This window comes from Perca fluviatilis, chromosome 13 (assembly GCF_010015445.1).
Source record: "Perca fluviatilis chromosome 13, GENO_Pfluv_1.0, whole genome shotgun sequence".
Lineage (NCBI taxonomy): Eukaryota > Metazoa > Chordata > Actinopteri > Perciformes > Percidae > Perca > Perca fluviatilis.
This window is the reverse complement of record NC_053124.1, coordinates 11146604-11216527: the sequence shown is the minus strand read 5'-3', so window position 1 is coordinate 11216527 and position 69924 is coordinate 11146604. Positions and strand designations below refer to the sequence as shown.

General features: G+C 40.7%; 7 protein-coding genes across 10 annotated transcripts; 5 read left to right on the top strand and 2 right to left on the bottom strand.

The window, feature by feature from the left end:
• The first annotated feature begins 1050 nt into the window (after nt 1-1050).
• LOC120570726 (1-acylglycerol-3-phosphate O-acyltransferase ABHD5-like) lies at nt 1051-4138 on the top strand. The gene is made up of 7 exons (XM_039819217.1): nt 1051-1188; nt 1712-1794; nt 2028-2430; nt 2664-2815; nt 3268-3379; nt 3463-3643; nt 3804-4138. Exons 1-7 carry the CDS (start codon nt 1145-1147, stop codon nt 3921-3923), a joined length of 1095 nt encoding a protein of 364 aa, XP_039675151.1. The 5' UTR covers nt 1051-1144; the 3' UTR covers nt 3924-4138.
• Nucleotides 4139-11297: 7159 nt separating this feature from the next.
• Nucleotides 11298-30212, bottom strand: LOC120571730 (SNF-related serine/threonine-protein kinase-like). 2 transcript variants are annotated; one of them, XM_039820805.1, is made up of 8 exons: nt 29829-30212; nt 24929-25294; nt 24267-24485; nt 22892-23138; nt 17470-17611; nt 15902-16114; nt 15459-15593; nt 11298-14014 (listed from the first exon to the last, which is right to left on the bottom strand). In XM_039820805.1, the coding sequence occupies exons 2-8, from the start codon at nt 25049-25051 to the stop codon at nt 12712-12714; spliced, it is 2382 nt and encodes a 793-aa protein (XP_039676739.1). In that variant the 5' UTR covers nt 25052-25294; nt 29829-30212; the 3' UTR covers nt 11298-12711. The 2 variants fall into 2 exon arrangements, with proteins under 2 accessions (XP_039676739.1, XP_039676738.1); XM_039820804.1 differs by lacking the exon at nt 29829-30212 and adding an exon at nt 28722-29009.
• A 641-nt stretch (nt 30213-30853) lies between these two features.
• Nucleotides 30854-34966, bottom strand: rpl14 (ribosomal protein L14). Its single transcript, XM_039820803.1, has 6 exons — nt 34827-34966; nt 34116-34217; nt 33926-34020; nt 33247-33346; nt 31509-31562; nt 30854-30949 (listed from the first exon to the last, which is right to left on the bottom strand). The coding sequence occupies exons 1-6, from the start codon at nt 34827-34829 to the stop codon at nt 30890-30892; spliced, it is 414 nt and encodes a 137-aa protein (XP_039676737.1). The 5' UTR covers nt 34830-34966; the 3' UTR covers nt 30854-30889.
• Nucleotides 34967-35448: 482 nt separating this feature from the next.
• LOC120571728 lies at nt 35449-39437 on the top strand. Of its 2 annotated transcripts, none has more exons than XM_039820801.1 (6): nt 35449-35549; nt 36273-36314; nt 38040-38104; nt 38195-38583; nt 38690-38819; nt 39010-39436. In XM_039820801.1, the coding sequence occupies exons 2-6, from the start codon at nt 36289-36291 to the stop codon at nt 39021-39023; spliced, it is 624 nt and encodes a 207-aa protein (XP_039676735.1). In that variant the 5' UTR covers nt 35449-35549; nt 36273-36288; the 3' UTR covers nt 39024-39436. The 2 variants fall into 2 exon arrangements, with proteins under 2 accessions (XP_039676735.1, XP_039676736.1); XM_039820802.1 differs by having other exon boundaries at nt 35466-35547; nt 36268-36314; nt 39010-39437.
• A 1975-nt stretch (nt 39438-41412) lies between these two features.
• Nucleotides 41413-43966, top strand: LOC120571725. Its single transcript, XM_039820798.1, has 5 exons — nt 41413-42112; nt 42254-42270; nt 42358-42463; nt 42626-42802; nt 42920-43966. The coding sequence occupies exons 1-5, from the start codon at nt 42110-42112 to the stop codon at nt 43589-43591; spliced, it is 975 nt and encodes a 324-aa protein (XP_039676732.1). The 5' UTR covers nt 41413-42109; the 3' UTR covers nt 43592-43966.
• Nucleotides 43967-48505: 4539 nt separating this feature from the next.
• LOC120571727 lies at nt 48506-55723 on the top strand. 2 transcript variants are annotated; one of them, XM_039820799.1, is made up of 6 exons: nt 48506-48658; nt 49822-49867; nt 50583-50620; nt 54418-54473; nt 54648-55033; nt 55140-55723. In XM_039820799.1, the coding sequence occupies exons 2-6, from the start codon at nt 49841-49843 to the stop codon at nt 55269-55271; spliced, it is 639 nt and encodes a 212-aa protein (XP_039676733.1). In that variant the 5' UTR covers nt 48506-48658; nt 49822-49840; the 3' UTR covers nt 55272-55723. The 2 variants fall into 2 exon arrangements, with proteins under 2 accessions (XP_039676733.1, XP_039676734.1); XM_039820800.1 differs by lacking the exons at nt 48506-48658; nt 49822-49867; nt 50583-50620 and adding an exon at nt 51413-53088.
• A 3081-nt stretch (nt 55724-58804) lies between these two features.
• LOC120571724 lies at nt 58805-61844 on the top strand. Its single transcript, XM_039820797.1, has 5 exons — nt 58805-58946; nt 59088-59101; nt 60386-60500; nt 60633-60809; nt 61000-61844. Exons 1-5 carry the CDS (start codon nt 58944-58946, stop codon nt 61666-61668), a joined length of 978 nt encoding a protein of 325 aa, XP_039676731.1. The 5' UTR covers nt 58805-58943; the 3' UTR covers nt 61669-61844.
• The last annotated feature ends 8080 nt before the right edge of the window (nt 61845-69924 follow it).

Below are 69924 nucleotides of genomic sequence, written 5' to 3'. Positions count from 1 at the left end.
ATCTATATGCCAGCAATTGGAGTTTTCCTGTCTATTATTACTATCTATTTTCACAGCAGAATAAGCCTTAACCAGTTGTTTAGTAAAAACTTATATTTGAAAAAGTATAATACAGTATTTCACAACACAATATGCTTCAAGATAATCAAAAACTAGCCAAAATGTTATATGTAGCCTATGCATAGAAATAGGCCACGTTTAGCTACCTACCTAGTGTGTGAAATGGCATTTACTCAATGTAAAAAAAAATATAAAATGCCAAATATATTTTGTTTTTAAAGTGACCTTAACAATCGTAATTACCATTAATGTTGTGATGTTAGGGTTAGGGTTCAATTTGGGTCAGTCATGCTAATATGCTAGCCCAACAAATTGGATGAAACTTGTATTTTACACTTATGTTTTCCATGTTGAATTGTTTAATTCATCATATTTATTTACAGGTTTAGGTGGTAAACTACTTTGTATAATTTGTTATACAATATATTAACGTTACCTCTGTTGTAGGAAGCTAGGAAGGGTCAGCTGCGTAACTTTGGCACGTTTATTACGGTTTGGCGCAGTGCCTAAACGCCTCTTAACGAATCAAATGTAAAGCACAACTTCGCGAAATTAGCATAAACTGGATGAAGAGATTTCTCCTAGCACACTAAAACAAGACCTGTGTTCGGTACGGTACCGTTTGCTAATATTATTTTTCACTAGGATGGCGGAGTCATGACCTCAGAGCACGAGGATCACAGGTCGGCAGAAACCACGCTGCTGCCTTCACATGTAGTTGGACATACAAACGTTGAGCCCTCTGAAAGCCATCCAACGAATTGACAAATAATTCGCCGAATGCTAAACATAGACAGTATATAAACATGCTAAACTGTCAGGAACATTTATGAGTTTACGTTCACATTTCTGTTTACCATAATGCATTCTAAATTATTCAAACGCTGCACAGACGCATACTTGGTAAAAGGGTATGCTGTTCTTAGTTGTAATTTTTTACATCTAATTGTAGATTTACTTATTTACTTAATGTCACTGAACGCATCGCAATAAATGCTGACTGCTAAGGGCTCTGCTACGGACCATAGATTATAATATTTACAGTCTATGCTACGGACTGTCGCGAGCAGAATCACAAACCACCATGCGAAGGATGGCTGAGGAGATACAACCTACTAAGGAACAATGGTAAGTTTTCCTGCTTAAAAACGCTTTTATTTGAAATTGCCTTCATACCGTGGTTGGTTTTGTAAGTTTGCCTGTTGTTTTTTCTCTTTGAATGCCGCCTGTTTTGTGATGACAGTAAGTTACCCAACTACGCCCTCCGGAGTAACGTTAACTTTCTTTACAAACGTACACTATCCAAACCTCCTGTTAAAAGGGTGTAATATTATGTTTCTGTCAAATATCCAAATAACTTTGAATCAATTGAAAACTATCGGTATCTTCTCAGGTAACGTGCGTTTTCCATAGGCAGTTAAAAATACCAACTGTTATTTAATTCGTTGATGAAATCTCCACCTGTCTCTCTGTTCCAAAAAATGAATTTTGTAAGTTCTTAAGAATTACTTCATTGATTGCATTCCTTCAACACTGATAGCAGAATTGTAATCTGGTCAAAGTTCAATTCATAGTTTGCCTTTGCCTGTGTTTGCATGTACTTTACATGTTCTGTCTGCCTGCCTGTGCATGTCTGCTGTCTGAATCACAGCTCCTGGATATCAAGTTGGCTTCCCTCTTGGTGTCCCACGTCTCCCTCTCAGCTGAAAGATGCAGAGGAAAAAATGCTCAAGAGTAAGTGGGCCTTAAAAGAGCCGCTGGACCACTGACACAAAGTTGGGTGGTTTTCCAGTTAAAAGTTTTGGTGTTTCATTGTCTAAATGCTGAGAGGATTTGGTGTCTGCAATTTCTTTTAATATGATTTGTCTTATAAAAAAGGGTCAAAAATACCAGAACTGGTTGTTGAACGAACCCCTATCAGTCGAATGAATCTGAAGCAGTAAGGACCCCTCTGTCCCAAACTGCAGGTGTGAAGCTGCCTTTCTCCAGGCAGCACGTCCGGATATCCAACAGCAACTATCTGTGGACCTTAGCTTTTTTCGCTCAGCCACCGCCTTGCTCTCCTTCCCGGCCCCTTGTCCAGCCCAGGCCCCCTCTGGTTCTGCTGCATGGCTTTGGAGGTGGGGTTGCTCTTTGGGCCCAAAACCTGGACTCTCTCTCCAGCAGTGGACCGGTCTACACTCTAGACCTGCTGGGCTTCGGCAGGAGCAGCCACCCCCAGTTCAGCACAGACCCCGAGGGGGCTGAGGAGCAGTTTGTGTCAGCCCTGGAGGAGTGGAGGGAGAAGGTGGGACTGGAGGAAATGGTGCTGCTGGGACACAACCTCGGAGGATACCTGTCTGCTGCCTACACACTCAAATACCCACACAGGTGCTTTGGTGTGTTTTTATTTAGTGTTTTAGTGAAGAAATAGCCACACAGTATCTTCAGAACTACTTTTTATATTGGCTTTTGGAATGCATTTGATAAAATTCATGCCGAGTGTGAACTTAGTCCTCAAAGGTCTGTGATTATGAACGATTATGTTCACTTGTCTTTTTACATACTTTGTTGCAAATGTGGAGATTTGTAATTAAAATCTAACTGTGTGTGTGTGCGCGCAGGGTAAAACATCTGCTGCTAGTGGAGCCATGGGGGTTCCCAGCACGTCCAGAGAACCCCAACCACAACTCCATCCCAGTGTGGATCAGAGCCATGGGGGCTGTTATGAGCCCCTTCAACCCTCTGGCTGGACTCAGACTGGCTGGGCCTCTAGGTCAGCACACACACACACGCACACACACACACACACATTAAGACACACACTTGTACATTAACACACATGTATTTTTACTTCTATTTCATATTCAGTATACTGAATTTGAGGCTTGGCTTGCTAAACATGCCTATACCACCCCAAAACGTGGTTTTCCACATAAAAAAAAAAGCATTCCTGTAAACCCTTTTGCTTCCTTACACAAAAAGGATGTTACTACTTGTTTGCCTGGCTCTGCATTGTCATCGCTTTGATTGTTTTCACTTGACTGAAAAAGATGAAATTGTTGAATCATCATCAGCCATTCTCTATTTCTGTCATCGGCTTTTGAAAGAATTTCTGAAAACTCCCAACTCACAGAACATGAAATGCAATGCAGAGGTTAGTAGAGGCTGCCAGTTTTCTTGCCAGTGGTCTGGTTTGTTTGAAGTGATCATACTGATATCTCTCAGGTCCAATGCTGGTCCAGACAGTCCGGTCAGATTTCAAGCAGAAATACTCTTCCGTGTTTGACGACAACACAGTATCTGACTACATCTACCATCTAAATGCCCAGACACCAAGGTGAGAAACCTTTTTTAAGCCGATATACTGTACGCTGCTACTTTTTTAATTTCTCTCCAACATCATTTTTTTCTCTGTTTCAGTGGAGAAACGGCCTTTAAGAACATGACCATTCCCTATGGTTGGGCTAAGAGGCCCATGCTGGAGAGGATCGACCAAGTCCAGGCTGACATTCCCATTTCCTTCATCTATGGATCACGCTCCAGCATTGACAGTGACTCTGGATACGCGTTAAAGAAAACCAGACCAGATGTGCAAATCATGGTAGGTTCTTTTTAAGTAGTTTTTTGGCAACTTCTCTTCAAAATGTGGTTTTAAAAAGAAAACCATTCATGTCAGAGTTTACCTGCCTTTGTGAACCATGACAGCTTCATCTCTAAACAGCTGACTCGTTCTGTTCAACTGCGTGTTTGTGTTTGTAAAGGTCATCAGAGGAGCAGGCCATTACGTTTTCGCCGACCAGCCCGATGACTTCAACCAGACAGTCCTTCATATCCTCGCTGGGACGGAGAAGAAAAGCCGAGGTGAGGGAACGAAGCGGTGAGAGCTCCCTCGTTCAGACGACGCACAGGAGGGCACATGGTTTAACGAAGCCAAACTTGTTACACAGCCTCAGCTCTTTAACTGCAAGCCTCTTTTATCATGCACTTTACTCTTAAGAGAGAACCATAACCGACTGAGGACACTTCACTCACTATTATCAACCTCATGTAAAGTTTTTTTTTTTTTTGTAAATAAATGTGACAAATGTGCAGTCTTTGTTGCTCACTTAGTTTTTTTTGTGTCCTGAAGGGGTTTAGAGCAGTCAGTGCTAAATAATCTGAGAAACTATTGGGCAACTCCTCTGTTTATATAAAAAAAATAGAGAGAGAGAGAGAGAGAGAGAATAAAAGAAGGGAAATCATCCCTCAAGGGAATATCTTGTTTGGGTTGAGGTCTAGGCAAAGTACACAGGATGTTCTTTTTTTGACCCCTCACCCATTTTGTGAGATATGTGAGGGAGAAGTGTATAGGGCAAAGGGCTGGTGTGTTTTCCACGGAACTTCTTCACTTCTCTGGAGACAGTGTGACTGAGAGCGGCCAGCAGGTGGCAGCACCGTAGCAGCATAGGCACCTATGCATGTCTCCCCTCTCCTTTGCAGAAGGGTAACAGTGAATCCAAATACAAAGTGCCCTCACATGCATATTGAGTTGAGTGACCTACTCAGGAGACCTGGACAGTGATGCTTTAAGAGCAGCCTGACACTCTGCTCTGCTAAGTCACAACTGCAGTGACAGAATAGGGTCAGAGATGGGTGTTGAACTAAAAATAAGCCTTCTGTTTCAAGGGGGTCGACTTGAGTTAAACAACTTGGTTATTTACTAGGAAACCTACAATTTTGTGAATATGCAAGTCTGAAAAAAATACCTGGAGCAAGAAAGCCATAGTTTGAAAGTGCTCATATTTTGCTTTTTGGCTTTTTCCCCTTTCCTTTATTGTGTTTTATATATATATATATATATATATATATATATATATATATATATATATATATATATATATATATATATATATATATATATATATATATTTTTTATTTATTTTTTATTTTTTATTTTTTTTTGTGTGCACGTTATAGGTTTACAAAGTGAAAAAGCCCAAAGTCCACACCAAAGGGACTTACCATCTCCAACAGAAAACACTGTTCACAAACTCCTCCAAACAGCTCTGTTGTAGTCCAGCCTTTACTTCAGAGACGAATATATAATGCTCGCCTAGCTGCTAGCGTGGCACGCCCTCATACTCTGCTTCTGACTGGCTAGTAGTACTTCCTGCGCATGTGCGACTCCCAACAAAGATGGGACAGAAGTGAGATGCCTCACTCTGTAGCTAAAACAGAGAGCTCAACACACAGGGTGAAAAGAGGAGCTGTAGCAATGTGTAATACAACAAAAACGTGGTGTTTTCTGAAAATTAAACCACACAAACCTATTCTGGTACAACCTCTAAATACAATTATGAACCTGAAAATGAGCATAATATGAGCACTTTAAATGGACATTTGTCTTTGACATTTTGTGGGATTGTTAGTTGCATTTTTATACTCCATACACTAAACTCATATTTACATTTGACCATTTCTATGCTGTAATGCAGTCATTCTCCTGGTAGAATATGGTACTACAAGTGAAAACAGAAGTCATAATATTAAAATACATACAAGGTCTGTCATGTGGCTTTATTGCAATGGACAACATAGTTTCTCCCTTGCTTCAGTTGTGCCTACATTTTAAAAGCGTACCTATTTAGAATTTCACTCCTAATAACGTTGTCAGACGGAAGGAAATGCACTCAACACATTTGTTAGACATCAAGAATGCATACAATGCCTTTTGGCGATAAACGCAAAATGCAAACGTAACTTGAGTTTGTTTACAAGAACCCTCAACAAGGCGCTTTTAAGACAGTGCCTTTATATACTAATGAATGTCTCCAACATCTTGATGCAGAAGGTGAAAGATGGCAATTAAGGCTGTAGTTTAGTAGAGTAATGGAGGAGAGACTTGATAACCTGGAGATATGTTAGTTTATTCTCTCTTACTTCTGTCTTACTCTGTCATCAACTTGGCCCACCCGAACTGTCTCCTGGCAACAGGGTAGCCACGGAGACAGAGTCTTTTGGATCTCCACCTGCAGGAAGTGATGCGGTGGTTGGATGGGGTAATTATGGGTTGCTTGTTTTCTTGAAGACGCTGGCTGGCTGCTTGTCAAGGCAGGAACATTCAGCGGGAGCTGCATGTGCGCAGCCTCTCGGGGATGGAGATGTGCACGCGCGATGTGCCCAGGCCTCTGTCCATATTACTCACTTAATAAGCCTGCAGGCTTATTTGTTATCTCTCTCTCTCTCTCGCTCTCTCTCTCTCTCTCTGTCTGTCAGCCACTCCGTTTCATTTGGAAAAGTGAGAAAAGTGACAGGAGCTTTCATACTGGGGTTGGATTTAATTGAAAGCTTGAAGGCCTGAAATAACTGCACATAAAAGGTGTTCGCACACAGAAACACACACTGTTGCTGGCAGCCTATCAGCTCTCACTTCATCTTTAATCAGTACCACCACATGCAGGTTTGTGCAGCCAAAGCATCAGGAGCTCCGTTTTAACAGCTAACAGTGATATCGCTCTCTGATCTGCAAGACCAAACTGAAACTCACTCATTATTCTGACTCTTTTCGGGTCCTAACCCATAGTTTTAGTCCTTTACTTGAACACAAATTATGATATAAATGAGCACGGAGTCTTTCTAAAGGCTACCCTGGACCAGCACCACTCTTTTTGTTGTGCCTCATATGAAAGGTAGCCATCACCTCAGTGCAGAAGCCCCATACCATTTCTGTGCTTTTTTTCAGGTGACAATCCACTAGTGTAATGAGATGCATGCATCACGCTCTTGTCTCAACCAAACAATTATAGTCCGCGTATGAGTGACTGATGATATTTACAGTCCAGAGATTTATTTATACCCCAGAGTTGGCAGCCAGACTGACATTTGCACAAAAAATCAGCAGCACGACTGTGTTGTAAGGAATATCTATCTATCCAGTTATTTTGCCAGAACTCCCAAAATGCTTAGCCTTTATGCTACGAGAGCACTTCACAGCACCTCACAGCTCTCACATTACACCAAAGGTGTCACAGGAGTCTAATGATCACAGGATTTTGAATTCTGACTCAGTGCCTCAGGAAAAAAAGAAAAGTAACAGAACCAGAGCTGGAGTTTGCCAGCTGGTTGGCTATTCTCTACAGACACAGCCCAGGAATAAGCATGTCGATGTGATGACTTCTCTTCTCCTCGCAGAAGGAGTGAAATGGATCCAACGAGGCATTGAGACTTTTACATTGAGACTTATCAGTGACAACAACACTGGGGCTGATGCTGACGTGCTGCTGATTCATAAAATCCTGTGAAGCGGGTCATTTCTTTCCCTTCACTTCAACCATTGATTCTTAAAGGTCCCATGGCATGAACATTTCACTTTATGAGGTTTTTTAACATTAATATGAGTTCCCCCAGCCTGCCCATGGTCCCCCCCAGTGGCTAGAAATGGTGACAGGTGTAAACCGAGCCCTGGGTATCCTGCTCTGACTTTGAGAAAATGAAAGCTCAGATGGGCCGACCTGGAATCTTCTCCTTATGAGGTCATAAGGGGAAAGGTTACCTCCCCTTTCTCTGCTTTGCCCGCCCAGAGAATTTGGCCCGCCCAGGAGAGAGAGAGACATCATGGCTTTCAAACGAGCAAAGTGGCAGTTGGTCAAGGCCACACCCCCACCCTCCACCTTGCCCCTCCCTCTCTCCTCCTCAATAGCTACAGACACAGAAATGGCACATACTAAGGAAAGCTCATTGTAGGACTGGCTCTAGTGGCTGTAATTCTGCACCAAGGCTGAATTTCGGGAAAGAGACTTCAGAAACAGTATTAGGGGACCACTAAGGTCTATATAAAAGAGACTTCAGAAACAGTATTAGGGGACCACTAAGGCCTATATAAAAGCATCCAAAGATCACCATGTCATGGGACCTTTAAGATCTAAGTCTGGTCTTGGAGCGATAGCCTGTCACCAAGCACATTTCCATGCTTCTTCCAACTGTTTGATTACATTGATTTAAAAATACAGCTGGGCCTTCTTCATTTCCTTATCTATACACATTATTCCATTATCATTAGTATTCTGTATTGAGATGGCTAATTTATATATACTGAGGCTGTAAACACGGTAAACAGAACTTTAAAAAGAGTACTCCAGTGATCTCCAGTGGCATCTGGAAGTAGAAGGGCTTATATGAGACAGATTAAAAAAAGTGTAAAATCAATTAAGTTCTTCTTTAAAACCAAACAGTGACTGTTTATTGTCAACCTCCAGGCTTTTTACCTAATTTGAAAAAAAAGGCCACTGGCTATAATTGTTAATTACTTCAGAAACAAAGAGCTTTCATGCCAGATTTTCTGCCTCACGGTTTAGGAGTCTCGATGGGCTCTTATAAAAAACACGCTTCGGTAACATCCAAAAGGCTATTCTCATATCTAAGATCATTAAAAGCAGATGTCCTTTACAACCCAAAGGACTTGGCTTGTGAGGAAGTCCCCACTGATGTCCTTGAAATAAGTAATACCTCTCTATTGTCAATTCAAATTTTTTTTTCTTCACATGCTTTTCCTAGTGTTTTCCCTGCTGCTCTCTGCTCCTTCTATTCCAGGTCATATCATTTGAATTTTGAGTTTTTAAATTACCATGGCTTCTGTTGTCTTCCATGTAATGTCTGTAATAATTGTTTCTTTTTATACCCTCCTTCTCCTGTTTGCCTTTTCCCAGGCTGTCACGGCTAATGAAAATTTCCCTTTAATTGACTCGCTCCCTTCTCTCTCTCTCTCTCTCTCTCTCTCTCTCTCTCTCTCTCTCTCTCTCTCTCTCTCTCTCTCTCTCTCTCTCTCTCTCTGTCTCCCTCTGGCAGTTCTTCATTTCACATTGTGTGAGATGGGCAAACACAGTTTCAGTAACACTCTGAACAAGCCTACAGTAAAATCAAATGTACACACACATCAAGAGAGCATCACACACACTTTTCAATGTCAGGTAAGAAAGAATTCCATCAGAAGGCCAAACAGTGTCTGTGTACTGAGACCAACTGTGTGTGCTGGGGGGGGCGCTTTGTTCAGCCTTGAGATTAAATGTTCCGCTGACAGACACACCCTACCAGATAGAGACCATACAACGTAAAAACAGGGACATACATATTTCACATAATTCTCAGGATCCAACTGCAATAATGGTGCAATGATATAATGATATTATTGCTGTCAGAAAGCACAAGCAAGTAAAAGAAGAAGAGCTACTCTAAGAAAAGAGGGCTTTTCAAATGATTAGTGTAGCTATAGGTGCAATTTGGAGGTACTTATGCTTCCACTACTACATTTCAGAGGATTATATTGCAGTTTTAATACAAATTTAAGGAAAATAAAATACTGTTTTGCATCTGTTCAAATGTCAGTTAAGGATTAACTTGAACAAACCTCTACTGTTAATGCACACTGACATGCCAGAACCAGATAATCTGTCTGCTGCTGTGAGCGTAGTGTCTGTAGATGGTGTTTCCCTGGCTGTCTGCCAGATTAATGCCCTTAATACCACACAGCATCCAATGTAGAAACCACAGAAACGTATCTGGACTCACATAGCTGCCTACACCTTTCCATATGAAACATGTTCAACATATTTGGAGTTTGGTATATATTGTAAAACTAATGAAACTATTAAACAAACTAACAGAGATGTACAGAGAGAGGTAGAGAGAGAGAGAGAGAAGATCAGGTGGCAGCGATTTTTCTGTGGGTATACAATTGGATTCCAGCATGTGCCTCGGCTCACACACATGACATCCTCTTTCTGACATGCTATCCTCAGTGGTCCATTCACTTTTTGAATCGCACATGGCAACCTTGTCACCTGCATTGTGTGTGTGTGTGTGTGTGTGTGTGTGTGTGTGTGTGTGTGTGTGTGTGTGTGTGTGTGTGTGCCTGTGAGTCTGTGGGTCACTCGCTTAGGTACAATATAGGCTCATCTGGTCTGATCTGATTTCCTCCCAGCTGGCTGATGTAAAACAGTAGCCCAGATGTTGCCGAGATTACAACTCCCTGCTGTGTTCGGAGGGAAGCTTCCAGACTGTTCAGGAAAATAATCACAATGGGAGAATTAGTCCTGCACACAGGCCCATTCCGCTCCTCCGTAGCGATAATCCCCCTTTTTTTTTCTGTTTACACATATCACAGATGACTGACAAAAACTGGTTTCGGCAGGAGGATGGTATATCACTTTACTGATAACAGAACATAGGCACTAAAGTGACCTCTGCCTTCATCTCTGGCACTTTATACCCTATAATATGTACTGTATGTCATGCCGGTAGCTAGCAATTATGTGTTAGACTAAATTGAAGGGTCAAATTATGCTCAATTTAGACAGTTTTGGGGGCAATATTCACAAAAAATAAGCAAAACATATTGTACATACGAAAAATGTTTTAAACTACAAGGCATTACCTTCCCCGTGTGTGTAGATGAAGTAAAGGTGCTGCACAGCAAACAATCTAAGGAGATGAATAAAAAAATTTCACTGTAAGATTTTGTATTTTATTTTAAAGACAAGAGGTGAGTTAAAAAAAATAAAAATAAATAAATAATGGTCAGAATTGAAGCAGCAGAGGAACAGACATCCTGACTTTTAACCCCTGGTACAGATCAAGTTTGGGAAAATTATGGATCCTACATTTCCCACAAGTCAATAGTGCCTCTTCTTACACCCTACAGCAGAGCCCCATCCATCGGAGACATGCACCAGCCGCCAATTAAACTGTAATAGTTTCAGAGTATTCAAAACAATCAAACTGATCAAATATATATTTATATATTTCAATATTTTCTCCCAAAATGTTGTTTGTAAGCTGTCTCCACACTGCCAGGTATGTACATAACTATAGTAGTAAATACAAAATCTTTTATCTTCTTTCGTGACACAGTCACATTTTAAGATTCAGGATCAGTCCTACTAAACCCTTTTATATGTAATCTTTTAATTTCTTATATACTCCAAATTCCTATACATATTAACTCAGACATGACCTCAGTGTGCTCAATAGTTCCTATACGGCAATGTATTAAATGTTCATTTACTCTCCAAAAAGACAGATATTTCTAAAAAATAAATCACTTCGATTGGCTCATATTTATTAACTCTGGCAATATGGCTTCACAACACAACAGATTTCATTTTAGTGTTCATTAAATACCTCACACTACTGTCCCGAAACCTATGAAAGGTGGATTGGTAAAAGAAAATGAAGGTGCGCTTTCACAACTTTCAATTAAAAAACAAAAGTCAAGAAACAGATTCCTTTCACATCATTTTATTTTAATAGATCTCTATCATATACATACAGTACAATATGCTCAAGACAGATTTATGGCACATCCATTTTTGTTGTACATTTTGCAGTCGCTGGTATTGCTGTGAGGCTACAGTAAAGTGACCATTTGAATGTTACTCAGGTAGATACAGCAGGTGGATTGACCTTAGTGAGTAAGAATAAGGTTGCTACAGCAAAACACATGCACTGTCAAGTTATATATTCCACTAGGGGTGGGTCACACATCCAGTTACACAGACCGATACTTGAAGGGGCAGTGTTATGTTCAATTGAAACCCCTTTGTTGTTTTTGTCCTGGAATACGCTACAACAGTGGCTACCGTGATCCTGGACAGCTACTGGATGTACATGGTTTCGGTTACACCTAGAAGTCAGCCTCTTTGAATTTAAAGAGCTGCCTTTACTTGTACAATAATTTAGTTTCATTTCAATGTTCTTTATCCTGCCATCAAACACATTTCTAGCTCTGGGTTCAACCAAAAACCTTGAATATCCAGTAGGAGTGACGAATAATGGGTGTATAAGGATCTAGTATTCAGGGTTCTACTGCAATACAACTTTACTGTCAATACTACAGGTACAGAGTACTGTTAGGAGGTTATTCACATATGTACAAACTCTGCCATGTAACCGCGCAGAGACTTGACAAGTGAGTGTGCCTTTTCTTTCAGAGTCTGTGGAGACATGTTCGAGATAGAAAAATAAAACAGTGATAGACTATAAAATACTGTGTGCCACCATCATACTTATGTGCTGCTGTCCATTTTCACCCCGTTCTTTGTACTTACTGGAATGAAAACGCAGGCATTAACTCTTTCAGTCAGAATTAAAAAAACAAAAACAGTACAAATTTAAATCTTTAAAAATAATGGTATTAAAAAAAAACAGCATCAAGTACAACAAAAGACGATATGTAACATGATACTAAAACTCATTAGCTTTCCCTTTTAAATCGGCTTATGGGAGTGATATAGGTTTGCCTGTGGATGTGCACAAAATGTGTACATACAGTGTATATGAGTGTGTGAGAGCTAGGATGTGAGCACCTCCTGTGTCCATTTCCATACTCAATGTCTGTTATTTAAAACACACCAGCGGGTTAAAATGTTCCCTAAGTGTCCCGTTTAATCGGCTGAAAGTGCTTCACATACTTGGCATGGCACCCAGTCTCCTCCATGGAGACTTTTTGCGTCTGTAAATGTGCAAAGTAGGCATTTGGACGTTCTCCCAGTTATCCACCGTTAAGTGCTGAATAATAGGAAACGGCATAAAATGCTAAGCAAAACGTGAACTCATGGGCCAGTGGTGACATGACTTAAAAACAAAAGCAAGATGATAAGGGATGTATAGATGAGCACGGAGGAGTGTGGAGGGGCTCTAGATGACCTGGCAGCAACTGTGTGGGGTGGGAGTACAGAGCAGACCCTCCTTGGGGCTCCGGTGGATGTTGACGGACAGAGTCTTGTCGCTCAGAGGCATCTGCAGAACGCGGTTCTTCATGTTCCTGTGGTTCTCCCTGGCCAGGTCCAGCTCTCCCAGCCTCAGCGTGGCCGTGCAGGGGCCCTCCAGCAGCGGGTCTGCCAGCGCGTCTCCCAGCGAGGGGTGGTGGTGGTACAGGTTCCCCCTGGGTGAGGGGCCACCCAGTAGCGAGACCTTATCCAGGCTACCGGTGGAGCCGCCCATGCACATCCTCCACATGGGATGGTCCTGGGTGTCCCCCGCAACAACGGCACCGCTGCTGCCGCCACCTCCCCCTCCTCCTCCCCCCCCCGTCAGGTTGTGGAACTGAGAGCTCAGGCACAGGCTCATCAGCTTTAAGCTTTCCACCAGGCCGCTGGCAGCTTTGGCTGTGCCCTTGCCTTGGCACGAACCCGATCCAGGACTGGCACAGCTGGAGGGACTGCCCTGCCCTGACCCCCTTTTCTCTCCATGCTCTTTCCTCCCTTCTCTCTCATCCCCTTGTCCACCTACAGTTGCCGTATCTGGTTTATGGGGACTTTCTGTCTCATCGTCACTAGTCTCTGAGCTGGGGGTGAAAGCGGCAACCGGTGCTGTTAGACCAACAGTGCTAGGCGAGGGTACGAGTGTTGGCGGCGATGGTATTCTAGAGTTCAGATTGAGGCTGAGGCTGGGTTTGGGTGGGCCGAATCCATGCAGCTCCCTCCTCTCCTCCTCTTCCTCATCCTCTTTATCCTCCTCGTGAATCTGATTAAGAACTGGAGCGCTCATACGGGACGTCAGCCGATTACCCGAAGAAGACGTAGATGATGAGGAAGAGGCTTTGCAACGAAGCACCACCTGAGCAGGTAGTGCAGAAGCGGATAAACCTGCGTCTTCCTCCCCCTCTTCTTCCTCATCCTCCTCCACGCTGAAAAGACTGGGACTACGAGTTTTGCAAGGGCCCACTGAGGTCAGAGAGCCCAGCCTGAGGGGGTTGGAGTGGGGCTTCCTGAGCCCCCTCTCCTGGTTCTGTCGTGCAGACTGCTGCTGGCTGGATGCTGGGCTGTGGTGCTCCTGCCGCTGGCTGAGGTCCAGCAGAGCTGTTTTGGGCCTGGGGCCTTTATGGAGGCTCTCAGCACTGCGGGCAGGTGACTGTGGCCCCCCGGGGTGGGAGATAGTCGGACCCCCCAAGCCATCACTGACATCCTGGTTAACATCCACTCTGGTGGGCCAGGACTGCCTGTGAAGGGTTAAACACACAGAGAAAACAAGGTTTAGTAGGTTGAACAGAATGAGCAATACTGGTATGTATGTATTTACATGATTTGCTGCAAAAGAAAACATACAACATTTTGGGAAATATGCTTATTTGCTTTCTTTGCAAGAGTTATATTGAAACCACTCTTGTGTCATCAAGTAAAGGAGCAGGAGTGAGGCCTCCTAGCTTAACATACAGACAGGGGAAACCTGCTTCTGTACAAAATTAAAAACACCAATGAACACATTGTACTGGCAAAAAATATTTACAGCACAAATTGTCAATTGTACATTTCTAATTCAAATATACTATATACATAATATATTAATATACTATACACTAGGGTTGGGCGGTAATACGGTATACCGTGGGGTCTTAAAAATAGCAACAGTATCAGTTTCAATACCGTCATAAAAAAAATGCAATGCACTTATATAGGAAACAAGGATTAAATATTAAATATAATTTATGTAATTATGTGTGGTTGTCATCACGTGACAGTGTGGAGGAGAAAGTAGTTTTTTGTAAGTTGTTGTTATGTTATTATTGTTTCAGTATTAGTGTTGGGTATTCAGTTACTGAACGGTGCTCAAGCCAACAGTTTGGTGATGCCGTCTGAGCCTTACGTCATAATTTTTAATTAGTCACAGTAATACCGTATATAGCGCGGTAAAATAGGGAGGAGGTTTGACGGTATCAAAATTTGGATACCGCCCAACCCTACTATACACATATCAAACTTCAGAATAATGAATGGCCATATTGCACTGTTCCATAAAACATGTTCCATTTTACAATACGTACTGTACATGCTTCAGTTGTCTGAAAGCCGGAACCAATGAATTTGCATGATGCAAACACACTTAACCAGATGAGATAGGCAAAATAATAGCAACCGATTGGCTAATTACAGATTAGAGATGGGCAGTCTTGCTCGGTGTATGAGACATGAACCAAAAGAAAGGTAGCATGGTCAGTGTTGTAGACTACAGAGCAGAAAGTTAATATCCTATTATCATATTTTTAAATGTTGCCATTTAATTGCGAAATGCCAACCAGATATCTAGCTGCTAATGCTAAAGAGCCAACCCAACAAACCTGTTTCATAAATATTTTTGAATCTCTTACATTTTCTTTAAATTCCACTTTCTCAATAAGGAAAATATGAGCGGTTTACTTCAAGATATTTTTTGGCAGCACATCCCTGATAATGTTGCTGATATGCAAACTCTCTTCTATTATCAGTCCGTCTGTCATTCTCTGCTGAAAAAAAACAGGCTCCTTCTCTCCATCTGCTGTCAAACTTGTCTTTTAGAAACTGACAGGACACAGCACTGCAGAGGCAGCACTCTGTCCATCTCGAGGAGTGTGTGTGTGTGTGTGTGTGTGTGTGTGTGTGTGTGTGTGTGTGTGTGTGTGTGTGTACCTGAACTGGGCCTTGCTGGGGCTGGGTGATCGCGTCTGGCAGTGCTGCTCCTTCTCTTGCCTCTCCCTTAGCATCCTCTCAGCCAGCAGGTAGTATGTAGCTGTGATGTGGTTGTACTGATTTGACTCCAGAGCCCTGAGAAGATGGACGGACAAATCACTTTGAATTACAAAACACACACACAGACACACACGAGTACACGAGCGCACACATAAGATTTACACAGAGTGAAATATAAGACCCCATGTTTTTAATGGCAGTCTGACATGTTTTTATCTTTAAAAACTTTGCAATATCTATTTGAATTATATATAAAGTTCTGTATTGGTATCACACCCACATTTCAACAATGCAGATCAGCACCAAACCCAGCTGCATGTTCGTGTGTGTGTGTGTGTGTGTGTGTGTGTGTGTGTGTGTGTGAGAGATAGAGGGAAACATACTCAGTTATGGTGTCTCGGTCTGTGATGGCCCCCAGCACCATACGCTGGATGATGGAGCCGTGCTCCTCCTCCGACAGGCTGCGATGGGACACCAGAGGGGTGGACAGCTTGGTGGCTGGGGAGGGGTCGACACCTTGAAGCCATTCGTGGGCCCCGATCTCCTCTAGGGTCGCTCGTTTCTTGGGGTCCCTCTGCAGCATGCGGGCTATAAGGCTGGAAGGAGGGACAACAGAAACATCTGGTCACTACTCCAGCTGTGTTTGGATACACACCAATATTCCCGTAGTATTTGGGATAATTATGTCTATAGGCTGACATTAGTCCGTTTTAAATAAACACCAAGGTTAGCCAAACTTATCTGGAAGAGGAAATAAAGGTTAATGGTAAAATTATTACCCAAACTGTCCGCTGTAAACATCCATCACAGTTTACAGACCGACTTCTGTGGAAACTTTGACCCACTGTACTTGCCGTAGTAAGTTTAAGAATACAGCTTTCCTGTGAAATGTACAACATTTTGATATGCTCACTTATATTTAACCTCCAAAAGAAATGGAATTGATAAATTGGCCGAACTGTTGGCTTGTTTACAACCACATCTGATCATCTGAATGCTCATGTTTCTCGCCCCGCTGTTGAAGACCCAACACCCAAGTTTCAACAAACCAGAAATTATTACAATGGCCATGCTATACCTACATAGCATGTATATTATTGGATGTTAATATAAGTTAGCTGGTAGCTACATAGCTGATAAACGAAACAGTGATTGTGACGCATGAAGGAAGCAGCTGATGCCAGTCAAAAATCTATTAATGGCTATTCAGTGCCTTCTACCTCCAACAAAAGGGATACAATGCACTTTATTCAATAAGATGCCCTTGGTGTAATCGACCAATAACTCCGCTGGCATGGCAAATGGTTAAATACAAAGAAATTAGATATCGGTACAAAACATCACCTCTGCAGCTGATCTCCCACAGCACTGTTATCAGTGTTTGCCTTTAAAACCCAGATCAGTCAAACCCTACCTGGGATGAACCTTTACCATTTGTTTTTGCAGTCCAGCAAGGGGTAGTGTAACTAACTTCACTGGCTAAATCACGCTCACCAAACAGGACGATGTGCTGTTTCTTGAAGACCACATGCATGAGCAACTTGTTTAAGTATCAAACAAACAAACACATGAATCAGCACGTGTGCCAATTTTGAAATAATTAATAAACTAATAAAGCCATGTGCAAAAACAATGTGGTTACAAAGCTACAGCCATTCAAAATGTATTCAGCACCTATTTCGCCTTGCTCTGCTCTGACGCATCGTTAAACCCTCACAATGTTAAAAATAGAGGGCCGATTTTAAAGGGTGCATTAGATACACTTAACGCAGCGCTGCATCTCTGGTGGAGCGGACAGACTGCAGCGCCGAGTGAAAGCAGGACAACGAGGAGCAGCGGAAGCCAGGCCGCTCCTCTCTTTTCGTTCACACATCTATGAACATGAAATATGCAGCGCCTGCAGAGTACTCCGTCCCATCTGTGCGGGTATGTGCGCGTGCGTGTTACTCACTCTCGGCATGCATGGGAGATGTGTGGCGGCACTGTGTATTTGCAGTCCATGATCATAGTGAGCGTCTCGCTGTCGTTGGTCTCCTGGAAGGGGGGCTGACCGCAGACCAGCATGAAGAGGATCACCCCCAGACTCCAGATATCTGCAGAGACACAGAGAGAATGGCGTATTGTATGCTCATACCAATGACCCTTTGGTGCACATAATATGCAAACTAAGTGTGAATTTGTTTAAAGTGGATGGCCTCAGGAACTAAAACAGATTAAGGATGACAGACCAAAAAATGTCCTTTCTGCTTAGTGACCTAGATATAAAATGACAAGAGCTGCCCCGCCCCATCTCAAATAAAGCATGAATCATATTCGATCAGAGCCATTTCCATAAATATGTACTGGCTTAGGACACATCTGTCTAACCAAGGATGAGGCTCTGCACTACCGCCGGTGTCATGCTGACACACACATGCATGCACTCTCGCACAAACGTGCAGTCCTGGGAAAATGGGTTAACGTGTTCATCCCTCAAAGCTTCAGACAAATGCTAATTTCATGGAACAGTTCTCTTGGTCGGATTATCCGTTTATGTGTTGAAAGGAGCAACTTTTGGCTCTGGGCGTTTGCTGGCGCTCTGGTCAGCGGGATGGTCCACTGACACACATTCTGCAGTTGTACACTGACTACGAGCCAAAGAGACAGTGACAGAAAAGCATTCGGTGGGTTGACCCCTTTTTTCACAAAGACTTTAAAAAAAAAAAAAAAAAGGATTGCAAGATTTGGGGCTTTAAAGCTACATTGTGTAAGAATTTCTCCCATCTAGCGGTGAAATTGTATATGAAAACCAACTGAATATTACTTTCTAGCCCCTCCCATCACGAGTGAGTTTTAACTCCTGCGGTGGCCCAAACCCAAAATTAGCTCTTAGTATCTCCATTGTTTACACGCAGCTGTTCTAGCCACTCCAATATTAACTTTGGTCTTGTTGCTTTGCCTGTCACGTTGTCGTTTTAATTCTCTTTTTCACTTCCCTGGCGAGTAATCTGGCATTTGTCACGGTGCCACTGAGTGTAAAAGGCGGAGGTATGTCCCTCTTTGGCTAATGGATTTTAAAGATGGAGGCGCTACATGGTTGCAGTCATTGGAATGACTCGCTCATATGTATTCTGAATGATTCTGAATGGCAGATTCTGCGCTTACGAGAATACTTTGATTAGTTGGTGGAAGTAATTACACATGAATGAGCACATATTTGTGAAAGAACAAAGGTTTTTTTTGCTAAGAATCAACTCAAAAAATTACACAATGTAGGTTTAAGTGAAGTAATGCAGTCTATAAGTAAAAACAAAAAGTAGCAGTTAAAGCATTTCTTCTTCTTTGCGAGCAGCATGAGTATCAGCAAAAGTCAGTTGATTTACAATATCTTTCTTCATTTTTAAAGCTGCATTTATTGATCTTTTTTTGGCCACTTTGGGGCAGTGTTAAAGGAATACGCCACCATTTGTTGAAATAGGGCTTATCACGGTCTACTCTGGCTGTAGATAGGTGGGCCAACGCATTTTTGGTCTCAGTGAAAGTAATTAGGTTGTTTTTTTTTGTCTTTTGTTGGCTCACTTTTACTCACAACATGCTAACCGGAAACATAGGATTCCATTCACTACGCTAAGCTAACTAGCGGCGCTGCCGGTGTTGCACCGGACTAAAACAATGCATGCACAAAAAATGCATTGGCCCACCTATCAACAGCTAGGGGAGACCGTGATAAGCCCTATTTCAACAAACGGTGGCGTGTCCCTTTAAAAGCTGGAAACACAACACCGACATATCACCTTATAAACTAGACACATTCAGCAGACAAAGCAACAAACGCATTCATTAGGAGATGGGATTCTGGCCAGCTAGTTGCTGATTTTGCTGCTGTCTGCCATTTGGTTCTGGGCAGTAAACGTATGGCGTACGGGTCTATCAAAATCTTAACTACCAGCTGCCCACTACAACAGTACAGTTGCAGCCGTAAAACCAAAACAATGAGCTCAAAGATGCTAATGTAATGCTACGTAAAGGTGAGGTGAACTGCAGAGTTGAGTGATTATTCTCTGTGGCGTTGTCGCCATGAGCCACCACTTTAACATTACACAGAATCATTTCACTATATAATATTAGGAATTGCAGTGATCACTATTCGATCAAACAAAGTAACTGTGTGACTTTTTCTCTTAAATACATTGTGTTGATGACGCTTTATGTGCCAAATATCAGTTCTTATCGTATCTATTACTACCTTGAACAGACCCTGCAATTATGTACAGTAGCTTGCATCAATTTGATATATTAAACACTTATTCTGCACACAAAAAAAGGTGATAAACTGAGTAAACTAAGTGGGGTTATCCTCCCCAACATCCCCACTGATATGTCTTCAAATCACTGCAGTTTGCCAGGATACGCTGGAGATTGCAATCTGGTAAATGTGCCCGTTTACTGTGGGTGGCGAGTATTTATTGCTCTGAGGCTGCGAAGGAGCGTCTCGTACTGCTGATGAAGGGAGCAAACACTGCTGCAGTCCCCACCACCATCCCCCTGGCCAACGTATCCTAGCAACCGTGACCCCGCTCCCTCATTACTTGCGTCAGCTGTCCGCCAAACTTCCTTCCTCGATAACTTTATTTATAAACCAGATGGCGGACAACATCTCTTGATGATGACACCTTTTCGCGTCACTGCACACTAGCATCACTTGAGCTAACGATGCCGGCTACTTATTGACGACAGCTGGGAGTGTAAACATCCCGTTGTACTGCCCCGTGTCGCATTTTAACACCTATGGTTTTTCCCTGAGATAACCCACAAGCTCTTCCTTGTGTCTTAACCCCGAGGATGAGAGGGGGGTTCAAGTTCAGCATCCTGTCCTGCTGATCTTTATGCAACGTCTTTTCCTACAAAGTCCTACCACTTGTGCATATTCATTATGCACAGATATGCACGTGACCAGGATATGTTCTTTGTAATTGCTATCAGGTAAGTTAATGTTTTTTTAAGCGCAGCTTGTGCTTCTTGAAGAGGAAGCAGAAATCTATATTTAACTTTCCATTTACTGGAGACGAAAAGGAGAGAGCCCACACACTGCATAACATCAGAGGGCAAAAGGAGGCAGACATCTTTTCATTGCTCTTAATAATGTTAAACCTGTGATTTCATTCTAATTTTTTTGCACAAGAACACATTTCACATATTATTCTATCCTCCAACTTCTTTTTATTCACACACTGCTTCACACCTTGGGAACTATGACAGGTCTACCCAAGCGTGTGAGAGAATGATTTGTTGGTGGAAGCACTTGAAACCTTTTTTTCCAGCTTTTTTTTTGCAGTTTGTGCCTGATAATTGGCACCATCTGTATGACTGACTACTGGTGCAACATCCCCCCGCCCTCTATTTGGGATCACTTTCCATCTTATATTATTTTCAGCACTTCCTTTTAAGAGCAACAAACTCCAAACAGGCTCGACTTGAGACAGCCTCTTTATCTCTGCAACAAACCGGGCTGGCCGCCACCTGGCACGTCACCTGCAAAACTCAGCACCCTACCGGCTGTCGACAGGTAGACCTTGGCAGCGGTGTAATCCCAGGCCAGGTTACCTCAAAGCCCCGTAAATCAGGACTTCTGGCCTCCATTCAGCCTGCGTTCCACATCAAACTGCGCCGCTGATAGAATCACGCAATGTTACATCCCGGCTGGCTGGATAATCCCCGCAATCAAAACATCATCATCAACTCGCCTGAATGAACAAAAGCGCACAGGCAGTATGAACACTCCAGAGGACAGAACACACACTCAGTGGTGCAGTGTATGTGACACGCAGGTACTGTGTACGCCATATACCCACTAGGAAAGGTCAAGAATTACAATATACCCCGTGTGTGTTGCGAGTCACCTAGGAACATCACCGCAGTTGCTTGATGGTCATTCTCTGTGCAAACATGAAATGAACTAATGTGAATCACTAGAGTAGATATAAAATGAAAGCCAGCTCAAACTATACTCTCATTATTTTCGTAAGCCTGGCCCTGAAGCTACTGTAACTTTGGGTGACACTGCAGCAGACGGTTACGTTACAGAAACCGAAAATGAGCCAGATGAGGCTGATGCTTTATGCTGTAGTACTACAAAAAAAAAATTTATGGGGTTGTCGCTCTGGGACATGGGCGAGAATGAGGCTAGGAGGGAAAAATAACAGTATACTCACTACAAAAAACTAGGCTACACACACACACACACACACACACACACACACACACACACACACACACACACACACACACACACACACACACACACACACACACACACACACACACACACACACACACACACACACACACACACACACACACACACACACACACACACACACACACACACTAAGTCTCAGACAGGCTTTTACAGGCCACATATATCCAGCTACTCACACGATAATCCCCCAAAAAAACCTGCATGCAGTTAAATTACTATTATTACTACACTTTCAATATTTGGGAGCAGCTTATCTGCTTGGCCGCAAAAGAGACTGAGACAGAGCGAAGGCAGACAGAAGAAAATAGCCACTGCGAATCCACTCCGTCAGAAAAAATAGAAAATGCTTCTCTCTTGCTCTGACGCAGTGGCCTCTGGATAAACAGAAAGACTACTGATGCTTTTTCTCGCCCCGTCTCTTTCGCTCCTGTTTCTCTCCGTCCGTTTTTTCCCCCTCAACGCTTCTTTCACCCCTCGGAATCTGCACGCCTCTGTTTCATTTCTTTTCCATTACATTTTTGATTGAATATCTAAGCTGTGGCTCAGCAAGAATTGGTACCACTATCGATGGGAGAGGTGGAGAGGCGGAGGGGTGGTGGTGGCAGCGGCGGTCGGGGTGAGGCTGCTTGAGAGTGCTGAGGAAACCAATTTCAGCCTGATTTGCTATCAGATTTTATTATACACAGACAGGCCATGACTGTCAATGAACGTCAACCGCAGACTAAAATAAACTGCAGGTGTAGGTCTGCAATTCTGTGGATAAAGTTGTAGTCTAATTTGCAAGCTGCCCGGTACACTAACAAGATCTGATCTTTGAGCAGATCTTGTCCTTCTATCAGCTGGCTGATAACGCTGCCTAAGTTGTCTGCAGGGCCCATCCAAAGTACTGTAGGCCATTTACAATATATTCAAGGTGTATTCATAGCCATCAGTAGGTCACATCTGCACAGAGAGTGTGTGAATGTGAAAGCATCATTTAACGAGGCTGATAGGCAGTGTGTACCATGTCCTGTTGCTGGCAACGAACACTGGACTACGGACTGTGACAGTAAAAGCTGTAATAAGTAACTAACTTTTGATGAATCAGCATAGATATCTACGTAGAACTCACTCTCTGCCAGCTCTTTAGACTCACCCACAGCAGGAGCGTCATACTCGTCCCCCAGCAGTATTTCAGGAGCGGAGTAGGCCAATGAGCCGCAGGACGTGTTCAGTGTTTTCCCGGGCTGAAACCGGTTGCTGAAGCCGAAGTCGGTGAGCTTGACGACCCCCTGCTTCTCGAAGAACACCACGTTCTCTGGCTTCAGGTCCCTGTGCACCACGTGCAGCCGGTGACAGTAGGAGATGGCGTGGACAATTTGGGCAAAGTAACACTTGGCCACCTTGGAGAGGAGAGACGGGAATGGTAGCAAGCAATAGTAATGTATCTCGCCAATGCCTTTGTGGACTCTGTAAAGCAGTAGTTTAACATTTTGTATTTGCTTTCTTGGTGAGAGATGAGAAGCTCAAAACCAGACAAGCCATCTCCTCCCTGTCTCCAGTTTTGATGCTAAGCTACGCTAACCATCTTCTGGCTCTCGCTCTATACTTAACGGAAATGAGAGTGGCATCATTGTTTTTATCTAACTCTGTACATGAAAGCTATTTAAGCGTGCCTCCTTAAAAAGGTGCAGTAGGTAAGACTTATAAAACTAACTTTCTGTCACATGAAACTGACCCTATGTTCCAGTAGAACTACATTAAGCAGGTCATTTTTAAAAAATCCGGCTCCTCCTACCTACAGCCTGTAGTGGGATTTGCAAAAATCCACAGCTCCCTGTTCAGATGCACCAATCAGGGCCAGGGAGGGGGGTGTCTAACACTGTGTCAATCACTGCTCATGCACACGCATTCATTCTCCCTTGTGGGGGGGAGGGGCTTAGGGACTGAGAAGTTGTCAATGTTCAAATTTTTTAACTAAATCCTGGAGCTTCGCAATCCTACCTACGGCACCTTTAAATGTTATCTTTGTTTAACTTGGGGAAAAATTTATCTGCAGTATGACATGCACAAATCTCACCAAAGATGCCAACTCTTATTTCAACTTATTTTACCCCAAAACCAACTTCTACCTGCTTATTGACTGCCGCATCAAAGCCACTGCTACCATTGCAGAGTTTGAGAACGCCTCATCCCTTTTTCCCTGCTGAACTTATACTGTTAGAGCTTTCAATGTCACACAGTTGTCTCCTGGAGTGTGTAATTGATTAACTTGAAAGAATCGGTATGCGCAATGCATTGGTGAGCTTCTAACTACCTTTGAAGTGCCCTTCACTGAATTCCAACAAAATAGTCTTAACTAAAATTAAAAAAAAGAGCTACATCTAAATTCTGCCCATAGAGACTTGAGCTTCAGTTATTCTTTCACAGGAGAATAAATATGGATATGATACTTTACTGATCTCCTTTCTCTTGCTTTATCTTGAGCAACCCCTGGAGATGGTAGCGAGTCCCCAAGTCAGGTAACTCACCTCTTCAGTGAGGCCTCCGTCGTGCTTCATGATGCAGTCGTACATGTCTCCTCCGTCTCCCAGCTCTAGGATGAGGTAGAGCTTGGTGGCTGTGTCGATGACCTCGTAGAGGCGCACCACGTTGGGGTGCTGCACCATCTTCATGCAGCGCACCTCCTGGAAAAGGTGGCCCCGCGCCACCGGGTCCAGCTTAGTCTTATCTATCACCTTCACTGCTACCTAGAGGAGCAACATAATGTCAAATACAGAACTGATGACATACAGTCCCAATCTACAACTGTCAGCAGCAGCTTGTGCATACTGTAGAGGTTATTGACACTTTCCGACTGAAGCAGCTAACTGCTGATGTGTAGAGCCGATACTAAAGATGTTGCAATGGTTATCAAACAGAAACATTACAAGTATTTAGTGTTTTGGTCTTCGTCAGGTGGGTAACGCCTCTAGGAACACCACTGAGAACATCATGTGATGGTAAAACATTCACAAAAGCCAAGATCAACACAATACGTTGGCAAACCTATCCACGCATCTCACGTATGAGACATTACTCAAATATCTAAGTGTTACTCATCACCCTTCTTTGGTATGTCGGTCTCTAAGGGTGAGGCAAATCACTGGCACTTAGGCTTTGCACTTGCATGTACAGAAATGGGCAAGCGTACCTTTTCCCCAGTGAATACGTGTCGGGCCAGTTTGACTACAGCAAAGTGTCCACGGCCCAGCGTCTTGTCCAGGTCATACAGCCCGGCGATCTTCCCGTCGTGATGACGCTTGAGCCCCGCCATCGCTGCTGGTGGACGCGGACGGAGGAGCTGCCTTCTGGTCTCCAGTCAGTTCTCCATCTCCTCCTGCGTAGGTTGAAGTTAGGTGGAATTTGGTTGGTTGGATTTTAGACCAGCTGCAGGTCTCTCGAGGTAGTTTCAAGGATTTGATGATAAGATCCTCTGCTGGATGGCAGCGGCAAATATTCACAGAGCTTTGTCCTGCTGCGCTGCCACGTGCTCACTTCAATCCCATCTTCTTTTGATCTTAGGGTGAAAATGGTACAAGAGAGAGAGGGAATCAAAATTCACCCATTCATAGTGACAATATAACCCTTCAATGAATCTCTACAACGAACTGAGTCACTGCTTCGGAGGAAATCCTGCTGAACCCTGAGTCATGAACCTGTCTGATGAACTGGGATCCTCAAGGCCACATTCTCTGCATGTTAGTGTCTATTTTATAATTGGATGAGTTGTAATAGTGGAATCAAAGAGTTAATTAAACTAAGACTCTACAGCTATGCTGTCAGCGTGCTAACATGCTCACAATGACACTGTCATGTCATGTTAACATGCTGATGGTTAGCAGGTATAATGTTTGCAAAGTTCACCATCTTAGTTATCTTTTTAACATTTGGTTATTAGCACTTAACAAAAAGGTACAGCGAATGCTGATGGAAATGTTGCCCGTTTTGCAGGCATTTGTTCATAACCAAAGTATTGGATGAATGAAAATGAAAATGACGTTGCCAGCCCGACGCTGCTAGAGTGACTATAACGGACATCTGAGTGCATATAAGCATATAATTTAACAAGAAAATATGTTATGATTGTGAAATCAAAAAAAGTTTCCAATCTTCATTTACTACAAAACCAAAAAGCTAAATTCAAACTTAAAACTAGTAGTCCCAGACCCAGAAGTGTACCACCCAACACATGGCCTGCATCATCAAATATACTGATGACTCAATTTTCTATATGGATAATTGGGGACAATCACTGGCATTGGATAAGAGTAAAGTTTGACTCTGAGTCCTCTTGCATATAGAATTAACTCATGTAAGTGTTGAAGAGACATTTCTTACTTTAATTTATACACTAAGCCTTACCAGGGGTCTGTAACACAGCTTTGATAAAAGGGAAAATACAAGAAAGGTAGGTTCAACTAACCAATATTTGTATTATGATTAATTTGTTTATATTATTTCATTCAAATTAATTTTTTAGTGTATGAAATGTCAAAAAAAAAAAAAAAGAGTAATAAACAAGTTCTTAAAACCCCAAGGTGATGCCTTTAAATGGGGAACAGTCCAAAACCCAAAGATATTCAATTAACAAAGAAATTAAACAGAGAAAAGCAGAAAATCCTTGCATTTGAGAAGCTGGAACCAGAAAATATATTTTTTTTTCTTGATGAAATGACTCAAATAATTAATGTATTCATTAAAACTATTATGGACTAATATTCTGTTAATCTACTTATCAGTTATTGACTATTTTTTTGGACTATATTTAGAATTTCTTCATAATGAATCTGTCATTTGATATGTTCTGCCCCTCAAGGATGACAAAACTCTACTATTCTGCACTAATTCAGCTCACATACCGCCGCGCTCACATTTCTGACCCTCCGCTCTGTTCACCAGAATACAGCGTGTTGCTTCACAGCCCTGATTATGAAACAACGCCTCCAGGGGAGGCACGCCATTCCTCCTCCAGGAATCTACCTGCGTGCCAAGAGCACAGACACGGCAAAAAACACACAATGAACAGGCAGGAACATTCCTGGGTGGTGATCCTCGTCTAGGTGTGTCCCACTCACCTGGATCCACAGAGATAACTGGCAATCAATCAGGCATAACTGTTGCCAGGGAACACGCCTATCAACATAACTAGATACAGTAAGATGAAAAAGTGAAAACGTCTCCAACCCACCGGCAATCTGTGGTTGCTCAAATGAAACTTTGAAAGACTAAAAAGCTCTTTGGGCTTTTTATGTGATCCACAGTTTGACTCTTTTCTCACAGGTACAATCCTCAGTGAGTCATTGTTCTTATAATAGGAGGATGACATCTCTATCTGTCTCTGCTCTGTGTATCTTACACACACAGACACACACACAGACACACACGTCAAGACAGGTTAGGTGAGATCAACGTGGGCTGTCGGGTGGTGAGCTGTTGTGTTGGCCTGGGTCAAACCAGGATCTGCTAGTCTAAATCCAGACCTCTTACCTCAAGAGTGTGTTTTTAATCACTTGATTGGTTTAAAGATGGGTGACATTGCAAGTTAAGAAAATGCACTTGATGTCCATGTAAACAAACAGTTCAGCAGTGTACCAGTCGTGTACGCTTTGTGGTCGGTTATGTAACTGTTCGATGATTTACAAGGTAGTAGTTTGCATGCGTGCACCCAACACACGCATATGAGGTCAAGGACCTGTTATATAGGATCTGCTCCACTCTCATTGCCCAGATTCAAGATATGAATTGGGGGTTATCAAGTCTCTGGTTAACTGGAATCAGTTTCCTGGTCCAAAATACAACCTTGATTAAGATATTAATGTGTCAAAGTTGTTAAAGTCTGTTTACAAGCAAAGATTTTGACACACTGCAGATGGTAAGCAATTCAAGATGTAATACTGGTACAAAGATCTGGTAGATGTTAAGGACGATAATACAGTGGTACCAACTGTTTTGGCAAAACACCACTAATACTAATTGTTACCAGTTCAACCGACGACTTATAGATTTTTTTTATAAGCCTTAAATTACAGAGTAAAAACTAAAGATTAGCTTAGAAGAAAGTTATCATTTTAAGTAGCAGAAATGTGTTTGTTTTTTTCTGCTGTCCTATCCTAATGCTCTCATGGCCCCTCAGAATGTACTTTCAACCCCTTGCAGGGATCCCTGTACCCAGGTTGGGAACCACTTCTACTCGTATACAATCTGACCGAAATATACATCACTGGAGGGAATGTTACAGGGACACCACAGGAGTGGTTGTGACATTAGGTGCTATATAAATATGGTAAATCCCTATAGAAATAATATAGGAACAATGTAGTGTTTTATTCTGTTGGACTCAGTACTTTTTATTTTCACACACTGAAGGCAGCCTTTAAGACTGTCATATGCATAGAACATAACATTTATTTAGTACTGAAAAAGACACTACATTGTACTACATATTGTCTGTATGGGGTTATTGTAAGACTATAATAAAGATACCTATGAGAGGTCACTGTAAACTACACAGTACCACAGAACACTTCCAAGTCCCTATAGTTGGATCATATAATAGAATTATAGTAGCATCATATGTATGGTAAATATTTCACTACTGTCAACTAAGTGGAATATCAAAGGGCTGTGCTGACCATTCTACACAGATCAGTTATTATCACTGCATAGGTGCTACTGTCCATATGGGACCCTTCCAACCCCCCTCTACTGTCAACATGCCTGTTGGCTGCATCCACAATAACATAACAGCGCAGACCAGCCTGCGCCAATAGCACGCACATGAGAGCTGTGAAGACACGGACAGCATGCTAACACGCGCTTCGAAGGATACGCATTAAAGAAAAAAGTCCCCCCAATATCCAACGGAGCCAAGCTAAACTTGACACATACTACTACAAGGGGGGCCCGCACCATCAGCCTGCATGCGCTTCACCAGTCCTACTTACCACAGAGGAATCTGAAGCAGCGCCAGCCGTCCTATCTGTTCCCTTTCAAACTGCGGATGTGTGCGGGGTGACGCGCGGTGAGCTGCGTGGTTTAACCGGGCTGATATCCTCCGGCAGTTTAAGACTCGGTACCGACTAACAGAAGACCGGCCAACGATTATTCCAGTGAATCCCTGCGTAAAGTCTGTCCCACTGTCTTCAACTCAACCTCCGTCTTTCTCTCCCCCTCTCTTCACTTGCTCTTAATTCAGCTGCGTCAAAAACACTGGTAGCAGGATACCACAGGACGTTTGGCTTTCAAAATAAAAGCATGTCCTTTATTAGTTTTAGTTCAATAGTTAAGCTATGAAATAAATCTTTTAGCAACGTTTTGAGATGTAAAACGTGTTTTTTTTATTTTATTTGATAGGCATGTGACCTTTTGCTTTGGCTTTCAGCTTCTTTCCTCACTTATTCATACCTTTTGGGAGTTTTAAATAACTTCCTTAACAGAAAATCAACCACTAGGCAGTATGTTTAAATCATTTTGATCTTCAAATACTACAAGCTTTCAACAACAATTCACATTTGATTGGATAAATACACTGTCGAGTTTTTATGCTAAATCACAACTTTCTTACAGGAAGAGAAAAGAGATATTTAAATATATGAAATAGTATTTAATATGAAAATTATATAAAAATGAGAACTAAGGTAAAGAAATAACTCAAACTGTGAATAACAGGCAATGGCCTCAAAGCCTAGGTATTCATTTTTTCAAAAACATTGACATCGGCTCCACTTTTTATGCTGCCCTACATGATGGGCACTCTTTATGTATTATTTTATTTTGAAGGACAATTGGCCTGTTTTCCGGTGTCATTATTACTGAATGACAGCTCACTCACTGTGCATCCGCAGCTACCATTCATCTCTGACGTCAGAACTACGCTCCGAGAAAAGCGTGTTTGACAGGCCTCATGATAATAACACAGAATGTACTTTATCTTTACCTGACCCGTTCACATAATTTGACATTTAAACGCAACATAAACAGTGAAATAGATATTATATGGCTCAGTCAAGATACAGAAGAATAATGGAGATAATTATCAGCTGTTATCTTACCTATTGAGTTGGCCCTCCTCGGGCCTCCTTCAACACCCCCTCCTTCCTCCGCCACATTTCTTGGGCTGTCAGGGAGGAATCCAACGCTTGGTGTGTGTGGTGGTTGTGAGAGGGGATGTGTGTTGGCATTAACTGTTATGTGTCCCTGTTCTCTAATCTGAACTAGCTGGACAATGTTCAAGTGTGTGGTTATGTAATATTTGCAAGCTCCTCTCTGGGATTTGAAGAAGAGCCTGTTTAGCTGGGGACAGGATCTCCTACCATGCTAATTCATCTCAGCCAGGATTGGGCTGCAGGCTGCAAATGCTCTGTATTAAGATTTGTTTTAATGATCATAGGTTACAAGGCAAAGCCATTGATGAGTGGTGAGTGACACCAACTCAATTAGAAAAGTATTCATTTTCAATTCGTATTCAAGATTTGTCAGGTCAAAACCCACCATTAGCTGCGACTGCCATCTAGTGGATGTTTGAGAAAAAGTTTTTTTTGGGTTGCAAAAATTCAGTGACACTGACACATAGTGAATGAGTGAAATGCATTTGCAGGAGCATTTAGAAACTCATTATAACATCGTTTGGTTTCATGACTGTTCAACTGAATCAGTGTTGTCTGTATGAGAAGCATGCTACCTCACAAAAACATGTTTGAACAAGAAGCTCTACAGATATGCACTACACTGCTGGACAAAACAAAGCTTCAGACTACATTCAGTCTTCTGCAAAACAAGTGGATACATCAATTCGCTTTTAATTTGGCCTGAAATGGCTTGTACTATAGTGTTAACTGACAAAATGTGCCACAAAATACAGTCAGAAAATCTTTAGTGCAAATTGCATCATGTATTCAGTTCAAGAGTATATTCTTCAGCACCCTACACGTTATGGTAAATTGTATGTTTCCATAAAATGTAAACGCGTCGGAAGTTGAAATTGACCAGCCCATAGTTTACTCATAATAAACGAAAACATCTCTAACTGAGCCCTTGCATGTTTACGCAAGTGGGCAAAGAAGAGAAGACACGGATGAACAATTGAACAGGCGATTTATTTTGTGAGAACTGTTCACTTCTTTGCTGCCTCCTTCTGGAGCTTCTTCACCTCATGCTTGATGATCTTATTCCTCTGCAGAGACAGAAATTATGAGTGCATTAATTAAAAATACTTCACTGCTGTAGGATTGCTACACTTTAAACTAATTGACACTTAAAACTGAAGTGGCATTATTATTGTTAAGGCACTGGCACAATTAAATCAATCTGACCCATCATTCATTTTAGTTTAGTCAGCCATTTATGAAAAGGCTGACACGGATTACATTTGACGGAGCTGTATCCAACAGCAGTACAACAAGGCCAGCATCACACAGCAAGGTGGACAATAGTCAGGGTATATTTGAGAGCTGGCCTCACTAAACCAAATATGCTCACCCATCTCATACAAGTGGAAAACTTTAAGTAATACAAATTATATGAACATCATCAATAAGGAATGAATGAATGAAGGCCTAGAAATATACAAAGGACAGTTGTGACATGTGTGCTCAAAATCAAAATCACGTTTTCCCCTCCTTTGTTTGTACTCAACATCCAGGATTAAAACATGTTTTGCTGGCCCACTGGTCTTGCATGAATCAACTCTGCCTAAATGTGGTCATTTGATTTGTGTTGACTGTTGCACTTACCATCCTCTTGGCCTTCATCACCTTGTAGCGGTCAAAGTCAGACATTTGGGCCCTCTGCAAAGATTACCAAAAAGAAAAGGTCAGGGATACAACCTGTTTTCTGAAGAATCGCCTTAGCGCACCAGAATTCAGTTTTAGGAAGGATGGACATGTTCATTGGTGGAGTGAACAGTAGCTGTGCTTCATTTACATTCAACACCCTTCCAATGGTAAAAAGTGGTAAAAGTGTGTTTAACAATCCAGAGTTTCCTACAGCTGTTTAGGGGGATGTGAGCTGTCTCCTCAATACAAGTTCTGCCCCATCAATAATGAATAGAAACCGATTTATGAAATACAACCTTTACCTTCAGAAGAAAGGCAGACTGTATTTCACACAGGATGGATCATACGTTTACACCACCAGTTACTATCTTAATGATCACAAACAAGACAACATCCGGATCTGTCCGGCTCAGTCGTTAACAGTGATCTATCACACAAACATTTATGGTAAATAGGGCCGCTCCTTCTTAGTCGATTAGTCGACTAATCTGTCGTTTTGGTCTTAGTCAACTTAGATTTCTTTTCTATGTTTTATGCTTTTTTTCATGCTGAATAACTTATTTCCAAGAAACGTACGAGCACATCTCTGGTAAACACAAGAATTAAAGTGGCGCTTTTGCATGACTCCTTGCGAAGAAACTCAGATTTACAGATCTGTCGAATAAATCAACTAATTGATTAGTCGATACAATTGAATGAGCGTTAGTCGACTAAGAATTTCTTCAATCGAGCACAGCCCTAATGGTAAATAAAGAAGCACTAAGGTGATGTAGACAAGCTGGATGAAGATTGTAGACCAACTACTGGAATAAATCTACTGGAGGGTGCCCTGCAGTCGATCGTTTACCATATTGGTACACATGGCATTTTGTCTTGATGCATGAGCAGCATGTGCAGTATTGCATGTTGGTTGACGTGGCAATGAAATGAACCCATTAGGCACTAGCCACCACTGCACCGGTCAGGTTTTGGATTGTCTTAACCGGCACACCATCAAAACATCTTCATATCCTGAATACCACCCAGCTGCTCAGACAACTGCCTCAGGTGAGATGGGAGTCCATGTCTTCATTTACCCATTAGCAAATTCCTAGGCTTTAAGAGTCATGGATGGTATGTAAATTGTACCTCCAGTTTACAAACTAATAGTTTAACTGCATTCACATCCAAATTCAAACAGTAAAACCAAATATGGATTTAAAAAATGTTAACACCTCTTAACAGAAATATATTCCCCAGTGTTTCCTCTATGTTGATTTGACCGTGGCGGCCCCCCACGGCAACATTTCTGCACCCCACGGTATCAGAAATAGAGCTGCATTGTTAGAGTGCATGTCAGAACATTTGTATTTTAGGTGCATTATTTACATGCTGAAGTAGTTACACTGCATTAAGATAATGTAATCAATAGCAGGTTTATTGTTAATTGCTACAGAATGCTTAGCCTATACGTCAAGATCAAAGTTGGCCTATATAGTAACTCAAAAAATACAGTTCAATCACAACTGAAAATATGCCTCATTGTGTGTTTGAACAGAGGTGAATAAATATATTTGTTTGTGTTGCAGCAAAGTGTCAGTTCCTGTTTCGGAGGGGGGGGGGTGGGACCTGCCCCCACTGCTAAAAACAATCCTGAAGGAAATACTGTATTTATCAAACATTCTAATCTCCCCAGAAACTGAAACATAGCCTTTACCTTCTGTCTTGCTTCGATCTTCTTGGCCCAGCTGCTTTGTGCCCACTTCTGATTGACTTCAGCCTTTTCCCAGGCTCTCCTCACAAACTTCTGGCGGGCACTGTAAACCATTACATACAGTCAGTACTCATTCTAGAGGCATCATCATTAAATGTTGGCTTTATAAGGCCCTTCAAAGTTGGCCATGTGTAAGGTGATGTGATGACAGTTAATACAAGACATATTGAATTCCAGGTGGTCACACTGGATGCACTTATGTGCATATTTGCAGTACAGCATGGACACAAATATTTACTTGACTACAATGATAGACCACCCTGTGAAATGCTGTGACTGTACTTTTAATTTTGGTAAGCTGGGTTGACCTTATTAATGACAGAAAATTTCAAAAAAATATGTATGTTTTAAAACAGATTAACATATGTAGTCTGGTAGAACTGGGTAAGTACATCATTGGTGGTTGTCTTTATTAAAAAATAAAATAAAAAAATATATAAACTCTTTACTGCAATATGCATGTTTCACTTCGTAAAAGCACTAAATGTTTGAGTAAAACAAACATATTTGCAATCAAGCAGTATACATCCTTAAGTATGTTCATTTTGACTAGAATGATGATTGCAATCAAATCTTCCACACTCATTTTACTATTAAGAATCTGACCAGTGTTTCCGTTTACCTGTGAGGGACTTTGATGACGTAGTCTGTAAGCTGCATGCACTTGAAGGGCATGGATTGCCTCTTCACGCCTGTGCAGGGACCATCAACAAGAGCCTAAAAAGCACAGAGCATGTGAAACAATTTAGATCAACAAGGCGAAAGGTGAGGCCAAAAACACTGATCAATCCACTGTCCTAAAGAACGCTCACCCTATTTTGGTCGATGACATCTACGATGGCCACCAGCTTGCCAGCATGGGGTCCGAAAGAGATGTAGGCAACACGGCCGATCTCAACGAAGCGTTTAAACACCTGAGAAGACACCAAAGAGCTGCACATCAGAAAGGCCTAACATTGCAAAGGTGGCTGTCTTGTACGTGGACAGTTTGGTACAGTACAGTTTTAGCCAACTAAATATAATATACACACAAGAAACAATTCCTGCGACAACCCAACAGGTAAATGTGGAGGCTGAGGAACTACGTTAATTTTACCCGACTTAAAGCATTGTAGCATTGCACTGTACAGCAGCAGCTTATAACATTCGACTAGCTAATGTTTCTGCTACGTGTGTGCCGTGGGACTATAATGAGCAGAATGTGTAACACGTTTTTAAATTGAAAAACGTCGTAAGCGCAGGATAAAAACCTTTGTTCTGCGGACAAAACAAGTGAAATGTGTTCGCTTAACCGAGCAGTTCTCGGCCTTCTTAGCCTGATGGACCACGTTGTAGTGCGGGCAGTAGCCGACATCTTACAAAGCGTTAAAACTTAAAATAAACCTGCATGCCCATATCAAACACTCAACAAATATACGTATGAGTGTGTTAGAAATACACATGACTCTTTGTTGTTCCAGAACAATGACATATATAACAAGAAATTCGACATTGAAATGCTAAAACTCTCACGGCGAACTCACCATGATGGCAGTCCGGGAGCAGAAAGGACGTTACCGTTTCCGCCTGGCGCACATACGGCTTCCGCTTATACACTACGCATGCGCAGTCAGTCTTGGTTTTATATTGTTACATGGGCATCCTAATAAAGCTACTCATTGTTAAAATTACCATATATTCGAAAGCGTTCGACAAAGTAAGCTTAATATGACGCAAAATTGTAAAATATGCACTGGGCAGCCAGGTCAAGACGTCTGCGTCACATTAGTCGTTGCCTTCACAGACAATATGAAATATCGATATTATTCTAGTAGTAGAATCATCCCAACACATAAACAGTTTAAGTGGTGGTTGTAATTCACAACGAAGAAAGCCACGATTTACACAAAAGTTTTGTTTTGGAAATGGAGAGTGATATTTAGTCTTTGCATTTAAATTAGTGAAGTGGGGGACGTATGACTTCTTCCTTTTACTCATCAATCTTTGCATGTAGCTTATCTCTATAATGCTGATTTTGTAAAGGGAAAAACATACCGAAAATTATCGGTACGACAGAGCTCCTCTAATATACCCCGGTACTGCCCATAGTTCCTGTCCAAGGGAATTTGAGGGCCAACTTAATACTTGCGTTGGTACATGTGCAACATTTGATGCGCACTTGAATGCAGCACAGGAGTAGGCAGTGAACGTTGCCGTTGTTGTCATATTTCCGTGAGGAGAGCAAAGGTTTCAGTCGACTCCCTAAGGTAACTAGCCTACTCTTATTTGAGTTTGTTTGATGTGGATTGTTCTCACGCTTTCGATATATCTATTTCAGTGCTAAGTAGGCTATTGCGATTAAAACAGTTTGCAACAATAACGTTGATTATGGAAAACAAGGGCTAGTCTGATACTGTTGTGCCTTTTGCGTAGTTTAGCTAAACATTGTTTTTAAATTTAACATTCTAAAATTTGATTTTGATTAATTGTTATAGTTTCAGGTTTGTGATGAAAGATCAAAGAAGAAATGCAAGGGCAAATATGTTTCTGCTGATTCCTTGTGACGCAGCATTACGCGTAAAACGCACCGCGTAGGCTATATTTTATAATGATGATCATATAAGGCTAATATAATAATAATAATGTTATTTTTGTTTATCACGAGATATTCCTATTCTGATTCATACAACTTTTATTTCATTTGTGAAAACATAAAAAATGGGATAAGGCTACGGAAATCCAGAAATATATTATTTTACAAATACTAATCATTTATTTGCGCAAATATTTTGCGTGTAAGTTCGTATATTTTGCAAATATTTTGCGTTTATAAAAATAAATTACTGTTTTAAGTGTTATGTCTTTTGTCAATAACATAAAAAGAATCGGTGCTATTATTCCATTGTAGTATTAGTAGGCCTACGATAAGTTCTTGAGTAAGGGTTTATTTTTCTACCACTACTTTTAACAAAACTAATTTTGTTTTCTAGGTGACAGAGAGCCAGAATGGCGGATAGTTCAGTGATCCCCATGTAAGAACCTGTTTTCTGTTCTGGGAGGTTTAAAAGAGCAATGAATGACATAAGGAAGACAAGTCTTAATAATTGTATTGCCTTTGTTGAAAAAAAATGTTTGTGTGTATATATATATATGCTATCAAACTTGAGCAGGAATCCCACTACAGTGGAGGTGGATGAAAGTTTGTTTGTGCTGCTTAAATAAGTCAGCTTTATTTATATAGTTTGAAATCCCACAGAATACACTTCCACACAGGGGTGGAAACTCATTCAAGGACACCATATGCATATGATGTAAAAACAGTGACTGAAGATGGAGCAAACGTTGGTTGTGTCTCCTGGAGGATGGATACCAGAATCAGAGATTTATGGATGAGTACAGACAGGAGGCAGGAAGGGGAGAGAATAATAGACAGATAAGCTAACAAGATGGCCGATGGATTCAGTGAAGAGGAACATCGCTAAAAAAAAAAGAGAGAGTAAGAGAGACAGAGTCATACAAACGGAAAGTGTGGTGCTGTGATTTTCAGAAAGTTAAGGAGATTTCTTGTGATGTGAAATGTAATTTACTCTGGCAAAAAGTGCTGTGCATTGACTGAGACCGACTCACTGGAAAGTTAATGTTAAGGTACAGGAGTGCTGAGTCACCATATGAATAAATAACAAATTTGGAGTGAAAAGATGAGTTTTAGATATAAAGTTTTTAACTGCGTCAGACTATCTGATGTCGGTGGTGGTATCCTTGTACTGAGGCAATATCAGCTCTTCTTTCAGCTCTGTTGTTGTAAACTCACTCGAGGCACAAACCGTGGGGTGATTGCGCTTTTGCTGCCCCGAGACTTTGGAACAGGTTTCCTGACATTCACACTATTACAGACGTAGCTTATTTTTAAATCTAACCTCAAAACGTATTTATTTAGAATGGATTTAAAGTGCCCATATTATGCTCATTTTCAGGTTCATACTTGTATTTTGAGGTTGTACCAGAATAGGTTTACATAGTTTAATTTTCAAAAAACACCATATATTTGTTGTACTGCACATTGCTGCAGCTCCTCTTTTCACCCTGTGTGTTCAGGTCTCTGTTTTAGCTACAGAGTGAGACATCTCACTGCTGTAACATCTTTGTTGGCAGTCGCACATGCGCAGTAGCTAGGTAAGGATCATATCAGCTAGCTAGCTGTTTAAACAACTTTGGTCAGGTACAAGGCAGGATTAGCCGGGAGACTTCTTCTAAACGAGGGCGTACTTCTTTACTTTGCGTGGAATTCCTGCAGAACAGGGACATGTAAGTAGTTCTTTTGTAGATTATGGTGAACTAGTGTGTGTTGTAGCAGTGTTTGGCCATTGAGAATGAGCTAGCATGCTACGGTTAGCCCCTTCGTTTGGCTAGTGACGTAGAAAGCCCTGCAGATTTTGAACAGCTCACTCGGAGACTGAAGGCAGGACACATTCAGAAACCCGTATCTCACTCAAAACAGCATGGATGTGTTTTTTTTCCAAGTTTGTATGCATCCATTTATTTTTTTTCATAGTATGGGCACTTTAATACATAATGGGTTAGGGTTAGTGCTGTGACATTTTCCTTTCTTCCTCCTGCTTTTATGTATTGTTTTCAGATTTGATCTGTATGTTATTTTTTTATTCTTGGTCATTGATGTAAAGCACTTTGGATACCTGCTGGTTGCTGTAAAGGGCTATACAAATAAATGTTGATTGATTGACTTTTCTACCTTTCAGGCCAGCAGGCGATCTACAGTTGTCTATGCTTGAGCGAATCAGCAGAGAAGAGAGAAGAAGAAGAGGTAGACTACACACATCACTGCCTCACACATCATAAAACTTTGCTATGATAAATATTCTCCATTTTTAATCCTGTCCGGTATGTGTTGCAGGTGCAGACCCCCTAAAATGGGCGTCAGACTTTGTGTCCGAGTATAGACACAAGACGGTATCCTTAATCAATCCAAGTGGTGCCAAATTGACGATAAGAGATCTGGAAGACACCATGTACAGTTGGAAAAATGACGAGGTCAACGGGTGGGGAAAATTCTACCTTCCTGAGAAAGTAACAATGGAGGTTATAGGTGTAGTAGAGGGAACTTCGTGCCCGTGTGACGAGCTTGTTCTGATGATCTGCTGCGAGGACGCACAGGTGTATGCCTACGATGGAGAGGAAGAGGAGCTGCATTTGGTGGCTTCAAGTCTGGGTCAGGTACTTCACGTGGGAATAGAGTATCCAGCATCGAAGAGCTATTACAAAGGAGAGGCCTTCAAAGATATGGTGAGCAGTTACAGTTACACTTGTGGGAACAAAGAAGGCTATGTAGTTGTTGACCCTGATGATTGTGAGCACTGATAACATGTCTGATAATGTCTGTTGTGTGTAGACCGAGGAGGACTGGGCAGAGGTGAGGAAGGGTACTGTGGGGAAGAAGCTGGACGAAGAGCATCATCAACTGGTGATGTCAAAAAAGTCTGAACTCCTGAAGAATCTCAAATCCACCCAACACACCACAGGTTGGTCTCTTAGTCTTTTCTGCAGGGTGAAGATTAAGGTCACACTTTTAATTTCTGTGTCACACTCATTTATTTCTTTAGCAATCTAATATGCTGTCTAATTTCTCTCCCCATCTCTCTCTCTCTCTCTCTCTCTCTCTCTCTCTCTCTCTCTCTCTCTCTCTCTCTCTCACTTCCTGTCCCCTCTTAGAAGTCTGCAGCTGATGCTTTTTGGTCACTATATAATTTGTTCTGTGGTTCTTTTAATAACAGCCTAATCTAGTGTATCTGTTTTAATCAAATAATGACTCGGTGGTATTCAGTCTAAGCACGATCGATGATAAATCATACAGGCTGATGACGGGTTGAAGGTAAAACCTGAATGAATTAGTGTTGAATGCAGTTTATTTAATGCATGCAATAAGGGGTCAAAGTCAAAGGTTTTAATTTTGAAAATGATGTGAGTTATGTTATGCTACGGCCTTCACAGGCACCAGATCTCAATCCAATGTGTTAGGGTAGAGTATCGCAATATTTTATTTAGCAATACTATATTGATTTTCAAAAACGCAATTTCGATTTTATTTTTTAGTTTACGTTGTATTTAAACCCCCTACCGCTAGATGGCTATGCTGAGACGCACCACTAGTGTCCTTGCCTAACAGTGCCTGACTTTTTACTAGAAGCTAACATCGTAGCTATGGCTGAACTATACATATATATATACTTTAGCATATAAACATTTGCTCACTAAGAACCACAATCCCAAACTGGCAGTTTGATTTTCTGTGTACTGAATTGTTTACCTAAAAGTAAATTTCTTTGACATTTATGCACATCATGTCTTCTTTTAAATATTATTTTTTCTAAAATTATACTTAAATTAAATCCTAATATATCGCCTTGCGCACAGTATCGAAATATATTGCAGTATATTGAATCGTGAACCATGTATCGTGATACATATTGTATCGCCAGATTCCTACCAATACACAGCCCTATGCATTACGTAGTATTTTGTTATATTACTTTCGCTTGTTTGGCACAACCTTCAAGTCCCATCTTCCTCCAGCTTTTGAGAACCTTTTGCTTATGTTAAAAATAAACCCTGACTCTGTTAATAATTCTTGATTGTCCCCGGTACCGTCAAAGGGCACATGACACTGACACTAGTCAGGTGCCAGGCGTTGAAAAAAGAGAAAAGCCCCCTTTTTCGATCATGTGAGAATTTGTTTCGTTTGACAACAAATGAACATCAGGAATTTCCCTATGGCAGCTGTGCAGAAGCTGAAAGTGTGAGCAACTTGCTTAGAAATGTTGAAGAAGTTAGAAAGCAAGCAGCCCCATCATCTGAGACGTACCCAGAGGAGAACCGGCAGAAAGAGCTTGAAGGTTTTATACGACAATTCTACAACCCACAAGGATCTTAAAAAGGGGAAACGATTGAATATGAAATATTGATGAGTACAATAAAATGGGATAATAAACTTTAAAATGAAACTGACATCACTGTTAACCTCTGGGAACTGAAATCCCTACTTTTGTGTGGTCGTGGAATTCATGTGATCAGAGCTGTCGATATATCATGCAAATGCAAATGATTAATGCTCCAGCTACTACTGTAACAATACAGATACCAATGCATTCATGGCAAAAATTGTAAACCACATGAGTGTCAGCTGTTTGAATGAAGCAAAGATGCTAAAGTTGATCAATCAATCAATTTTGTTTGTCACATGAATAGGAGATACAATATGATGTATTGATCATGTCATTCACAATAAAATTACAGTGATGTGAAGTCACGTTCATAATTTGTTTTGATTTTTTTTTTTCTTCTGCAACCTTTGCCAGTATATAGAGAGGGGATCATTAAATTAACCAGGAAGTATCTTAAACAGGAGAAGGCTGATGGAAACGGTTCACCTTTAACAATAAGCTTCAGGACACCATCAACAAATATCCTCCATACATCAATGACCACAGTATACCCAAAGCTCTTTCCCAAACACATTTAAGGGTTGCAGCAGTTTAATATCCTATTTAATATATTTAGATACTCCATGTCCGTCACTAGCCTAATACTGGAGGCTTCATTTATTTAAAATGGTTCTCCATGTACTCTGAAGGTGAGATATAGGGGAAACATGTTTAGATGACCTACAGACAGTGTAACAGAGGGAGAGGAGCTGAGACCAACTGCTCTGTATTGTGCGATGGAGTGAGAGAAAAAGTCATCATTACAGTATTTGAACATTTTAGTTCAAAAATCCAGCCAGTTCTAGCTAAACCACCATTTTCTCACCACACTCTGAATTAAATCAGACTCTGAGCAAATGAGTGTGCAGTGAGATGTGATATATTACAAAAGAGAGAGTGACACAAAGGAAAATCACAAGAGTGGTTGACATCATATCACAGCACTAGTTTCTGGCACATGACACTTTTAAGAAGACTCCAAGAAAATGCTTTTCCTTTGTTGAAACTTTAAATGAATCTACAGTGTGTATATGTATATATATATATATTTTTTTTATTTTTTATTTTTATTTTATTTATTTATTTATTTTTTTTTCCACCTTTGCTTTTAACAATAAAAGTATGAACCATTGAACTGCAAAATGTTTATTCTCTTCAGGGAGGCTGAAATGAACACTGACAAACCACATGATTTGAGGACGTTGGTTTTAGACTGAATTGTGTGACTAACTTGAATGCTTGAAAGGAGTTCACGTGGAAAAGATGCATCAGGACACCACACATAATAGCAAAACTGGGACCAACAAAGCATATTTTGGCACGTCTACATATTTAGTTTAGTTTCCAAAAACAGAAAAACAGGTTTTCGAGAAAGGTCAAGCCACCATACTGAGTTCCAATCAGTAAAGATGTACAGTAAAGCAGAACTCAAAAGTTTATTTCTTAGTATCCATGGTTGAGTTAGGTCTTACTGCATAGGCAGGGTGTTCCATTTTTGCTTTCAAGTTTAGTTCAGCAATAGTGGTCGCACTTAACACAAAGACATCCTGTCTCCTGCACAAGACAATCTTATCTAGCCGTCTGACATAATGTTCCTGTGTTTTCTCTGGTACTCCCTCTACAGTTACATAATTACAAAGACTTCGGTCTATGTCCATTAACAAAGCAGTACTCTGATATTCCAGTAGAGCAAACTGACCTTCAATCTCTCACTATTAGTGGATCGCTCTTTGGTTATACATTACATCATAGAAACAACTAAGGAGTGGTAGTTTGAATCAGGGGGCAGGACTTCATTTCATTCTTTCTGTTTCATTTTCTTGTGATCTACAATGGTGAGTAGCAGCTTTTAAGTGCTTACATTTGCCTATGTTTTATATTATTACGACTATATTCTACATTCATAACTCCATTGGTGTTGTCAGTGAAATGTGTAATTACTGTAATGTGTTGTGTTTTATTTCGGATGGCATCAGGCTGCTGCACAGCAGAGGTGAGTCAGCTGATTTACTCAACCACAGTTTGTTATTGCTGCTTTCTGCTTTTGAATCTCTAAAACTCTTGATGTTTATTATTTTAGAGAAGAATATCTGAAGCAAGAGCCATTCAGAAGGAATGCTTTTCTGATCATCGTTAAAATGGTGAAGCTGAATTCAGAACATGCTAACATACCGTTAGTGGATGAGGTACTGTATGTCTGATGGGGACTGTTATAACTTTTGAAATGTTCCAGTTTTGGACACAATGCATTGCACGGCCCTGTCTTAGTGTGCTTGGTACACCTGATTCTTCGCAGTTACACATAACACAGAAAATGATATCTGTTTGAATGTGTTTTGACTTTACAGATTCTTCATAGCATCTTCTTTTTGGGAAAGATCAACAAGATACCATTTTCCCCAGAAGATATTCTGAGTGATGATGAAGACTTGCTTAATGAGTTGAAGGGCCACTACCCTCAGCCTTTTAAACTCTATTCCTCTCAACTACCCAGGCGGAGTCCATTTTCATGTGTGCTAGACATGGTAAGATTGTAGTTTAGCAAAAGATAACACAATTCATCTTGGTGTTGTTACTATTTATTGGTAACCTTAAACATAATACCTAAAAAATAATAACATAACATTTGTGATTGCTTGCAGATTGTCGAGCTGACAAGACAGACTCATCAAGGGAAAAGACAAGAACAAGAGATTGAAAAAGAAATAATAGAAAAGCTGCGCCGGCTCATCAGTGAACTAGAGCTTGGTAAAAACGAGCCTCTGGTCTCCTCCACTATCTGTGTCTCTCACAGCACCAAGATCCCAAATGCAGTCAGGTACTACGGAGTCTCCATGTCCACTTCTGGCCCTAATCCTGGGAAAATCCTGATTGCTGCATCCTGTTTTAGCAGCTGGGATAGTTATGTAGCTGGTGCAGTGATGACCTACTATCCAGAGCAGAGCAGCAAGTACATCAAGAAGAAATATTTTGATGGAACCATCATACTTCCAGAGCAGCATGTCAGGTGCCAGGCTTTTAACCTTTTTGAAAAAGAAGCCAAGCCCCCTTGTAGATCATGTGGGAATTTGTTTGGTTTGACAACAAATGAAAAAAAGGAATGGCCTTATGGCAACTGTGCAGAAGCTGAAAGTGTGAGCAACTTGCTTACAAATGTGGTAGAAATTAGAGAGCAAGCCCGACCAAAAGCTGAGACGTGCACAGAGGAGAACAGGAAGAGAGCTGAAGGGAGTGTCAGGAAAGAGCTTGAAGGTTTTGTGCGCACGGAGAAATTTAAATGGAGTGGTGAATTCTACACCCCACAAAGAGTTTGATCTTAAAAAGGGGAAACATTAATTGGTATTAAATATTGATAAGTACAATTCTCATGGTCCTTCATTATAAAGTAACCAGATCTCTTTTGATATGATTCTTTATCAGTAAAAACTTATAAAAAGAAACTGACTTAACTGACACTGTTAACCTCTGGGAACTGAAGTTACTTCTTATTTGGTAAATCATGTGATCAGAGCTGTCGGATATCATCCTTTATCATGGCAAACTGTTAATGCTCCAGCTACTACTGTAACAATAAGGATATCAGTGCATTCATGGCACGAATTGTAAACAAACTGTTTAAATGAACCATGCAGAAGATGCAAAGTTGCTAAATGTATCGTTCGCAATAAAATGACGGTGATGAAAAATTAGGTTCATTCATTTGTTTTGATTTGTTCTCCTGCAACCTCATTTAAAGAAGTAAATCACACCTTTAACAATAAGCTTCAGGGCACCATCAAGGACCACAGTATACGTTTTTAACTTAAAGCTACATTGTGTAAGAATTTCTCCCATCTAGCGGTGAAATTGTATATGACAACCAACTTAATATTACTTTCTAGCCCTTCCTCCTACGGTGGTCGAACCCAAAATTAGCTCTTAGTATCTCCATTGTTTACACGCAGCTGTTCTAGCCACTCCAATATTAACTTTTGTCTTGTTGCTTTGCCTGTCACTTCCCTGGCGAGTAATCTCCCCCTGGCATTCGTCACGGTGCCACTAAGTGTAAGAGGTGGAAATGCAGAGCTATGTCCCTCTTTGGCTAATGTATTTTAAATATGGTGGCGCTACATGGCTGCAGTTATTCGAGCGAGTCGCTCGTCGTGTATTCTGAATGATTCTGAATGGCAGATTCTGCGCGTACGAGAATACTTTGATTAGTTGGTGGAAGTAATTACACATGAAGGAGCACATATTTGTGAAAGAACAAAGGGGTTTTTGTTGTTTTTGGTCATACAATTTGTTTAAAATGAAGTGAAATTAATAATGAATATGATGTTTTTATTTGGCAGAATAATATTGTGTTGTTCTATCCTAAGCAGATTTTCTATGTTGTATTCTTATAAAATGTTCCCCAAATTTCCACCGACTGATTATTGGTCCCACCAATTGCCACCCCACTTAAAAAAATCCAGGAATCGCCCCTGTCAATAAGGTGACCCATCTCAATAGTCTCTCAGCATGACACATTAAGGAGACCATTGAAATGGTTTTATATTCTCAGCAATGTTTTTGCTATTGGTCAAATGTTCAATGTAGGCTATGTTTCCCTGCAGGTCAATGTAATGAAATCACCCAACTATACAGTTTATAGCCTAATGTTATTGATGTTATACTCTTTGTAGCCTCACAGTGCCAGACATATCTCCACAGCGCTGTGTTAGCGCTGCAGTATAGCCTGGCTACACCGCCTATCTAGTCTGGAAAAAAACTATAAAAGCTATAATCATAACCGCCCAGTCTGCGCTAAGCCCCGGTAGTGGATATAGTGAGAAGAAGGGAGGGACATGTTAGGCTTTATACCAGCAAACTACATATGTTGAGCCAGATTACAGCCAACTCTTTGACTCCTACGCCCTCAAATTTAGTTAAGATAGTTTTCTTGCCTTTAGACATTGATATCTCCACAGTGGCAGATCTGTTCTGCCATCTTTTCATCTATTCTTTTACCATCCAAACTGCATTTGAAATCTCCCTTTTTTGTTGCATTTCGAGCTGCGAAGATACTGTAGCCCTTACCAATCTCTTACAATGTTACTTTATATAAGGAGATGACCTCCATTGCCACCTCAGTTTGAATCTTGCAGTCTAGTTGCGAAGCTTGGTAACTTTGTATGCACAGTTACATTTGTAATTTATTTTCATGTGGTATAATGTGTGTTATTAGGTTTTGGAAGATGCTGCAAATAATGTAGGGACAGATGCACCTACAGTCAGACTCAAAACAAGAGGCCTTCTCTCCACTAGCACCTCAACCACCATCTGTGCTGTAGAAGGGCAAAATATTAGAAACACTGCTCAGTATATTGCAGACCGGTTCAATTCCTAACGCTAACTGTGACCTCAATAGACCTCTTTGTATCCTAGCAGCACAGGACCGTCCCACGGCGGTCAGTATGGAGACAGAAATGTAGAAATGTTTGAGTAACGAACATCTACTCCACTGCCCAGAGATGGTGAATCCTCCTTTGTTTTCATGGACCCACCTGGTGATGTCTCATGGAGTGAGCCATTGAAATCTTTGCAAGAATCACCGCAGGAGTTTCAATCTGACCTCAAGTAACACTTAGTGATATGACTAAATAATATTTTTAGAGAGTTCAAAGGTCACAAGCAGCACCGGGTCTCAAGTGCAGCATAGTTTCTAAAAAGAGAAAATGCAATTACAACAGCCAGCCTGAACAAAACTACCAACATCAAGACATACCCCCCCCACATTATGCCTATATGTCGATTAAATGATTTGTTCCTTTTGGACACAGCTCCTTCCGCACCCAATTAGTAACCTAAAAAGTGGGACATCTTTATTGTACTTATAAGAACATTTATATTGTGCTCAGAGATTTTGTGTGTGTATATTTTATGCTTTATGTCCTGCTGAGTTGTGTGATGAGGGCAGACACTTGCATGTGTTGCTCCTAACATTTTGTTTTCTGTTCCTAAACAGTGCTATAGGGGAAGATCCAGATGCTGCAGGAAAGTATGAGGAATTGAGAGGACCTGCATCCATGAACACAGCACTCGGGCATTTCTCTGCTGTGCACATCCACCTCTGGTGGGAGAGAACATGGAGAAGCACTGCATTTTGTTTTTTTAGTACCTGTAATGTAATCTAATCTAATGGAACAAAGAGTGTCTGGAACCAGGTACAACATAAGTCTACCGTGTGGGACTGAAAAAGATCAGACGTCTTCAGTGCGCTGGTGCTTGTTTTATTTTGGTTTCAACCATAAAATGCTCTGGTGGTAAATGTTCAATCATACCTTATCAGTGTACGTAATGTAAGTTCTAGTAACATGTTAAGGATGTATTAATGTCATATACAATTGTTAATTGTAGCCCCTTCAATGCTGCACACACAAAAAATGTATAAATAGATATTCAAAATATTTAAATCAGAAAATAATTCAAAAACAATTACATAGGCAATAAAAAAGAACAAACTATAAAAATTGCACTAAAGGAAGAAATTAAAAGACAAACTAAATTACATTTACAAGTAAAATATAGTTATGTATGCAGTATACAAATACAAAAATATATGCAATATGTGTATTATCAGTAAAAAGTGTTTGAAACTATAGTGTAAATAGAAAACTTTTGTGAAAATGGGAATAAGGGAAGTGCAAAAGTTAGTGGTATGTTAAAGATGCAGTAGGTAAGCCTTTCTGTCATATTTGCTGAAACTGACCCTATGTTCCAGTAGAACTACATGAAGCAGGTCATTTAAAAAAAAATCCGGCTCCTCTGGCATCACCTACAGCCTGTAGTGCGATTTGCAAAAATCCACAGCTCCCTGTTCAGATGCATGCAATCACTGCTCATGCACACACATTTATTCTCCCTTGTGGGGGGAGGGGCTTAGGAGACCGTTTTGGGCTTCAGCAGAAAGGGGGGAGGGACTGAGAAGTTGTTGATGTTAAAATTTTTGGCTAAGTTCTGGATCTTTACAATCCTACCTACAGCACCTTTAATGTGCAAACCAGCATAACAGAAAGTTCCATATATAATTTATATTATGGTGTGTGAAGTTGCTCTGTAGTCTGGTGGCAGAGCAGTAGACATCAGACTAAAACTTTCAACCTTCTTACTGGTGATATTTCACTCCCTCATCCTCCTCTTTCCATCCTCCTTCTTTGGGATGTACAGCATGTAAATGTGATGATGAAACAATAAGTATGACTAAAATGATTGCAGTCCAACACATCAGCCCAAACATCATTGATATAAATTGTTCCATCCATCTTTTTTCTTCTGCTTATCTAGGTCTTGGTCGCAATGGCAGCCGACTAAGCAAGGTAATCCAGATGTGAACTTTATGGTCACATCTGGATTACCTTGCTTAGTCGGCTCTAAAACAGTTGAAACAAAAAAAAACAAAAAAAAACTTCATGATAGGATTTATTGCCGAGCTGTGGTAGGCTATCAGATGGAATTAGTTTTAGCTTCAACTAGGAAGCAAGTATTGAATATTCTGTTCTATCAATGGCTACTATCACTCTTTAACCACAGGGTGGCAGCGTTGCTTTACTCTCAGTACAAGTAAACAAGTAAACAACTTCAACTATTAATCCGTTTTTTTCTACAGGCTTGGCTTTTTTTAGTAGTCCACTCTATTAAAGAGTTGACATCATCACAAAGTTAGCAGTTTTAATCAGTGCCTAAATGGACTATTATGGGTGTCAGTGCATGAGATATCCATAAAACATCCCTCAATGTGATCAAAACAATATTTCCCTTCCCCAGCATGCATCTGCCCTTATGAAGTCTCTGAGAGAGAGAGAGGGAGAGAGAGGGGGGGGGGGCTACTTCAGGTCACTGAAGACCTCACCTCACCTGCCCCCTTTTCCTGTCAGAAGATCACCAAGGATGATATTCTCAAAAAGAATTGTTTTTTTTCTCAGAAGCCCTGAACCTTTTTGACCAGCTTTACTGTCTTTCAGAGGCTGTAGCGGGCTCCATTTTCAAGCTAAATATATTCAATGTTAAAGATTATGTTAAATATATTGGTAACATATTAAACTAAAATACCTAAGAAATCCAGTAGTACCAACCATAAAACTGCCAGTACAGAGTTCCTGTTTGTAATTTCCCCGTTCATGCACGAAACAAGTATAAAGGATCTTAAACGCATCATGCAACAACCTATGGTCCGCAGCGTGTGGGGATGGTCTGGCAAAGCGAGACTATTTGCAACATGTGACGATGAGAGCACTGGAAGGCAGCACAAAAACAGGGCTTGGCGACTCGCGAGCGCATGCGCGTTAGTCGCAATACAACCAAAAGCAAACGACATCTCTTTATTGAAGACAGCAAAGGCTCCACGCTACTCTTCAGCTGAGGTAACTAGCTAAGCTTTCCTCATTTGAGTTCATGTCATAAGACGTTTTCTCACATAGGACTAGCTAGGCTACTAAAACTAGCTATGTATCTCAGTAGCTTAGTTCAGCTCTCTCTGTTAAAACAATTCAGTAACTAAAATTAACGGTCATAATGGACACCAAGGCTGTTTTGTGCCTCTTACTAAACACTGTTTTCAGATTTAACATTCCGAAATGTCATTAGTTTTCAACATTTGAGATGATTAGCACACAAAGAACACAGACTGTCGCCCGTAGCTTCCGCCTCTATCTTTAGAGGAAATGAAAGGTCTTTCTGCTGATCTTTGTGACGCACTTTATGACTTTACTTAGCTATATTATGCGGAGGCCTAACGTTAATTTGTATTTTATTTTATTTATTTATTATTTGAAAACTTTACAAATATGTTATACAGTGTTTGAACAACTTACCAAACCTATAACAAACGATATCAATGTCCATCCAAAGAACATTAAAACCTTACTTAATGATAAAATAAATAAATAAACTCACTTCAGGTACATTAGGCACTTCAGACCTAACGTTAATTACGCACGGAAAGCCGAAATACTTAGTCAATTCTTTAAAAAGAGATTACGATTCGGATTTATACAACTTCTGTTCTATTTGGGAAAACATAAAAGTGTGCATCTCCAGTATGTAGCATTCTTATAATATGGCCTAATAAGTGCGCACAAGTATTTTGTATGCACACTATTTTTAAATAAATAAAGTAATACATCATTCGGGACTTTGGGGATTTTATAGCAAATCGGCAGTTGCCACGAAAGTGAATGTAGGCTGGAGTGTTGCGTTTGAATAATTATCACATTTTCAGAAACAAAAGTTCCATGTTTAATACAACTACTAACTCGATTAACATTGAAATTGAATTCGAAAAGTACTTTAATGAAAGCATTTGAAAATTATCTTTTTAAATTAGGTTTAGTTGTTGATCAAATTATGATGGCCTACAATCATAAAGAAACCATTATTAATGTGTAAGGTGATTATTATAATCACTTTAATAAGTACTTTTAAAATTATACTTTTTGTTGTGAGCTGTCTCACAGCTTAGTTGTCTTTTTAAAGTTTGCAGTTTTTCTGTCTTAAACTATTGAATTACATTTTTTTTCTGTTTTAGACATAAAAAGAGACTAAAAATGGCAGAAGATCCAATCTACGGAAAAGTAAGTAACACCTGTTTGTCAGCTTTTAATTTATTTTCAGTGGCATGAGCTAAATTAAAAATTCTAAATTCATTTAATTCATTTAATTTCTTTTTCTGTTAAATACTAAATAATGAAACAGAATATTTATTTGTCTCATTTGTTGACCATGTTAACATTTAATTCTTCAAGATTATTTTTTGGGAATTTTTAGGCCTTTATTGACAAGACAGCTGAAGAAATGAAAGGGGAGAGAGAGGGGGGAATGACACGCAGCAAAGGACCGTAGGTCGGAGTCGAACCTGGGCTTGCTGCGTCAAGGAGTAAACGTCTATATATGGGCGCCCGCTCTACTAACTGAGTTATCTGGGCGCCCAAATGGAAGTACAGTTTAAACATTCTGACACATAGTAGAGACGGACAAAGATGGAAAAGGGTATGACATGCAATAAAGATCCCTATATGGGACCTATAAAGGGCTTTGTTGCCCACATTTAAACCATAGACCAACAGCAGCACACCCCTGTAATACACTTTTTTTTTTATTGTACTTAAATGTATTTAACCGATTGACTGTTATTGACACTAGTATATTGCCTAGTGTTTCCAAAATGGCCCAGCTTCTGTGACAATATTATTCCATTGTAGTATCTGTACATTCAGGGCTTGAGTAAAGGTTTTGAGTATTTTACTGCCACTACTTTTAACCCTTCACACTTTGTTTTCTTGGTAACAGAGATGCAGAACGGATGACGGTCCAGTGAAAGACAGCCAGTAAGAACCAGTTTTTTTTTTGTTCAGTGAGGTTTAAATGAGCAATAACATGCAACAAGAAAGATGAGGTGCATTTAGTAACTATTTTGAATACATGAAAGGAGTTTAAATTTAAAGCAATTAAGAGATGCTTCCGACATTACAATGAATAGCTAAATGTATACCAAGAAACTCAAAACAATCGCTGAGCTGCTCGGTTATGGAGCCGATGGTTGGCATGGATATGCAGGGTCACACGGTTGTGGAGATGATGTTGGTGATAAACAGGACTTATTAAAAGGCTGCTTTTCTCCCTGTTCACTAGCCTCTGTTCCCAAAAGTAACAATGTTTTGTGTCTGCTTAATCTTTAATTTCAGTATAATGTTTATTTGATACTCTGTCATTTGACATAGGCCTGTTTAGGAAGTTTTGTGGTTCATAGTATTTTTGCTATGGTTCTCCCTGTTATGTAGGGGGGAAATGCTAATTTATGGTCCTGCGGAGGCTCCCCACAGAGCTTTCGCCGTAGCCTACTTGAGTGGCCTGAAATGTATACTTGTACGTTAGTGTTTGTCGACCTCTTCAAGAGAATAGCAGGGCCGGCGTGTGTGTGTGTGTGGGGGAGAGTGTGTGGTAGAGGAAGTGAAAGAGTGACGGGATTCGCTTCGGCGCGAATACCAACTTTAGAGGCATAGTGAGAAACAAAGTGTCTCCCCTGTACTTTCTGTCCACGGTGGGAAATCTGGAGCACGAAAAGTTAACCCTCTCCTTGATTTCATGTTGTTTATGGAGAAGGAGAACCAGGAAGTGAGCAGGGGGGAAATGCAATGCTACCAAGCCACGGCCGAGCAACTTGCATCGCTGCAACATGTAGTTTAATTTTTTGAGAGGTGCACGTCTACAGCGTAGGGTCGGTATCTCCATGTACCTACGGCTAACCCATGGCGTTGATTTAACAGGTGTCAGTAGCTGGTACCACTGAAAAATAGCAAGACGATAGCGTGTGTAGATGCAGCGGCCCAGTGCTCTTCAAGCTACAGCTACTTTGTGTTTATTGGGTCCTTTTTTGTGAGTTTTTGGACGTCAATTGTCAACAGCATACGTACAGTACAGCAGAGCTGAGCTGCTAAAGGTTGCAGACAACAACCTCTGCACCACGGACAATAATAACTGGACAAGATGCGACTACGGGTTTCTCGCGCAGCTTGGACCACTGTGCGATGATAACAACGGAGACTTGGCCAGATCAGTACATCCCAGACGTTGCTATTGAGCTTGCGAGCCGCGCTGTCTTCAGGGTGGACAAGACTATTGTCTCCGGTACGTTGTTACATTAACAACAGCTGTTGTGTAAATGCTGCAGTCAAAGACACTCACTGCTCTCCGGATATTGAGTACCTGATGTTACAGCGCAGACCTTACTACTTGCCCAGGGAGTTAACATCGGTCTTTAACAGCTGTTTATGCACCACCTCACTCCATTAGCCAGCAGCTGAGGGCACAACCAGACAGTATTGTTATAGCAGCAGGGGACTTCAATCATGGCAACTTGAAGTCAGTTCTGCCAAGATTCCACAGATATGTAAACTTCCCAACAAGAGGAGAAAAGAACACTTTAGATCAGGTCTACAAAGCCAGCACTCTGCCACATCTGGGACTCTCAGATCACCTGTCTCTGTCCCTGATCGCTGCATCCAAACCACTCGGCTGTAAACAGAGACCATCCATGACGTATGGACTGAGGAAGCTACTGCAGCCCTGCAGGACTGCTTCGAAGACACAGACTGGCGAGTTTTTGCTGCAGGGGCAGACCTGGAGGGACAAACATCAGCTGTTCATATATATAAGCTTTTGCGCTGAGAGTGTTTCGGAGGAAAATACTGTTAAAGTGTTTCCTAACCAAAAACCATGGTTTAACAGCAAGGTGAGGACCGTGCTGAGAACATGAGACCCTGCGTTGAAGTCTGGGGACCTGCAGGCCTACAGCGAGGCACGGCGAAGCCTGAGGAGGGGCATCAGTGAGGCCAAAAGCAGGTACGGGCAGCGCATAGAGCAATAACTCCAGATGCATGTGGCTGGGGAGGACAGCTACACAGCCGCAAACCCCACCGACAGCACACTGCCAGGCAGTTTTATATTTTTTACTATTTAAATTTTCAAAATCATATTAAGAGCAGGTAAACTGTGTTTCGTTGTTGTGAAACAATAACAATAAAGATATATTCTATTCCATTCACTGCGGGAGGCGATCGGATGAGGAGCCCGTACCGGTGAGAGTCGTGGCTGATCGAGGAAATGCGCTGCCGGACAAATTCCCGTGATAACTCCTGCTTCATTGGATGGGGAAAGGGAAAGCCCACGGAGAACACTTGCTGTCCCAAAATGCTTAAGAACAAGCCCAAGGAATTTGACAGCTATTGGGGCAGATTCCACCAAACAGGAGCAAGGATCTGGACAGCACTCTCAAACGACTATCTCCAGGAGATTAGTGAGTAAACATAAACGTCACCAAATCTTCCCAACTGTGAATCCCAATCAAGTTCATACGGGACAGGGATACTGGTGTGTGTTGGAGTCATTTCAGTGGTGACCAGTGTGTGGCGCTGTGGATAGCCATAGTTAAGTGTGTTGGCGAAGTCTACAGTTTTTGCCCGTGAGTCGGTTTAGAGTTAGTGTCTTTTATTATGAGAGATGTACTTTACTTTTGTTATGATGTAAAAATAAACAGATTGACATATTTAACTTTAAGTTTTGGCTTTTGGACAATTATTTAGGGACAACAAAGGATCCCAAGAGCTTTTGAAGCACGCCATCTACACTGGAGCCACGTGTACTCTAATGACCAAGGCAAAGGTGCGTCAGCAGTGGGCGTCTTAATGTTCGCAGTTTACTTCCTAAACAGGATGAAATAAAAACACTGCTAGTGGATTCAAATCTGCACTTTTTGTGCATACAGTGAAACGGCTCCATTGCAGGATAATTTAATTGGTGCTGCTGGGTACAAATGCTATGGAAAAGACAGAAAAACTGTTAGAGGAGGAGGGGTCTTAATTTTCAAAAATTCCATTAAATGTACAGCAATTGCGTTGGATTAGGTTGTGCAAATTGAATACTTTCATGTTAAGTGGACAGTAAAAGCTCTTTTGTGCTATGAAGACCTGGAAAGAGGACAGACTACATTCCACACAGGAGAGAGAACTCATTCAAGGACAGCATTTGCAGTATAAAGGAGTGGCACATTTAATCTCAAAATGGTTGTCACCGTTTTGCCACTGTTTCCTGGTTGAACAACATGTTTCCTCGGAATGGTGTGCAACAGGCTTTGAGTTATGTTTTCTCTTGTTTGGTGGGTGTGTCCCTAGTTTAAAGGCAGACACACAACAGGGTGTTCAACGCACCCGTTTCCATTTAAAAAAAAAAACCTGTTGCTATGTTTTTTCGGGGCTGAACGTGGCTCAGTTCACAACATATGATGTAAGAACATGTGACCGTCTCCTGGAGACTGAAGACCTGAATCAGAGATGTGTGGAGTACAGACAGGAGCCAGGAACCAAACCAACACATGGCCCTTGGGGAAAGGAGAGGAAATAAAGAAAGTGATAAGATCCCAAGATGGCTGACGGTTTAGTGCAGAACATTGGTACTGACAAAAAGAGAAATTAGGAGAGACAGTGGCAGACCGTGTGCCAATGGCTGTTGAAAACACAAACTGAAGTTTTTTTGTTTGTTTTTTTAGGTTGAAATGGGAAATAAGGGACTGAAGCACACTGATGCCTTTTAATTGCGCAAACAAACGTTTATCTTTTCTAACTTTCAGGTCGGCGGGTCAGATGTTTGGCAAATTCAGTTTCCCACAGTGCAACGGCAAAACAGGTAAGATATTATTATATTATTCCTAAGAGACATTGTTGTGCAGTAGTTGCAGTACAAAGTAGAAATGTGCAATGTATAGAGAAGACTACACACATCTTGGCCTCATATTATAAAACTTTGCTATAAGTATTTTTCATATTCAAACAAACTCCTCTTGTCCGGCATGTGCTGTAGGTGCAGAGTACCTGAAATGGGTGTCAGGTCTTGTGTCTGAGAATAGACACAACAGGGTACCTTTAAAGAATCCAGCTGGCGCCACATGGACGATAGGAAACCTGGAGGACACCATTTACTTAGGGGAAGATGACGAGGTGACCGGGTGGAGTAAATTCTACCTTCCTGAGCCAGTAAACATGCAGGTTATAGGTGTAGTGGAGGGAACTTCGTGCCCGTGTGAGCAGCTGGTTTTGATGACCTGTGAGGACAGACGGGTGTATGCTTACGATGGAGAAGGGGAGGAGCTGCATCTGGTGGCTTCAAGTCTGGATCAGCTACGTGACGCGGAAATAGAGTATCCAGCATCCAAGACCTATTACGATGGGGAGGCCTTCAAAGATATGGTGAGCAGTTACAGTTACGCTTGTGGGGACAAAGAAGGCTATGTGGTTGTTGACCCTGATGATTGTGAGCACTGATAACATGTCTGATAATGTCTGTTGTGTGTAGACCGAGGAGGACTGGGCAGAGGTGAGGAAGGGCGATGTGGGGAAGAGGCTGGACGAAGAGCATCATAAACTGGTGATGTCAGAAAAGTCCAGATTCCTGGAAAATCTCAAATTCCCCATCCTCATCACGTAGTGTATCTTTCAGTGGTGGTGTATATTGCAGTGGTGTTGTAATGGCACATTTACATTTAAGCTCAGTGTTCCTGTTCACTCAATGAAGAAACTTGTCCACATTGGGCTGCTGCTGTCCTTCCTATATTTGCAACTATATTTTTAATAAAATGCAAAAACCTAACTTAGTCTTTAGGTTTAGTCTTCGACTGTATTATTTTCACTTTACTAAACTTTCAAAACTTTTCTCCTGCTGCCAAGAAACTTCCACAACAGTGTCTTGAATAATGTGTGGAATAATTAATCTTCAATATTGTGTGCTTGAACATAGAGTAAAATCTGACAACTTTGGAAAAGTTTGGAAAACATGTACATGCACAGAACCCATTACTGCTTGGGGTGCTTTGCTGCGGCAAACATCATTGTATATGTGTCACATGTGTAAATAAATGTATAAATAAACAGTTGTTTCTACCCTGGTTGTTTTTTTCTACATTTTTAACCAAGAGGTCCTTTATTAATAAAAACAGATCAAATGTATGTGTTTTATTGATTCAATAACTAATGACTCAGCAGGTCAATCTAATCCCAATGTTGATGACTGCGCACAGACGGATGACAGATTGAAGGAAAAACCTGAATGAATCAGTGGACAGATGTGTTGGATGCAGATGCTTTCATGGCTAGAATGAGGGGTCAGTGAGTGGTTTTATGAAAAAGTATGTAAATCATATATCATGGCCTTCAGTCACCTCAATCCAACTTAACCTATGGGAGATTTTGGTGCGGCATGTTAGAATATCTTTTATTCCCTCATTAACCGGTCAAAACCAATTCCATCTATTCCAGATTTTGTTATTAATAGCAAGTTGATTATGGAAAACAGCCCAAGTTTTAATACCTCTTGATTTTTTTTCACATTAACAGATCATGAGATCATTGGCGCGGTTATGTAAAATACTCTCCTCGTTTGACTGAAATTAATTAAATGATATACAGTGCCTTGCGAAAGTATTCGGCCCCCTTGAACGTTTCGACCTTTTGCCACATTTCAGGCCTCAAACATAAAGATATAAAACTGTAATTTTTTGTGAAGAATCAACAACAAGTGGGTCCCAATTATGAAGTGGAACGAAATTCATTGGCTATTTCAAACTTTTTTAACAAATAAAAAACTGAAAAAGTGGGCGTGCAAAATTATTCAGCCCCTTTACTTTCAGTGCAGCAAACTCTCTCAGAAGTTCAGTGAGGATCTCTGAATGATCCAATGTTGACCTAAATGACTAATGATGATAAATAGAATCCACCTGTGTGTAATCAAGTCTCCGTTATAAATGCACCTGCTCTGTGATAGTCTCAGAGGTCCGTGTAAAGCGCAGAGAGCATCATGAAGAACAAGGAACACACCAGGCAGGTCCGAGATACTGTTGTGGAGAAGTTTAAAGCCGGATTTGGATACAAAAAGATTTCCCAAGCTTTAAACATCCCAAGGAGCACGGCGTGCAAGCGCCATAATATTGAAATGGAAGGAGTATCAGACCACTACAAATCTACGAAACCCGGCCGTCCCTCTAAACTTTCAGCTCATACAATGAGAAGACTGATCAGAGATGCAGCCAAGAGGCCCATGATCACTCTGGATGAACTGCAGAGATCTACAGCTGAGGTGGGAGACTCTGTCCATAGGACAACAATCAGTCGTATACTGCACAAATCTGGCCTTTATGGAAGAGTGGCAAGAAGAAAGCCATTTCTTAAAGATATCCATAAAAAGTGTCGTTTAAAGTTTGCCAAAAGCCACCTGGGAGACACACCAAACATGTGGAAGAAGGTGCTGTGGTCAGATGAAACCAAAATCAAACTTTTTGGCAACAATGCAAAACGTTATGTTTGGCGTAAAAGCAACACAGCTCATCACCCTGAACACACCATCCCCACTGTCAAACATGGTGGTGGCAGCATCATGGTTTGGGCCTGCTTTTCTTCAGCAGGGACAGGGAAGATGGTTAAAATTGATGGGAAGATGGATGGAGCCAAATACAGGACCATTCTGGAAGAAAACCTGATGGAGTCTGCAAAAGACCTGAGACTGGGACGGAGATTTGTCTTCCAACAAGACAATGATCCAAAACATAAAGCAAAATCTACAATGGAATGGTTCACAAATAAACATATCCAGGTGTTAGAATGGCCAAGTCAAAGTCCAGACCTGAATCCAATCGAGAATCTGTGGAAAGAACTGAAAACTGCTGTTCACAAACGCTCTCCATCCAACCTCACTGAGCTCGAGCTGTTTTGCAGAGGAGGAATGGGCAAAAATGTCAGTCTCTCGATGTGCAAAACTGATAGAGACATACCCCAAGCGAATTTACAGCTGTAATCGCAGCAAAAGGTGGCGCTACAAAGTATTAACTTAAGGGGGCTGAATAATTGTGCACGCCCAATATTTCAGTTTTTTATTTGTTTAAAAGGTTTGAAATATCCAATAAATTTCGTTCCACTTCATGATTGTGTCCCACTTGTTGTTGATTCTTCACAAAAAATTACAGTTTTATATCTTTATGTTTGAGGCCTGAAATGTGGCAAAAGGTCGAAAAGTTCAAGGGGGCCGAATACTTTTGCAAGGCACTGTATCTAAACCCCTTGTATTGTGTGAACCAGTGGTTCCCCTAGCCTAGATTGATCCACATTAGGTCACAGAACCTGATGTGATAACATTTCACTTCACTTCAGGGACCTCCATCTGAAAAGATTTTGGTTGTTAAAACTGATTAAGACCAGAATTCTATAGTTGTCAGCTACGGTTGTGGAAATAACCGGGAGGAAGTGACACCTACAAACGTATGATCAGAATAGGCAGTCTTATGTCTCTTACTCACATTTTGGCTCACTTTCATTGTGTGTGTGTGTGTGTGTTCTCATTTATGAATCAGAAGCCTTGAAAACCACACAAAGTATTCTTTGGAAAAGCTTACATCATACACCTTGCTGAGTTACTGTATGAGCCTGAATTATAATCCTTAAATTTGACCCATGGTTAAATTAGGTTTCCCATTTCTGCTTTCATTTAAGTTCAGCAACATTTTTGCTGTGTCAGCACCACACTCGAGTATACCTCCTGTGTGCACATCCTGTCACTTGCGTGAGAGGAAAGTCCCTTGCTAATAAAGTGTTGCAACAGCTTTGTTGTTCCATTGCTTAAACATTTCACAGTTTCTGCTTTCAGCACAAATGTTTCAAATAGTAGTAGTAGTAGTAGTAGTGCTCTTTGACCTTGCAATTCTACAAGTTGCTACTTAGACCCTCCTGATGAATTGAACCTTCTTTGCGCAAAGAATAAATACTTAAAACACTTGGTTGACTGAAGCTTTATTTCAGATCTCACCCTATGAATTAGAATTTCCACCACATGATGTAAACAGGTTTTAATACAACTTTTGAGTTCAGCATCTGACATTTGTGCCCGTGCCCTTCATGTGTTTGTACTGGCACTCCTATACAGGTACTTATAAAACGAATATTCAACTGTACCATGACATTCTACTAGAACAATAGATGTAATGGATGCCGTGTAGTATTCATATCTTTGTATAACTATCATGCCGATCACGTCATGGAAGCTATAAGGTGTGGTAGTTGTGGTAGTTGTAGGGCTTCATTTCCTTCTTTCAGTTTCATTTACTTGTGATCTACAATGGTAAGTGGTTACTTTTAGGTGCTTTTCTTTGCCTATACTTTATATCATTACGAGTACATTTTTACATAAAAATGTATTTGTGTTATCAGAGAAATGTGTAAGTGTTGTAATGTGTTGTCTTTTTTTTCCTGATGGCTTCAGGCTGCTGCATGGAGGTACGTCCGCTGATTTACCTAACCACAACTTGTTACTGGCACTCTGCCTTTTAATTCCCTAAAAACAATTTGGTCACACTTTATAATAATGGTACATATCAGCAAAAGCTTTAATATTGTCTAATCTCGATTATTGTTCAGTGGTATGGTCTAATGCAACTCAAGAAAAAATAACTAAATTGCAAATGATTATAGGTGTGGATGTCGGACAAATGTTGTTACAATGCACAAATGTTTAGGTTGGTTATTTGTAAGAAATAGATTATTCTATTCATTATTTGTTTTTTTTTAGGAATATTGTTGTTACAAAGAAACCATCTATTTTGTATACTAAATTACCTTTTAGTTTAGATATACACGACTATGCGACTAGACATGCCACAAGAGGTAACTTTACCAAAAGCAAAGACTAATACTGTTAAACGAATGGTCATGTATAGAGCAATGGAAGAATGGAATGTGTTACCTGAACAAATAACACAAGAAAGCAGTAAAAGGAGATTTAAAAGTTTAGTTAAAACATATCTATTGAGTAGAGAAGTTGAGTAGACAAAGAAACAACATTGGTTGAGGTTTAACAATATATGTATGTTTCTTCATCAATATATATATATATATATAATATCAATATGTTTCTTTCAAAATGTAATGTACTTAGAACTAAAGGAGTGGGTTGGCAAAATGATACAGAGGTCACTACATTTACACAAAAAACTGTAGCCTATACTGCAGATGCATTTTTATAGTGGCTTTATTCACAACAACATAAGGCTTGCACTCACTCAAGTAGGATATTTATGAATTTTACTTTTTACTAACTTCTAAGTGTCTGAAAACCAGAAATGTCTTTTTGACAATGTTTTATCATTTGAGTGGTCACAAAGATGATTGCTGCATATTCCACCATTAATCATATCTTATTTATCAATTTTATGACATGGACCAGGTCAGCACTTTATTTGAAGGGACACAAACATGAAGTAATGAAGAAGTAATGTTTAGTTAATCCTGATTACAACACTACAATTCAGTTTCTTTGGCCTTTTGCTTTAACTAGAGATTTACCTATGAAGAAGACATGAACAGCATTAATAAATCAGAAATGATGATGATTGAAAAACCTTAATTACCTTATTGATGCAGTAATTAATGTAATGTTCCTACATTAAGTCATGCGTGAGATAGTATTAATCCATATACATGCTTTTCTGTACATGAAGTAATACAATAATACATGTACCATTATTATAAAGTGTTACCAACAATTCATGTTTATTATTTTAGGGAAGAACGTCTGAAACAGGAAGAGCCTTTCATAATCAATGCTTTCACGCTTATCAAGAAAATGTTGGACCTGAGTTACCCTCCTTCAAAATATACTGCAGGGTTAGTGGATGAGGTATGTCTGATGAGAATGTTATACACTTTTAAAATGTTCTGTTTTTGGACACAATGCATGGCCCTGGCATGGTGTGTTTTGGTTTCTCAAAATAGAAAATAATATCTTTTTGAATGTGTTTTGACTTTACAGTTTCTTCATAGCATCTTCTTTTTGGGAAAGATCAACAAGATACCATTTTCCCCAGAAGTTATTCTGAGTGATGATGAAGACTTGCTTAATGCGTTGAAGGACCGCTACCCTCAACCTTTTAAACTCTATTCCTCTCAACTACCCAGGCGGAGTCCATTTTCATGTGTGCTAGACATGGTAAGATTGTAGTTTGTCAACAGATAACACAATTCTTCTTTTTAAAGTTGTAGAGAATTGATACTTCACCTAAACCAATACCACAGTTTGTGATAAACGTACATTCACAAACACAAAGCATGACTCAGTAATTGATTGGATGTGTCTGTGGAAATAACAGCAGCTTGATACTATTTATGGTTGCTCACAGATTGTCTACCTGACTAGACAGACTCATCAAGGGGAAAGACAAGAAGAAGAGATTGAAAAAGAAATAATAAAGAGGCTGCGAGATCTCATCCGTCCACTGAAGGAGGGTAAAAAAAAGAATAAAAAAAAGCCCCTGGTCTCCTCCACTATCTGTGTCTCTCACAGCACCATCACCCCAAATGCAGTCAGGTACTACGGAGTCTCCATGTCCACTATTGGCCCTAATCCCGGGAAAACCCTGATTGCTGCATCCTGTTTTAGCAGCTGGGATAGTTATGTAGCTGGTGCAGTGATGACCTACTATCCAAATAAGGTCAAGAGGGAAAATTTTGATGGAACCATCATACTTCCAGAGCATGTCAGGTGCCAGGCTTTTAACCTTTTGGAAGAAAGAGACAAGACCCCTTGTAGATCATGTGGGAATTTGTTTGGGTTGACAACAAATGAAATAAAGGAATCGGATTATGGCAACTGTGCAGAAGCTGAAAGTGTGAGCAAGTTGCTTACAAATGTGGTAGAAATTAGAGAGCAAGCCCGACCAAAAGCTGAGACGTGCACAGAGGAGAACAGGCAGTTGGCTGCAGAGAGTATCAGGAAAGAGCTTGAAGGTTTTTTGAGCACAATGCAATTTAGTTGGGAAGGTAAATTCTACACCCCACAAGGAATTTGATCTTAAAAAGGGGAAACAATTGAATGATTGAAGCGATCGCTGGGTTAGGGTTAGGCTTGATCAATTAAGGTTTGATTGATTAAAGTTGATCAATCAATCAATTTTGTTTGTCACATGAATAGGAGATACAATATGATGTATTGATCATGTCATTCACAATAAAATTACAGTGATGTAAAGTCATGTTCATAATTTGTTTTGAATTGTTTTCTCCTGCAACCTTTGCCAGTATATAGAGAGGAGATAATTAATTTGGAGGAAACATGTTTAGATGACCTACAGGCAGTGTAACAGAGGGAGAGGAGCTGAGACCAACTGCTCTGTATTGTGCGATGGAGTGAGAGAAAAAGTCATCAATACAATATTTGAACATTTTAGTTCAAAAATCCAGCCAGTTCTAGCTAAACCACCATTTTCTCACCACACTCTGAATTAGATCAGACTCTAATCAAATGAGTGTGCAGTGAGAAGTGATATATTACAAAAGAGAGAGTGACACAAAGGAAAATGTCCCATCCTGTCCCAGAAATGCTTGTTACTAACCTAGCTCTGGGGAGTTTACTCCCCGGAGTCCTTATGTTTCTTCTTCGCCCAGAATATTGCCTTGGATTAGGTTGGCACCAAGACCTGGGTCTAGTGTGCAGCTGATGCTGTGGACCTGCTACACCCTGCTACGCTCTGCGACTCCCTGCAGTGTCCGGCTGCGTCCTGCTGAGTCCTGCTGAGTCCTGCTGAGTCCTGCTGAGTCCTGCTGAGTCCTGCTGCGTCCACTGCGTCCACCCATGCTCTGCTGTGCCACACTACATCCCGTAACGCCCTGCTGTGCCCTACTATGACATGAACTACTACCATTGTATTCACTGTTCCATTATCTTTATTATGACTATTATTGCCACTGTTCATCACACCCCCAACCGGCCCGTCAGACACCGCCTACCAAGAGTCTGGGTCTGCCGAGGTTTCTTCCTAAAAGGGAGTTTTTCCTCGCCACTGTCGCAATAGCCACTGCTAATGCTTGCTCTTGGGGGAATTACTGTAATTGTTGGGGCTTTGGAAATTTGGAAATTATAGAGTGTGGTCTAGACCTACTCTATCTGTAAAGTGTCTCGAGATAACTCGTGTTATGATTTGATACTATAAATAAAATTTTATTGAATTGAATTGAATATCACAGCACTAGTTTATTTATGCTAATACAGATGTGTGGGAGCTGTGAATGAATTGTGTGTATCAGATAGGGGTGGGGGAAAAAATCGATACAGCATAGTATCGCAATATTTTCCGTGGCAATACTGTATCGATACACAGACGCCAAGTATCGATCTTTTATTATATATGTGTTGGTCTGCTTGACAATCCCATTTTGCAGCAATACAATTGAAATGAGATGAACAAACAGAGACATGTATCTTTTTAGACAAAACAGATGTTGACAGTTTTCTTTTGGGGACATAATTTGAAATTTGGAAAAATTTGAAGTTGGAAAAAAGGTAGTAAATTGCAATATATCGCAGAATATTGCAATATCTTTAAAATCGCAATAATATTGTATCGTGACATAAGTATCGTGATGATATCGTATCGTGAGGCCTGTGGTGATTCCCACCCCTAGTATCAGAGTAGATGCAATGAATGAGACAATTATAAAAAATGTAACGTAGCATCTTGTGGGTGTGTGTGTGTGTGTGTGTATCAAAATGAAGGCTAAGTTCAAAGATGGGTGTGGTGGTAGACAAAATCACATCACCCCAATCCTGGCTTCGCTCCACTGGCTCCCTGTTCATTTTGGAATTGATTTTAAGATTTTACTGATCACTTTTAAAGCTCTTCTGGGTCTGGCTCCTAGCAACATAGCAGAGATGTTAACCCCATATGAGCCAGCATGCAGCCTTAGCTCCTCGGTTGGGGCCCTTCTGGCTGTTCCAAATTCGAGGCTTAAATCTAAAGGTGGCCGTGGAACGACCTGCCCGAGGGATAAGGCTTGAAATAAGTCTTTTAAATCACTTCTTAAAACCCATTTTATAGTAATAAAATAATGATGTACTTATTTTGTCTTCTCACCCCTATGTTTGCGTGTTTTGTCTTCTTGTTTTTATGAACCCAATTTTGTCTTGCTATTGTTTGGCCCCACTGTTTAGTTCTCTGTTGTTTTATTGACCTCTGGATATCCTGCTTTCGCCTTGCTTTGTCTTTCAAAGCACTTTGTAAACTCTGATTTTAAAGGTACTATAAATAAAGTTATTATGTTACTATTAGTATCATAAATACTGTACTTAATGTTAACAGGAAATCATACAATATGTACAGTATAACTGTAGCTTTGGAAAGTTTCTTTTTTTAACACTTTTTTTGTTTTTGTGGAGCAGTTTCATCACCACCCATAATGTATTACATTTATAAAAAAAATCAGCTGGGAGCTGTTCCTCTTTTTCCTTTGTGCATTGCATTGTGGGAATATTTTTGGCCAACCTGTTGCACACTCCTTTCATGCAACTCACAGCAAGAGCCTGCTCAGACCTGCTAACAATATCTCTTCTGAGTCCTCGCATGTTTTAAATGGAGAATCCCAATTCCAACAGGCCATTTAGAATCCCTCCATTTAAAGAGAGTAAAAGTCTTTTATACATCAGTCCATCCTGTTGCTAAGCGTGCTGAGCTAACTGAACTCTGAATCCAGGGGATACTTGTCATGACTGTTTGATGTGTTTTTGTACTTCTATGGAATGGATAAGGATTCAAAATTAATTTCATCGTAAACTGACTAAAGTTATATCTTATCATATGGTATCAACAGCACACACAACAAGTTACCATTTTTAGTGTCCATGGTGTATGGTTTGAGTTAGTCTCGCATAGCCAGACCTTCCTCCACAGTGCTGCTGCGGAGGGTCCGGCTTGTCCACACAGCATTCTGGGATGGGAGAAAAACGTGCTCTGATTTATTGGCATTTCTTTTAACCAATCACAATTGTCTTGGGCGGTGCTAAGCGCCGGACAGAGCCACGGTGCCGCTGCAAAAAAGCCTCTGGAAGGAACTTGTTTCAGTGGAACGTGTACGTTCAAAGATTGTTTTAGTTGTGTGAGAGAAAACTCAGCTTGGACAGATAGTTGTCTAGCTAGCTGTCTACCCTGCAGAGATCTGAGGAGCAGTTAAAAGTCATGGCTATAGACCATAGACTAGGTTTGAGTAAACCCTATTTTGTTACTTTTCAGTGTAAACAAACTGTATATAAATAGTTAATTTTAATACATTATTTTCACTTTGGCTTCGAACCATGTGTTCTACCCCCTTTGTCTGGACCTTGAGCCAGCTCATCAGGGTTGAGTTTGTTGTGACCAGTGTTGTATAAAGTACTAGAAAGCAATACTTGAGTAAAAGTACAAGTATCGTACTAGAAAAAGACTTCGGTAGAAGTGAAAGTTACCTTTTAAAATATTACTTAAGAAAAAGTCTTAAAGTATCTGATATATACTGTACTTAAGTATCAAAAGTAATTTTCTGATATTTAATGTACTTAAGTATCAAAAGTAAAAGTAAAAGTTGTTTTTTTTAAAAGCAAGCGGTTAGAACTTTTATTGTGGCTTTCTTATAGTAAAGCATAAAGCATATTCAGGGACTTTTCAGGCACAATTCTCTTAAGTTCAAAGAACAAACAGCATATGTTTAGAGCTGACATCAATGTACAGAAACATTTCTTGCAACACGGGTGTATGACGTTATCTTCACCACTACCCTGTTCACCGAGTTCACCACTATTGTCGGTGTGGTCCGAGCAGGGCTCAACATAAAAAAAAATCCCCACTGGCCCCCGGGGCCAGTAGATCAGAGTTTTGCTGGCCCCTTCTACATTTTTACTGGCCCTGAAAGAAATATCATAGGTGTGATTGGAAAAGGACAAAAAAGCAGGAAAAAATCTAGCCACTGCCACTGGATGTTGTGCCATTAGCAGCAAAGCTAGACCAGGGGTCATCAACTACATTCAAATAAAGAAAATAAAATTATACCTAATACGCATCATCTTGTCATCTTGATATTTTCACTTTCTTACTAAATTAATGCTATATTTTTTACATTAGTAAGCAAACCCCTAAAAACATGGAAAATCCATAATGATAACTAGATAGGCTACTTAACTAGAAAATGATCTCAGATTAGTCCTGTATGCCTAATTTGAAATAAGACGATTCTGTTGCTAAATAATACAACCGGCAACATCGCCAACAATGAAGAACGCGTCATTCACGTGCATATTAAGTAGCCACGAGTATTTGTTTTGGTCTTAAAATACATCCATAGGTTTACCGCTCCAGCGAGAGGATGGCTCGTTTAGAAATCAGCTACGTTTACAATAGTTTGTCCAAAGTTCAAGATTGGTTGCAAATTAAGACAAACCGTTAGACTACAAACTGACATCTTTCATTTTAGCTCGTTTGTAAAGTCGCTATTTGCAGAGTAGAGCTGGGTTTTCACAGCGCGGTGGACGAGAGTGGACAGCGCAGACAGATCAGACTGAGATATGGGTTTCTACGTGTTTCTGCCTGTAGAACAGGTAGGTGGGTTATTGATAAGTATTGACTCTTTAATCATGGAGGTTTTATTGTAGGCTACCTACTTCCAGTAACGAGTGTAGCGTTAGTTCATCTGCGCCATCGGCGGTAAATAATCCTCGGTAACGTTTCCAGTCAGTAGGCTACATGTGCTGCGTGAAGTAACGCACACACCAGTGACTGTGGCTGCAACCAGCCCGACATACGTTTTTACTGGCCCCGGGCCATCGGGCCATTGCTTATGTCGAGCCTGGTGGTCTACGATAACGGGAGGTCCAGTAGGTGCTCATGCTTCCATGGCGGTTTGCAACAAACAAGCGCTGAAATAGAGCGCGCGGTGTGCGGAGCGTGCGTAATGCAATCTATGAGCAGTGATTCGCCAAACCTCCCTTATTGCAGTCGCACACATTTCTTCTAATTTTATTTTTTAGTAACGAGTAACGAAGATGCTTAGTGGAAATATAACGGAGTAAAAGTATACATTTTATCTAGGAAATGTAGTGGAGTAAAAGTGAAAGTTGACATAAATTTAAATAGCGAAGTAAAGTACAGATAGGCTACGTGAAATTTCTACTTAAGTACAGTAACGAAGTATTTGTACTCCGTTACATTACAACACTGGTTGTGACAAATACTGCATCATTCCCATAGCTACACACTAAATCATACAAATGCGTCGTTTCCACAATAGAACGATCAATCTGTAACCATACAGCTTTTATATTCAGAGAGCCACACCGGTTGACTCAGCAGTTAAGCATCTCACATTTGTGTCCAGACTTGTTTAGCTTTGGCACACCTGAAATAATTGCATTCAAGACAAAGCTCCCTGAACCTCACCCTATACCCAAGAACAAATTACGACATTGCCTAAGATCACATCAACAAGATAAAACGGTAAACACCTACAGTTTATGGGTGTCGGCAAAACCTGAGAGCAACGGATCTAAGTTTGATTCAAATAGAGTATAGCATAGTCAAACATCATCAAAAGCCCTGTAATCATAAAGTAACATGGTGCAGCATAGAGAAACATATTTTACTAATCTATACTCAATTAGTAAACAAAATCACGCTTAATATAATATATGTAATAATATGTACTTTGTTGATCCTCAGTGGGCAAATCAGGTATTGCAGCAGCACAAAGAGAAATAAGTACAGATACATAGAGAAGTATAAATATAAATGGAAATAAGAGGTATATTCAGCTAGTGTAATTGCAGAAGTAATAAGAAAGAAATGAACTATAAAAGAGCAACTTAAGACAAAGTTAAAGTGACACAGTATGATAGATTGATAAATAAATAGTATAACAGCATCCACCAGAGTAGTATATAAGTATAAGGTATAAGATATAGTATAAGGTGCAATGTAATAGTAGTAGTAGTAGTAGAAGTAGTAATAGTAATAATATAATACTATAGTAATACAATATATAATATAGTATCCAGTGAATATTAAGAAAAAATCCAAGACACTTGTCTTTAGAAAAAAGGGGAAATGCTTTTAATACTTGGTACATCTGGCACATTCTAACTAGAATAAGGTTTAAAAACACCACTTAGGGTGCCTGGGTAGCTCGCCTGGTAGGGCATGCGCCCATATACAGAGACTCAGTCCTTGCCGCAGCGGCCGCGTGTTCAGTTCCAACCTGTGGCCCTTTTCTGTATGTCATTCCCCCCCTCTCTCCCCTTTTGTGTCTAAGCTGTGCTATTGAATAAAGGCCTATAAATGCCAAAAGAAATCTTAAAAAAATACATAAAATAAAAACCTTCACTTCAACATGTTTCAGCATTCTGCATTTATATTGTATACTGTACATATTGTATATATATTGTATATACATAATATAGTACAGTACAGCAGTATAACATAGAATTATAGGACTCTTTTCCTGCTATAACGTAATCTCAGAGATTATTCCTTCACAGCGAGAAAATCTCAGAGTTGAACCGGGCAGACCAGTGGCGGTTTTTGGCACGGGCGAACCAGGCAGCTGCCCGGGGCGCGATATTACGAGACCCGCCCTTCAATAGCATTCACACACTACAATTGGCCAGGCGTCCATGCTTACATGTACAGGTCCTATCCGCTGACCAATCCCCTAACCCTAACCATTGACATATATATTAACCCCAACCAATCGAGCTGCTTCGTAGGGCGGGTCTTGGCGTGGCCATAGTGGGATTCGTAATTTTGCGCCCGGGGCGGCATTTTTCATGTCACATGGGGGCGGAACGAGAATTTAGAAAAAAATCCTCTGCGCCGCGAAGCTGTTTTCTGTTATCTATCGTTTCACTGTGTGGGGAATTGGCAAATCGGCGCCCCCCTTGCAGCTGCAGGCGCCCTGCTTGTACCCCCTACTTTCATAATGAAATGGACTAGTCCGTAGGCCTGCGGTGCGGGCGCGAAAGATAAACACACGGTGACAGGAGAACTGGGAAGTACAGAGACGGAGGAAGATGAGTCTAAGCATTTCTTTTACATCAATGGTCTAAATTTGGTCTATGGTCTAAGCGAAAATGAAACAAAGTTACCCAAGCTGCTCAAATAAAAGAAAAAAGCGAAAAGACATGTTTTCGGCAGTAGCCTAGCAGGACCTTCATCAGCTCCCCGAGGCTGATGATAGTGGTGGTGTCTGCACAGTGAGGAGGAGACTCAGGAGGAGAGGGACAGAGATGAAGGAGTGAGAGTAGAACCTGCGGTAAGCACAACTCCCCTTAAAACACTTTGCCCCTTGATAAAACTGAGCCAAAAACTGAGTGTTGGACAAACTGTTGATGATAACAATACAACAATAAAAGACGTAGGCATGCTTAAAGTTTACTGTATGATTGCATTAGTAGCCTATAAACGTTGCACATCATGCAAACGTTCTTAACGAGAATTGATGCTTTTCTATCTGCACAGGCAGACAAAAACTCATGATAGACCTCTTCAAATTAAAGCATAGGGCCTCTTGAAATGATAAATAAAAAATATACATATATATATAGCTTGTTTTATGATTCATGAGGAGTGACACAAAGGAAAGTTTGTTGGAGTTGTTGTATTAATAAATGGCACTTTTTTTGAAGTATTTAATATGTCAACTCTCACTGATTCTTGCTTACTCATTACATGGCGTTAGTAGTTTTAAGGAGTAGGAGTTGCTATACATATTCAGGGGAGAGCAAGGACGGGTGGTATTTGTGATCTTATGTTGTGGGCCGGTCTGGGCCAAAATGCCAGGTGCAATTTTTGGTCCCAGTCCGTCCATGTCAGTCACTGTGGCTCAAGCAGAGAGGAGCTTTGCCAAACTAAAGTTGATCAAGTCACTGCTTTAGGGCACTACATTAGTTAATAATAATAAAGTATAGTATAGTATGAAATAAATAGTATATATAGCAAGTATATGATTAAATCAGTCCAACAGAGAGTTGGTGGGAAATGGAGAGTGATGAGAGTCCTGACTGTAGCAGATATAAGAATTCAAAAAAACATGGTGTTGAATGTGAGCTGTGAGCTGGAGCAGAGTATCTTCGTTAGCACTATGTGACCAAATATGTCCAGAGACAGCAAAATGACTTCAAGCTTTTCATGCACATGCAATATAATCATAATAAACTTCACACTTCTCTTTTATAACATTACCTTAACATTAAACATGACCCGAAGATTAAACTCAGTTTGACAGGTGATTTCATATTGTCTTTTTCCTCCTGA

Bases quoted from the DNA above. Each gene is read 5' to 3' on its own strand.
- LOC120571727 (XM_039820799.1), top strand. From the start codon at position 49,841: ATGGCAGAAGATCCAATCTACGGAAAA. The intron at 54,474-54,647 runs GTAAGATATTAT...CATGTGCTGTAG, and splicing joins ACAGTGCAACGGCAAAACAG to GTGCAGAGTACCTGAAATGG. The intron at 55,034-55,139 runs GTGAGCAGTTAC...TGTTGTGTGTAG, and splicing joins GGGAGGCCTTCAAAGATATG to ACCGAGGAGGACTGGGCAGA.
- LOC120571728 (XM_039820802.1), top strand. From the start codon at position 36,289: ATGGCGGATAGTTCAGTGATCCCCAT. The intron at 36,315-38,039 runs GTAAGAACCTGT...TCTACCTTTCAG, and splicing joins GATAGTTCAGTGATCCCCAT to GCCAGCAGGCGATCTACAGT. The intron at 38,105-38,194 runs GTAGACTACACA...TATGTGTTGCAG, and splicing joins AGAAGAGAGAAGAAGAAGAG to GTGCAGACCCCCTAAAATGG.
- LOC120571730 (XM_039820805.1), bottom strand. From the start codon at position 25,051: ATGGCGGGGCTCAAGCGTCATCACGACGGGAAGATCGCCGGGCTGTAT. The intron at 24,486-24,928 runs GTACGCTTGCCC...TTGCTCCTCTAG, and splicing joins ACGTATTCACTGGGGAAAAG to GTAGCAGTGAAGGTGATAGA. The intron at 14,015-15,458 runs GTACACACACAC...AACCCTTCACAG, and splicing joins CCCAGCAAGGCCCAGTTCAG to GCAGTCCTGGCCCACCAGAG.
- LOC120571725 (XM_039820798.1), top strand. The intron at 42,464-42,625 runs GTACTGTATGTC...TTGACTTTACAG, and splicing joins ACATACCGTTAGTGGATGAG to ATTCTTCATAGCATCTTCTT. The intron at 42,803-42,919 runs GTAAGATTGTAG...GATTGCTTGCAG, and splicing joins TTTCATGTGTGCTAGACATG to ATTGTCGAGCTGACAAGACA.
- LOC120571724 (XM_039820797.1), top strand. The intron at 60,501-60,632 runs GTATGTCTGATG...TTGACTTTACAG, and splicing joins CTGCAGGGTTAGTGGATGAG to TTTCTTCATAGCATCTTCTT. The intron at 60,810-60,999 runs GTAAGATTGTAG...GGTTGCTCACAG, and splicing joins TTTCATGTGTGCTAGACATG to ATTGTCTACCTGACTAGACA.
- LOC120570726 (XM_039819217.1), top strand. From the start codon at position 1,145: ATGCGAAGGATGGCTGAGGAGATACAACCTACTAAGGAACAATG. The intron at 1,189-1,711 runs GTAAGTTTTCCT...TCTGAATCACAG, and splicing joins CAACCTACTAAGGAACAATG to CTCCTGGATATCAAGTTGGC. The intron at 1,795-2,027 runs GTAAGTGGGCCT...CCCAAACTGCAG, and splicing joins AGAGGAAAAAATGCTCAAGA to GTGTGAAGCTGCCTTTCTCC.
- rpl14 (XM_039820803.1), bottom strand. The intron at 33,347-33,925 runs GTAAACGGAAAC...AATGGTTTACAG, and splicing joins GTCATCAAAGTCCCTCACAG to TGCCCGCCAGAAGTTTGTGA. The intron at 31,563-33,246 runs GTAAAGGCTATG...TAATCTTTGCAG, and splicing joins AGATCGAAGCAAGACAGAAG to AGGGCCCAAATGTCTGACTT.